Below are 72,089 nucleotides of genomic sequence, written 5' to 3'. Positions count from 1 at the left end.
ACCAGGCCTACCCTGCCCATCCTCCGTAGCATGGCAGTCCGGCTCAGGAGAGAAGTGAAAGGGAAGGTCGCCGAGGAATGCCCTGCCTGGTGGGGCCCTGAAGTAAGCGAGTGAGAGGTGTGTGGTTCAGCTCCACCCCCTCCCCAGCTGCCTCACCTTATTGTGGTGGCAGCGGCACAATGTACCATGCAGCCTCCTGCTGCAAGCAGCCGCAGAAGTGGGCTGGCCACTATGTGGGCGCCTGCTGGATAGGGCTGTTGGTGCTGCCACCATAAGGTGAGGAAGGTGTCACAAAAAATATAAGACATCCCCCCCAAAATAAGACCAGGCCTTACTTTTGAGGAAACACGATAGTTGGAGAACTATTTAAATTCTTTTATTTAATTAAAATAATTAAATAAAAAGAGCCTGGTACAGATGCATTTTTCTTCAAACAATCATACAGTTTGTAGTGTACACAGATTTGCAAAACAATGGGATAAAAGAATATTCCTTAACTTTGTTTTATGATTTATCTCATTGTTACTCTGAAATTGTGTAAATGCATTAATGCAGTGCATGTTATCTCAGCTTGCAAAGTTTGGATTCATTGAATGAGTTTACCAAAAATGTAAATATGCCTCATGCTACATAATTAAGCTCCATTTCATGCTGAATAAACTAAATTATTAATGTATCTTAATTAGAAAACTATATTTAGATAGATTTTTATTCCAAAAGCATTTTATTAAAATAAATTTGATAAAAATAAAAAAAATCCGATTTAAATTTTAAAAAATCCATTTTTTTAAAAAAGAATAATCAATTATTATCCACCCTGCATGACAAACACAATGACATCCTTTCACATTTAATAGATATTTGGAAGTAACAGATACCCCTCTCTTCAACAGGCCTATTAAAATATGGTCTCATTGTACTTCTTAGCAATTTTTTAATATGTATAGTACTCTGTAGCATACTTCATTTAAACACTCAAAACCAATTCATAAATTAAGTTCAAGATAAGTCAACCAAATATGCTCCGCCTCATGATCCTGAACTCAAATATGTAATATCCAAGTGCACAGAACAAGTCTGTTGATGTTTTAATTTTTTTACTTTAATTGCTAATATATTTTAAACAATTATTTTCAAATCTAACCATTTAATTAAAAAATATTAATTACCTTTTTCATCATTGCAACTTTTGCCTAAGAAAGGTGGTATTTCGGCTTGGTATTGTGAACCAATCATTATTTCCTGAAAAAAATTAGAACATGTAGCATTATAACCATACATTTCTCAACATCCAAATCCACAAATATTTTCAGGCTCATACTGGGATCACAACAAAATTCACTTTAGAAACAATACACTAAAGACAGATCTTCTATCTTTTAGGTTACAGTTGAAATGGGGAACTAAAATACTTTCAAAAGCAAATACAAGTTTGGAGATTTGAGGCCAGCGATAAATGTAATTCTAAGACATTTTATACATCTTGATTTCAGTCTTTACATATGTTAAGTATATAGAACACATTAAAAAACTGTATATTACTACATAGTATTTTAAGAATTACCTTTCGCAAATCTTCAGATGAATTACCAGTATCTACTTCCACATCTTCACCATCAGATTCTTTATCACCATCACAGGTAGTGTTTGCTTTTTACAATAGAAAAGGAATGTTAACAGGCAATTATTTAATAATTTTAATGTAATACTGAAATATAACAAAGTCTCCCTCGAATCACATCCAACTTCTGAACATGTTCCCATGTTCAATGTCCATGTCCACAGCTAAGAGCTATATTTAGTAACTACATATTTGTATCACTCCAATCAGATGACTGTGGATGGTGGAAGCATAGAAGAGGCCCTGTTTGAGCTCAAAACATCTGTTTATATCTTTACACACTTCCAAAATAGCTTGAAAAGCATCAAAACACTTTTAAGGCAGTGAGAAGCCTTTTGGAAATGGAAACATTTTGAAATTGCAAACCCTGCCGTCCCTAACCTTATATTGTATATGTTTTATCTTTAGCATATCATTACCTAAAAATAACTAATCACAAACATTCATTCCGCTTACATATCTATCAATCAAGTTATATAGTCACCCAATTTGCAAAATGTGACTCCAGGCAGTAAAAACAAAATCACAGCATTCCAATCACAAATTATTTGGGGCATACCAACATGCACTCCATCTATCAGAATGAATTCATGTAATATCCTGGCCCTGACGTTCTGGCTAAATAATAGCTTTTATGGCAATCTTACATTTCAAAATTACATTTACTTAAAGAGTTCATCACATTTCTAAGATTTGTTTCTTTGCAGGTACAATTGCTTATTTTTGCCCAAATCTCGATGGGCAGAACCACATGAGATGAATGGGGTTACATGAGACAATGTGATCTGGGATTGTAGAACCCAAGGAAATGGATAGGCTGTACCATCTGCAGACTGCACCCATGTTGTTTTTAATTCCTCTCTGTGACTAAGCAAGATAAGTATGGCTGGACTGGAAAGTGATCAATGTATCCAGAGAGAAGCCGTGATGCTGCCTGCTCTTAAGGAATATGTTGGCCATATTAGACAAATTGTGTCTAACTGCGTCCAATCTTTCTTAAGGATGTTAAGAACATGATATGGACTCAGTTAGAAAAGATCCTAAAGAAAGCTAATTATCTAGTTCTTTTAAACAGGATTCAACTCAGTCAGAGGATGGAAATAGCACTGATTGCTTTGTTAGTTGGATTTCATTGAGATTAGTGAGGGAAATGCAGACCTACTGGCTGCATTCAATATTGCCAACCATGGTATCTGAGATTTGAAGGCACAATTCTACAGTAATTCCATTTCTGATTGGGCAATTCTAGTCAATAGTTATGAGACAATGCAACTGAGCCTGTAGTTACTGAGGGTAGAATATCAGAGCTCAATTCTCACCCCCTATGTTTTTTTAATATCCATATGAAATGACTCTTTTTGCTTTAGGGTGAGATATCATTAATACATTAATACTCAAATTATACACTGTTAATCCAGACCATGCAAAAGATGCTCTGGGTGTCTTGAACCAGAATATTGAGATTGTAAGGGGCTGAATTTGGAGGAAAAAGTTCAGATGAAACTAAAGAAAAGTTCAGTTGATATTCATTTATAAACAGCACTGTTTTCTTGTCACAAAACTATTGGTTGCCATAAATAGGATCATAATTCTCTGAAGGAGAAGTTCTCTCCTTTTGCATAGATTTACTCTGGCACCATGTTAGAATCCTATCAATGACATTCTTAACTTTATTTTTACAACCACTTAGTACAACAAAATGGAATAATATAAAATTTTGGAAATGTACCAAGTCCAGCAGAATTTGTTCTTCAAACCAAGATAGATGACTAACAGTTTCACAATTTTAATATAGCTAATTTGGGATACTGATTATATTTCCTTACATCTTAAAGGTCGAGGAAAAAAATCTGTTGTTTCATGTGAAGTAACCGATGGTGTCAAATCATCAGCAGAAGACTGTGTTTCTTCATCATCTCCTGACAAAAGGTCTTTGGCTATTTCCTCCTACAATCAAAAGAATCAATCACTAGTATCATTTATGTCTTGAAGAATTAACTAATAAAGCCGAATTCTGATTCAACAAGAATCCAGAGCCGGGAGGGGAGGGAGCAATTCAGTGTGATTTTTCACTTCAAGGTGTCATGTTGAAATTAACCAAGGCAGGGCAGAAGAGCCTAATATGCCTTATCCTTCATTCAAAATCCTCAAATAAACTGTCTCTGCATGAAAAAGAGTGAAAAAATATTTGTAATGCTGTTTGATTACAGTAGTGCGCTAATGTACATTAATGCACTAAATGGACAGGGAGAGATGGACTGGATTCAGTGACTAATATATCTGTTCTCTGATCACGGAATCACTACAATCAGATTACATTGGTTTTCTCAATCTGTGAAGAAAAAACTTGAAAGAATTTTAGTTCAACTATTTGCTTATTTTTTTCTGTCTCTTTTGTAGAAACTGCAAGAATTTTTATGGTTGTTCTTATCTAACTGGCTGGTTTAAGAACTATACTTTTTATGTAAAATAAAAATATCAGTGAATTAATCTTTTTTTTTTACATCTTACATAACAATCAGCTCTGAGCCAACCATTTTGTCATCACTCTTTTCCTTTGAGCAAAATCTAGTTTTGAGTAAAATATCATATAACTACCTCACTTAGAATCCTTTTCACTGCAAATGTTATTACCGTCTGCTTCAAAACAAAATAAATATGGGTATTTTTATAAAGTTAGAAAGTAAAGCTTAGTTTGAAATCCTTTACTCTAATGCATAATAAATTTGTTATTCTTTATCTCTTTATAGCTATCTAACTTTCTTGTGAATTTCATCCTGTTCTAGTGATATTTTTAAAAAGATATTTTTAAGAAATCATTCAAAACCTTCCACATTAATTTCTATGAAATACCTGCTTCCAACATATAGAATACTTTAATTTCCCTGCAAATTTTACTCCTCTTTCTCTCTCTCTGAATATGTATATGTCCAGGTAGATGGTAAGTAAGTAGGGTAGGTAGGTGGATAGATGGATAGACAAAAGACAGAGTTCGAATGCATTTATATACATATGCACATTTTTGTTAGCTAATGGACAATTGGAACACCAGTTTCCCAAACAATATTTAAAAACCTGCTTTTTAAAAAAATTGCTTTACAAAAGAAAAAAAACCTTATACAAAATAGCACTTGATGTAGTAGTCACATTGTATCCTAGTGTAAATTTATATTAAAGCTGTAATATCTTGCTGTGCACTGATAATCTATTTTTTAAAACTCTACAATACTACGGATATGTCCACTCTTCATTCTGAATTCTGCTATTCTACTTAAAGCTAGGGTTGCTCACATATCCATCCCATGCTTTCACAGAAATGGCTTCCAAATTAAATATGCCTAGAACTACAACCTGCTGAAATTTAAAGAATAATTAATTTCAGGTTCATAGTCAGGTAATAAAAGAATGTAATCTCTCAATGGAATGAAGTCATGATAATAATAGAACCTAGGAATCGCCTGCATTTTAGGACAACAGCTAAAAGTACTTACTTTATCCAAAGTCATATCTGGAAGTTCATCTGCAAGTTCGCTTGGGGAACTATCTGCGCTGGAACTTGCTAGAACAGGAATTGTAGGTTCATAACCATAGAATGCTAGTAAATCTTCTAATGGCATGCTTCCTTCCTGAGTTGTTGTTTTTTTTAATAAAGAGAAAATAAATTGACATTTGTAGAAGATTATATGGTTTTGCACATATGTTGAGAATAAAGTAATTTAAATAATTAAATAGAAATTATGCTATTGGTAAAAATATTTATTAATACCTCATTGTTTATTGAAACAGATAATCCCCTTAACAATTTGAACTATTAGTTTACAATCTAGCATGCATAATTAACATTGAAATAGAAATAAAGTATTTTCTTAACAAACAAGAGACCCCAACACAGTGCCACAAAGCAACCTATGTTTCATTACATGCAAATTATATAATAATTACATTTATCTTTGGAGCTAATACTTCATTCCAAAAAGAAGTTGCACTAACATTGAGTTCCCTCATTTATATTGATAATGTAAATAGGTTTTCCAGTTATTTTTTAATAGCTGTTCCCAGAAATTATTTATTGGCCTGTAGTGTGTAAATAGTAGTGGTAATGTAATGGTGTAAATAGTTGCCTCAAAAGTTGTAGAATGCAGCATTCTCAAATGATGTTTAAGAACAAACCTCTAGATGCGTTCTTTCTAGGAAAAGAAGTCTTACCTTTTCTAAGTCTTCAATCTCAGAACTGAAATTTTTTCCTTCATCCATCATTTCTTCCTCTTCCAGAGTTCTTTCATCATCATAATCATGTACCAACATTTCAGCTGTAGGGTCAAAGTCATGATCCTCAGAAGACAGAGAGCCAACTAAAAAAAAGACAATGTGAATTTCTTTAGCAAATGGTACTAATATCTTAAATGTTATATTACCAAAATTCAAGAATTAAATGCCCCAAACATGCATGTATCAACCATGGCATGGATTTTAAGTACAGCTGTACATTCTGCAGAGTAAATCAAAGCAAATATTAGACTGATGCTTATTTTAAAACAATTCTATATTAGTAGTGAAGGGACTTCCCTGGAGCAAACACATTCAATTGACACAATAGAATAATTTTATTATAGCTTTTGTCAAAAGCACTAAAATTGAAATAATCATATTTCCACTTATACTGCACTAGTATTAGCTACACCAGTCCTAACTCCACTGTAGCTATGCAATGCAGCTATAATTTTCCTAGCTACTTGATTTTGATTTCATGAATTACTGAATATGCTGAAACTGAAATAAGCACAATAGTTTGTATGTGGAAGCTTATAGAATCTGTATCAGGAAAATAGCGCTATTTCAGAATGTTAAAAAATAGCCAACTTATCTGAATTTTTGGAGGAAGTACTAAAATTATCTAAAAACGTTAGAACTGATTTCCACTGTGTTTACAGAACCAGTTCAGTGCAAAACACTATTCTTTAGATCTTGAAGTGCTAGGAATTCTGGAAGATATTGCCCCAATGGCTTCAGGATATCCCTTTGGGAAGGTGGTTATACAGTGCTGTTTTGCAGACTTAGGAAAAGATATTTGATAATGAATGGCCATTTTTAAATCATAAATATGGGCAGGTGGAAACACCTAGCTGATTATGACAATAATAAGCCTGGTTTATACTTGGATGGGAGACCACCAAGAAAGCTCAAGGCTGTAAGCTAGATAGGAAGGTTGAAAATTGAAAATTATCAGGTAAGAAGCCAATAGCAACCAAATTCTATCCTGTTGCCAAGAGTGTAGCATGGATGTCAAACTCAACTCAGGTGAATATGATTTTTCTTTTTAATAATTGTAAATTAACCAAATGCCTTCAAATTGTACATTTCCTATTAAAGAAAAGTATTTGCACTTGTACATAAAAGATGTATGACATAAATTCAATTTCCTGAAACTGTCAAAAGTAACCATGTCTAAACAAGCTGTAATTTTCAGTAATGTACATAAAATATAAAACAGCTTATTTTAAAATTGATGCAATCAATAATGCTTAACTTCAGCTGATTTTGCTCATTTTTTTAATTAAATGATTCTTAGAATAAATATTGATCTTAAATAAATTTTATACTGTACTAATGTAAGATGAAAAATCTTAAGTAACAATACATTTGGATCATGATTATGAAGTTAATACAAACCTGTGTCCACCTTTATCAGAGTAAGCCATAATGATTTAATGGAACTTACTCCTAAAAATGTGCATAAAGTATTACAGCTGTACAGATAAATTTCAAAGGGATGGGAGTAAACTGGGGTATCATGTGCCACTTCCTCAGTCTGCTAGATGGATGATAACAAGGCAACCCTCAGGCATATGTAGCTGATGGGCCTGATCTACGGAGCTATTTTGGGAAATAAAAAAGCTTTGGATTCAGAGAATCCAAGACTGATTTTAGACAAATGGCCAACATTTGGAACACAGCAACAGATCTATCACATTGTTTTTGTAGGCATACCAAGGGCTGTGCTTACTGTCGTGAGCCATCATGGGGACCTTATCAGTCCAATCAGGTGGATTTACTTCTGAAAAACATGGTGATCAAGTTAAAAAAACTGGATATTTTCAACTCATTTCCCATAAAGTCCTACTGAATTGTGGTGAACTTATTTCCAAGTAAACACACATAGTATGCTAAGCAAGTGGAGGGAATGCTACCCATCCAAACTTGCGCCAGACATCAGATTTCTAGTGTACCACTGCACTGTAATTTCATTAGAGAGAAGTTTTAACAATTCTTCTAAAAAATGTATTTGAAGTGCCTTTGAAATTGTTTTATATTTACATATACATGTATTATTAAATGTGTATATTTAATGAAGAATACCTTGATAGCATAGTCCTACTCTTGTCTACTCAGAATTTATCCTGAATTCAAAGGGGCTAATTCCAAAATTATACCCAGAAAGATTAAGTCAAATTAGTTAATATTTTAAAATATAATGTACTGTCTAACAAGTTGATCAAAGACATGTTATAAGACTGTTCATACATTTATTGTATATGTAAAATATCTGATATATTTTTAATTTTGATTTTATTATAAGACAAATAAATTACACTTTAATTTCACTGACAAAAGTAACTTTGCTTCTATTTCCATTCTATTTAATTTATTAACATCCTATAAAGAAAGAAATTAACATTATTTTTTAAAACTAAAGAAGCATTTAGATCAATGCTTCACAATGCAACTCTCCTGAATATGTATAGGTACACCACACAGCTTATTCTACCCAGGGATTTTGGGTCCCATTATTGTCGATGAAAGTTACTTTCAAATACGTTTACATTTGCTTTTTTTTTTTTCCTTTGAAGGAACAACATCTATTAGCTAAGCATCAACCCTGCAACTTTACTCCAAAGAGTTGACAGAACTCTTTGGAAGAGGATTGGGGAGGTATATAAAGTTGAAGGACACACACAAAAAATTGGCAAATTTCCACTAAGTGAACCAAAAGCATCTAGTCTAATCTCATTCCCTACTTTTATTATATTATTTTTCTTTGTACAAATAAAATAGTGCATTGTTACAAGATCTAAAGCCCACATTAACAACTTTATAGTAAATCCAATTTACTTCTGCAAATATGGTAATAAGACTGTGATTTTTAACTCATGTTGCAAAATCAAAGTAATGAAAATGGTTTACTTCCAAGTAAGTATGCTTCATATCATGCTTAATAAAGGAGCAGGAGGTCTGCAGATCGCTGAAGCAACAGACAATTTTATCCAACAATATTTTAAATTGAAGCTTCTTGCATATTCAAACATTCCAATAAATGTTTGGAAAATCAAACAGAACAATTTGAAACTGATCACAAGAATTTCTATAGGGCAAAATGCCTCTGCAAAGAGCTTCATACTTTCAATAAGAACCAAACAGTGGTTTTAGGATAAAACAACTGAGCATCACCTACAGACAATGAAGGCGGAAGTAATCATTTTAACATAATCAAGAAAACACACAAAACATCTTTGATAGATGTGCCTGTACCCTGGCCCTCAGCCGTACCCAAAAGCTTCCCACTGCCGGAATCACAGAAGAAGGAACTGAACAGGACAAACCTGGGCTTGAACTCCCAAAGGAAGCCTGGAACAAGCAATGGGAGAGGGAGGAAAAAACAGGTTACAAATAAGCTGGCCAGAGAGACTTGGAAAAAGTGGTCTTATAAAAGGAAAATGTTAAGGCAACCCCTAATTACTCAATCTGTCTCTCACACACACACTTCCCCATCTTTTTTTCCCTTTCTCCCTCCAACTTCTTTCTTTTCCCTTCTTCGGCTATTAGCATCCCTTCATTGCTTTCCCCCACCACCAACCCCCCAGCCCCACCGGTCCTCTCCTCTGGTCCCTCTTCTAGGCTCCCCTTTCCTCCGCCCGAGTTGCCTCTCTTTCTCCAACCTTCCTCTTTTTCAACTCCTCCGCCTCGTCCCCAACGCGAGACCCGGGCCTTGACAACAGTTCCATCCCGGCCGGGCCCGCCCGAGAGGTGACAGGGGCAGCTTAAAAAGGAGCGACCAAAAGATGCGGGCTGCCCGTCGGAGAATCTCACCGCTCCGTCGCCTCTTTCGTCTCCCTCCTCATCTCACCCCAGCCAACCCATCTCCATCCCGGATTCCGACCACCGCGGAACCCGAGAAAGGAGACCTCTCCGCTCCCGGGACTGTGGGTGGAGACCGGCAGAGCGCTCAGCAGACAGCTACAGGCAGACGGACCGACGGACGGACTGAGGCAGCCGCGGCCTAGTCGCGCAGGCTGTGCTTCTCCGCTGCAAGTAGCTTGCGCAGCCCCCAGCCGCCCCCCGAGGCCTCCTTGCTGGGGCTCCGACCATCGGGAGGGAGTTATGGGGGTGTCGGAGCGGCCTGAAGGGGCCGCCCCACCGCGGAATTCGCCCAGGAACCGGCCGGACCCCAGCGCCCCTACCCACTTTCCCCGCTCACCTCCGCCATATTGGGAGCGCTCCGGCTGAGCAGCAGCGATGCGCCAAATGCCCGGATGGGGCCGCTAAGCCAATGGCAGCCAGGCCGGGACTGGGGCTACCGCCGGGGTGGGGAAGGAGCGGGGAAGAAAGTGGCCTCCCTGCCTCGCCGGGCGGCGGGCTGAGGCGGAGAAAGGGACGCCGCTCCTCCGTCCATCCTCTCGGAGACTTTGCCTACGCTGCAGCCTCGAAGGAACGCCGGCAAGAAGAGAAGGGAAGGGGCAGGTAAACAGGCACTCCCTACTCGCAGCCTGGCCACGGGGACGAACCCCTCGCCTCATTCGCGAAGTTTGATGGGACTTCTCCTACGCCCCGGGATAAAAGAACCACGGCAGCCGGGAAGACAGCGGAACATGGGGGGGGGGGAATCCCCAAGGGACTAGTCCACCTGGTCGGGCCGGTACGGTAGTTCGTGCACCGCGCTGAAACGCCTAACCGTGATTTGCTAAATAATAGCACTCAGTAGCTGCAGTAATAGAGTTGGAAGGAGCCATTTAGGCCGTCGCCTCTAGCCTCCTGGCCACTATGGGGCTCCCCATTACAGGTCCCCGACAGATGCCTGTCTCTAGTTGAGGCGAAGATCCCCGGGAAACTGTTCTTCTACTCCAGTATTTTCCAAGCATCTCCCGAGCCTACCAGCAGCGTTCATCCATCCAAGCGTGCTACTAAACAAATCACACCGTGGCCGAGGATGATGCAAGATGCTCAGCCATTAATTCCTGGCTACAGACTTAAAAAAAGAGAGGGTTTGGCCACAGGTATCTCTGGCCTCATCAGTTTACAAGTTTTTAAAAGTTAATTTCCAGCTATATTGTACAATTGCTTCACTGATGGGTGTTTACCAGAAAAGTAAACACTTAGAACTCATTTTGTATTTTTCCCCTCCATATTTTCTTCCCACAAAAAATAATTAAGAATAGAATGAATGCATACAATATATTCTGATAGATTGGGTTACTTGGCAGGCACCAATGGAAGTAGTGAGAAATATTACAAATAAATTGTTCTGTATGTACAGTATATGCTTCCAAACAACTTTGAGCAAATAAGAATTGAGATAGGGATTGCTGGTAAAAAACTGTTTAAATACATAATAAAAGTGTTATCCAGAAATATCTGAAATTCTGCTGCGTTAAGCAATACTTGCTGCCAAATAATGTAGTTATGTTATAGCAAGATGTATAAATTATTTTCAAATAAATATGCAAAAGACAGCGGGCTTATTTTCATATTCAACATACTTCATTTTCTCATATGAAATATATGCATACATACATACCCATCACACTACTTCATTTCAGGGTAAGCAACATATATACAGTGTAGGAAGAGTATGAAAAGGAACGAAAATGTAGCTAATACTCCTTTACACAAACACCATTCATTGTATTTCTCCATACTTTTCAATACTTGCAAGTTATCATTGCTTTAACCTCATTCGTATATTGTTTCATACATTGCTTTTTGTTTTTTACACTTCAAATCTCCTGAGTTTTTTTGTACCTTTGAGTCAGTATTGACTCCTGGTATAAATCCTGAGACTACTCCTTTCAGTTTTCTTGGCAAGAAGTGATTTGCCATTGCCTCCTTCTAGGCTAGGGCTAAGAGAGAGTGCCTGGCTCAAGAAGATTTGTGGCCTTAATTTCCACATCATACTCTCTCAAAGCTCTTTCTCTTTTAAGGATTTCATCAAATCCATCAAAGGATCACTTTCTCACTATTCTTAACTCATTTACTGTTCCTCCATGTATTTGTTCTACACTTCAGTCCTCATTCATTCTCTCTGTAGTACCATACCACTTCAGTGTACTTCTTTCATACTGGTCATTCACATCCTTCTGTACTAATCCACATTCAACTCAGAGCACTTAGTCCAGTGATGGCGTACCTTTTAGAGACCGAGTGCCCAAATTGCAACCCAAAACCCACTTATGCATCGTCAGGTGCCGGGTGGGTGTGGCCCATTGGCTGGGCATGGCTGTGGTGGTAATGGCAGACTGGGTGGGACTAAAAAGTTTAATCAATCAATTCCAACTATGCAAGATTTTTTTTTCCCACGAGAAGTTGAAACTGATTGATTGAACTTTTTTTTTTTTTTTGCACACAGCGTTGGAAGCCTAAAGCAAAAAGGTTTTATAAAACCCAGCTGAAGGCCTAGGACTGGGGCGACGGCGCGCGTGCCCACAGAGAGGGCTCTGAGTGTCACCTCTGGCACCCGTGCCATAGGTTCGCCACCACTGAATTAGTCATTTTTGACCCTTCCCTTTTTGTTTGCCTACTTAGATTTAAGTATCCTATTTCCACTGAAATCAATGGATTATTATGATTCTCTTAACATAGCTATCTCATTTCCATTTAACAATTGATTGAAGCCTACTCTTATATGAAGGTATTTTTGCTTCTTTCAACAAATATTCCTTCCAACAGGCCACATATTAACTACTATCATTCTTCCAGAATTTACACATTCAATGCTTCTTCTTCCATTTTCTATTTTTTGTCAATATTTTCCCAAGATACATGAATTCATCTACTTGTTCTAGTTGTTTCACCATTTATATATAACTTGTAATAATGCTATTTTCCCTGTCACACACATTTTGACAGTCACTTTCAGATCCTATTCCTTGTTGTATCATACATTTCCTCTAATATTTACTGCAAGTCTTTCAAGTTCTCAGTCAACAATTCAGCATTATCTGTTCACAAAAGCATATGTGTATACCTGTTCTCAACCAATACACTAACAAATATTCCTTATACATTTATCCATTACTGTGTTAAGCAACCAAAGGGACATCACATATCCTTGTAGTCCTGCTCACTGAGTATTCTATTTATTCCCCTACTTTTTTATTTCCACCATAGAGTATGTTAAGTATTTTTATTCTTACCACAAAAATTGAGGAAGAAAAGACAGAATAGCTGCATAATGTATTTTCACAGGTACTCCTAAAACCCCCAGTCTAGAAGTGCCAATGGAAGAATGGTGGGAAATTATAGATTTTGGATCTCTAAAATAAACCTATTTAACTTATGAAACAGAATACAATGCAATTGTGTATGTAAACAATTTTGAACAATTTATTTTGTTATTTTATTAAATTTTTATGTTGCCCATCTCCCCTGTAAGGTGACAATTAAAGCACTAGCTAATTAGAAGGCAAGTTAGTATTGCTCCCAGACAAATGACTTTCCCTATGCAGTATTCGAAATCATCAGATAATTTGGAAGCCTCTTTAAAATCTTTATTCAATCTTGAGTACTTCACTGAGATCCTACTTTGGTTAGAGTACAGAATGATACAATATAGCCATTCAGCTCAGAATTCACCTGAATCCAATGCACTCTTCAAATTCCAAAACTAACTTTATGAAGCATGAAAATCTTGACTTCATAGTTTATCCAGTAATGTCACTGGAGCAAAATAATGCAGATCGTAGGTATATAGATAGTTGCGTACAAAATTTTAGGCACCGTTTCAAATTTATATGTTTTAATGAATCTGTAAGTAAATGGAAGCAGACACATCTACATAGTGTAAAGCTATTTATACTTAGCATATTTCTATAAATGTGAATACTTGTTTACTCTTTATGAAGCAGTTGTTCACAGATTCAAAATTAGAAAACTGAATATGGCAGGTACATATCTTTCACTTTTTTAACTCTTCCCTTGACAGAAATAACATCTTCCAAGTGTTTCCTGCTCCTGGTGATCAAGTCTTTCTATTCCTATATTTAGATTTTCTTCCTCTCTTCTGGCTCAAATATATTAAGCCTTTTCCCTTACTACATTTTTATTTATTAATTAATCACATAGATTGCCTATCTCACGAGAGGACTTTTGAGATCTCTCCATAGATTTTTTTCTAATATTCTAGTCTGGAAACTGCAAAGGCTATAATGTACCAAAACCCATTGTTTTTCTTTCCTGTAATTCATGGTTGATTTGTAGAGATTTCAAGTGTTGTTGAAATGTCTGCATTTTTTCAGCTCCAGTTTATTCACCGAATATAGAAATTAGCTTTTAGGATATGCTGATGTTTAATTGAATCCATTCTTCCTACCACTTGTATAATATTCCCTGTGCTGCCATACAACCCCAAAGAATAACAGAGCCACTCTGGTGCTTGGTGGTTGGCAAGATTTTCTTTTCTTCAAATGCTTCACTTCCCCCCCCCCCCAATGTTTCACCTTTTTTCTCCAAATGTATGTGATTGTGCCTATCTCTATTAACTTATCAGTCACAATCAAGCACTTTGTTCCAAACATTTCAGTTTTCTATTGCATACTCAGTGAATTATGTGATAAAATGGAAAGAAAGGTTTCCTTCTGAGAACCATTCAGTGCAAATCATTGTAGAAACATTGCTGTGCTGTAGATTTGCAGAAAACTACTCCAGTATCAGTTAAGTTTAGCAGTGATTTGTGAGTTGTTTTGCCAAACTGACCAGTTTTAGGCAGTTGTACCAGAGATTTTTTTTCCCTTAGTCTTTCAGATTTTGTCTTATTTTGACAATTCCATTTACCTTCCATTTTTTACTATGTTTTTCACAATAGAAATTGCTAGTTGAAATTGTTTATGCATTTTAAAGAGTTTCCTTGCTAAAAGGCTAAAAAGATTATTTAGCCAATAAACCTGCAAATAACAGAAATGAATATCATTTCATACTCAATGAGTAGCCAAGAGAGGAGACAGCCAGATTTGGCCTCTTTGCCAAGGAGATACTTGGATGCTTTCCAGGGAAGGTGTAGCTACTTAAGAATAATAAAATCATAATGGAATAATTACTTTCAATCAAGAAAAGGGAAAGAAGGAGGAGTTGGTAAATTGCTATTGCCCATCAGGTTAATAGATGGATGGCAGACCAAGCCTGCTAACAGGCCACCTCAAAACATTTTCATCCATCTTGGTAAGATATACTTTGCTTCTGAGTAAATAATAGTCATTATCTTTAAATGTGTATATACATATATATTAGCATAAACAAATTCAGTATATGGAGTCCATTTGTTTATATATACATCTATTTCAATCATAAATGTATTTAAATCTGAGAAAGATTATAATTCATTTTCTCCATAGGGACGGAAGCAGATATTATCAGCCTGGGATCCATAAGGTACAGCTGTAAGGAAAAACTTCTGATCCTTCCAAGTTTGTTCTCTGTCCATTACACATTCTAAGTTTCAAACCTTAGAATACAGCAGTTATCTAATTCCTTTGCATTCCACTTTAATGGACCCTAAACAATTTCATTTTATGTAGGTGGCAATTATTTTGAGATTTAAGAAGGGAGTTAACTTCCTATTTCTTGAGCAATGAGCTCCTGGTTCATGTAATAAACATTTGTAGAAAAGCCAATTATTCAGAATACTGACCAATATAAAAAAACGAAAGACAGAGAAATATTGAGTTTGTGTGTTCCAACTCAATCCTTTCCATTAAAGATTATCTCTCTCTTTCCTACCCAATAAGGGAGCAACAGTTAGCTGCCTTGATTGAGCTGAATTATTTAGGCAAATTGGGGTTTATTAGTACTTGGATCAGAATTCCCACTTCTACCCTAGACTAAAAAGTGAAAAGAAATCCCAGACTAATACACTGTTTCCATATTTTCAGAAAACAACATAAATACATTAATCAGGTTACTAGTATTAGCATTAACTCAAAGGAGACTGTACTGTTTAAACCAGGCATGTCAAACTCACGACGTCGCACAATGTATCGGGCCGGTTTTGCCATTGCCGGCAATGGGGTGGGCGCAGCTTCAACGTGACACGTCCGGCCCATGGGCTGGCAGTTTGACACACCTGGTTTAAACCCTCTTCTGAATTCAGGAATTAATGCAATTTAACATAGCTAAAAAAATATTTTTCTTTTTACTTCTAAGAGCTCTCATTAGTAACAGATCTCCATTTCCAAACATCTGTGGCTTCTATGATGGATACTATAAATATTATTTCAAACTGTCCAGTAGAACCAGTAACCTCACAAACAGTCATTATTAACCTCTCTATCCATATTGGGTTTAATTTTTGATTACCATGGGATTGATAGAATTAAAAGGCCCTTTTAAAACATGACAATAACACTTTTTAAAATTAGAATACATACAAGTATGCATGTGAGTTAAGAAGGAGGAGGGTGGAGGAGGAAAGTAGCTGAGCCCCTGCTGATTGGACCTCCATTGCATTTAAACTGCCCAGAGGTTGTTGGGAAGAGCTACAATCTGTGAGTTAAGAAGGAGGAGAGTAGAGGAGGAAAGTAGAAGCCCACACGCCTAACGGCGTGCGAATCATATAATTAAAAATAAAAACCAGCAGCGGTACATTCAGGGCAAGTGCATCTGAGATTCCTTTCATCTCAGAATGTCTGGCTTAGTTCAGTGCAACTCTTGTTTTGCAGCTGTCTTTCGCAATATTCTCTTCAAACTTGGAAATTGTTCTATCTGTAAACAAATCACTATCTACAAGGACAGATTATTTATCTAGGGTCTGTAATCTGTGCTCTTCAGGCAGAACCTAGGTGCCCAGTTCAGCCCTTCTACTCTTGAGCCTCCACACTATCAGCCCCCTCTACTACAAAGATCCTGCAGGAGAAGGGCAGCGTGGACAACTGTGGGATCTGGCAGAGTGAGAGCTGTGAACCATAAACAAAGCTTTTGCTTTGTCCCTACATAACAGATACAGTGCCCTTGCTGACCTTAATAGGGACATTAAGGAGACAGGTCAAGATAGTTGTGATGATAACTCAAATAAGCAGGGGATCATGGTCCGAGATGAAGAATTTTTTTTTGACAGGGAGAAGTGCGAATTAGGTATTGCATATCAGTCATGCAAGAAGAGAAAGGCATCCAAAAAGAAAAGCCACCTTCTGGTTGGTGATTCAATTATAAGGAATGTAAATTTAGGAAAGGACACAGAGGTTTCGAAAGAGGTCAGATGTCTTCCAGGTGCTACTGCCAGTAGGGACAAGAAGCGTATTTTTAAAATAGTTAAGAATGCCAGCAAGGACTGTGATATGGATGCTAGTGCACATCTTGGCATTAACAATCTATCCCAAAAAGATGCACTCTCTCTGCAGAATGATTTCCAGAGCTTGGGGCAGGAACTTAACAGGATAGGCTGTAGGTTTACATTTTCAGAGGTTTTACCAGTGTATAAGGAGCAAAATGGAAAAGGCCAGCATATAGCAGAATTCAATATATGGCTAAAGGAGTGGTGTAAAGGGGAAGGCTTTGGTTATATAAGTGACAATGTCTGTAGCTGGTCCAATGAAAAAAAGTACAAAAGAGATGATCTGCATCCATCCAAGAAAGGGACTGAGTTACTTGGCAATAAATTCACAGATTTTCTGGAGGAATATTTAAATTAAACAATGGAGACAGTGATTTAATTGATATAGAACATCCCTGTCCCCAGCAATCTAAAAATTATAGGGTTATCAGTGCATGTAACGTATCAACCTTGCTGTGAAGCAAAATCAAGTTTTTAATAGCGAGTGCCACACAAAGTGCACTAACCAAACAGGTGGTAAGAAAATACGGGAAATCAGGCACCACACAGGTTATGTAGAAAGTAAACACAGGGTATGAACAGTAAATAGGGTGAACTAGAAATTCAGGTAAATGAGGGCAGATATGATATTGTTGCCATCAGAAACATGGTGAGATGAAACCCACAAATGGAACACACAGCTAGAGGGATTTAAATTATTTAAAAGAAACAGACCAAACAAAAGAGGAGGTGGAGTTGCTCTCTATATAAGAAATAACTACATCTCTACAGAAATAGAGCACAACAATGATGAAAACTGTCTTGAATGCAAAGGGAGAAAAATGACATTGCCATAGGTGTATACTATAGACCACCCAACAAACAGAAGAAATAGATGAACCTTTTGCTAGTCAGGTAACTAAGGTATGTAGGAAGCACATCACAATAGTAATGGGGGGCTTTAATTACCCTGATATCAACTGGGAGACAAACTCTGCACCAAGTGGAAGATAAAACAGATTCCTGACAAACCTAGCAGACAAAAAGTCTCCCAAAAACTAGAGAAGGGAACTAGGGGATTAGCCATATTGGATCTAATTCTCACTAACAGACATGAAATGATAGAAGGTGTTGAAGCCACAGGAACTTTGGGTAGAAGTGATCATGCAATATTGGAATTCAACATTATAGAAGCACAAGCAATGGAACGTAGTCAAACTAGAGTCTTGAACTTCAAGAGAGCTAATTTCAATAAACTTAGAGGACTTGGGAAGGATTCCATGGATGAGAATCCTCAAGGGGAAAACAACTCACGAAGCTTGGGAAATTTTGAAAAGTGAGATAATAAAAGCCCAGTCTAACATGATACCAACAAAGAAAAACAATAACAGCTCTCAAAAGAAACCAGCATGGCTGCATAAAGAACTCTCTGATAAATTGAAAGATAAAAAGGAAAAGTATAAAAAGAGGAGCACATAACTAAGGCAGAATATCAGCAAATAGCCCAAGCCTGCAAAGATGAAGTGAGGAAAGCTAAGGCTCAAAATGAATTAAGACTTGCGACCAAAGTCAAAAATAACAAAAAAAGCTTCTTTCAACATGTAAAAAACAAGAAAAAAGTTAAGGAAATGATTGGTCCACTAGTGGGGGAAAGTGGCAAGAAGGTGACAAGCAACAGAAAAAGCAGAAATATTTAACTCATTTTTTATATCTGTCTTTACACAAAGGTAAAAAACAGTCCAACCTATCAAAAACAGTACCATAAAAAATAGATTAGAAACACAAGTTAAGATAGGCAAGAAAATGGTAAGTGAGCACCTGTCCAGCCTAGACGAGTTCAAATCACCAGAACCAGATGGATTACATCCCAAGGTTCTCAAGGAACTGGCAGATGTGATCTCAGAACTACTGAACTATATTTTTCAAAGATACTTGGGAACTACCAGAGGACTGGAAAAGAGCTGATATAGTTCTCATCTTCAAAAATGGGGAAAAAATAGATCCAGGAAAATACAGACCTATCAGCCTGACCTCAATACTTGGGATGATTCTGGAAAAGATAATCAAATAACGAATCAACAAACACCTAGAGGCAAACACAGTCATTACTAAAAGCCAACATGGGTTTGTCAAAAACAGATCATGCCAGACAAATCTTATTGCATTCTTTGACCAAGTGACAAAATTAGTGGACCAGAGGAATGCTATGGATATAATTTACTTGGACTTCAGTAAGGCATTTGATAAAGTAGATCACAACCTACTACTTGATAAAATAGAAAAATGTGGGTTACACAGCATCACCACCAGATGGATCCATAGCTGGTTGACCGGCTGTACTCAGCGTGTAGTCCTCAATGTAACTGCATCTACATGGAGGGAAGTGTGTAGTGGGATGCCCCAGAGCTCTGTTCTAGGCCCAGTGCTCTTCAACATCTTCATCAACAATTTGGATGAAGGGATACTGTAGATGGGGAACTCGTCAAATTTGCAGGCAACACCAAGCTGGCAGGAATAGCCAAGACTCCAGAAGACAGGCTTAGGATACAGGAGGATCTGGATAGACTTGAACACTGGGCGCTATCTAACAAAATGAAATTCAATGGTGAAAAAAGTAAGGTTCTATATTTAGGCAAGAAAAACCAAATGTACAGGTATAGTATAGGGGGGGACCTTGCTCAATAGTAGTAATTGTGAGAGGGATCTTGGAGTCCTAGTGGACAATCACTTAAATATGAGCCAGCTGTGTGCTGCAGCTGCCAAAAAAGCCAACACAGTGCTAGGCTGCATTAACAGAGGGAATTAATTAATTAATACCACTTTACAATGCCTTGGTAAGGCCACACTTGGAATACTGCATCCAGTTTTCATCACCACGATGTAAAAAAGATGTTGAGACTCTAGAAAGAGTACAGAGAAGAGCAACAAAGATGATTAGGGGACTGGAGGCTAAAACATATAAGAATTGGGTATCTCTTTAATGAAGAAAAGGATGAGGGGGGGACATGAATAGCAGTGTTCCAATATCTCCAGGTTTCCCACAAAGAGGGAGTCAAGCTATTCTCCAAAGCACCTGAAGGTAGGACAAGAAGCAACGGATGGAAACTAACCAAGCAGAGAAGCAACCTAGAACTAAGGAGAAACTTCCTGACAGTTAAAACAATTAACCAGTGGAACAACCTGTCTCCAGATGCGGTGAATGCTCCAATACTGGAAGTTTTTAAGAAGAGACTGGACCGCCATTTGTCTGAAATGGTATAGGGCAGTGGTTCTCAACTTTCCTAATGCCGCAACCCTTTAATACAGTTCCTCATGTTGTGGTGACCCCCAACCCCCCATCCAGCTGGCCGGGGGTTATCAAAAACTTGACCAAAAAAAGAGAGGAAAAAATGGGAAAGTATAGGTAATCCTTGACTTACAACAATTCGCTTAGTGACTGTTTGAAGTTACAACAGCACTGAAAAAGCGAATTATGATCATTTTTCACACTTATGATTGTTGCAGCATCCTCTGGGTCATGTAATTTACATTAAGATACTTGACAACTGATTCATACTTATGACGTTCAGTGTCCCAGGGTCACGTGATCAATGGCCAGGGGGCGTGGCCAGCTGATCACTCAGGTTGCAGAGTGCCTGTGGGGGGGAATCTGTGGGTCTCTGGGATGGGACTGGGGTGGGTGCCTGCCTTCCTTCCCTCTCTTCTCTCCTCTTGTCCCTTCCTTCCTTCTTTTCTTCCTTTCCTTCACCTCCTTCTTAGTCTCTTCCTCTTTCCCTCCCTCTCTCCCATTGTCCCTTCCTTCCTTCTTTCCTTTCTTTCACCTCCCTTAGTCTCTTCCTCCTTCCCTCCCTTTCCCACTGTCCCTTCCTTCTTTCCTTCCTTTCCTTCACCTCCTTCTTAGTCTCTTCCTCCTTCCCTCCCTCTCTCCCCTTGTCCCTTCCTTCCTTCCTTCCTTCCTTTCCTCTTTGTCCCTTCCTTTCTTCCCTCCCTCCCTTCCATTGTTCCTTTCTTCCTTCCCTCTCTCATTGTCCCTTACTTTCCTCCCTCTTCGTCCCTTCCTTCCTCTCCCCCTCCGTGCCCAGGAAGGGACAAGGGAAGGGGGACAGGCTGCCATTGTGGCTGGTGGCTTTGCTGCCGGTGGCCATGATGACATGCCAAACCTGCCTGTGCACAGGCAGAGGCAGAGGAAAGCTCTGCCCAGCTCACTTGCTCAGCTTCGCCGGGCTACAGCTGATTCGCGTTTCTGCTAAATTAGCAAGGGGCATATTTTCCAGCAAAGCTCGAACAAGTTTGCTGGGCAGGAGCGCAGGAGAGCAGCTACAGCTGATCTGCTTCTGGGCTGCTCAGCGGAAGCATGGATCAGCTGTAGAGGCTCGCCCCAATCCTGGACAAGAGGGAAGGAAGGAAGGACGGAAGGGCCAAGGGGAAAGAGGGAGGGAAGGAGGGACAAAGAGAGAGGCAAAGGAAAGGAAGGAAGGGAGGGAGGAAGGGACAATGGGAGAGGGAAGGAAGGAGGAAGAGACCAAGAGGAAGGGAAGGAAAGGAAGTTCCAGCCAGCAGAGGCTTGGCAGCCCGGCTGCCAAGGAACAGAAGAGCGCAAAACCAAGAAGAAGAAGGTGGCGGTTTCCTCCCAAAGGGGGCTCCTTTTCTCCACCCCTTCCCTGGGTTTGTGGGGAATTTCTCATCACCAACGTTGACAGGTGCTCCTTCAAGCCCGCCGCAAGCTTTCTCGCTCCCTTTGCTTCTCCCCCCCCCCCCGCTTTCATGAGGATTGTGGTGCCCTTGATAAGCCGACCATGCTTTGAAGCTTAGGAGAGGAGGAGGAGTCCCTTCCTCCTTCCCTCCCTCTCTCCCTGTCAAGCCCTGGCGGGCTCGACGTGAACGGGCAGGGGAGGACTGACGGGGTGGCAAAGGAGACCGGCAGCCGTCGCCAGACCTCTCGGCTGACAAACACAAGTTCAGGGGTCGCCAGCTGATGGGCGCCGGAGTTGGGTGCTGCAGCGGCCTCGCCTTCGCTGACCTGTGTGCAAGAGAAGAAGTCATTCCGGTTGCTACACAATGAGTCCCTGGGGAGGGCAGGGCCTTGCTCTGCGCCTGCGCTCTTCATGTGCCCCCTGCAGGGCACATTTTGTAGAGTTCGTGCAGACTGCCGCCAAGCAGCATATTTTCCACAAACAAGTGAGGTAGAGCGGAGGGGGGGGGAGGGAGCGCCACTGCGGGGCGGTAGAGAAGGCGGTTGACAAGCCTTGCCTAAGACCATCGGAAATATGTGTTTTCCGATGCTCTTAGGTGACCCCTGTGAAAGGCTCGTGCAACCCCAAAAGGGTCGTGACCCACAGGTTGAGAACCACTGGTATAGGGTTTCCTGCCTGAGCAGGGGGTTGGACTAGATGACCTCCAAGGTCCCTTCCAACTTTATTATTATTATTATTAAGTCAGGGCATAAGCATAACAAAACAGGTACTTGTTCATAGTAAAATTACTAAACTGTTGACATGGGATAGAGAATAGCAACAAGGATTGGGAGCTTGCGATTACTTATTTGACCTAGGTTAAACATTTCAAAATGATTTGAGTGACATGATTTTTGAGTTTTCTACATCTTGGCACATTAAGTTATTTGTCAGCTAACTGAAGTACTATATTACAACATAAGTGTAGGCTGATGTATAAAACTAGTTCGACATTCCAATGCATAATATATGTTTGGATTAGAAAGACTCAGAAACCAGTAGAAAGTAGTGCTTTAAATAAAACAGAAAAGCAGAGGATATATTCCAGATTATGGGAAATAAAGATGCAACATCCAGGAACAGTGAGTCTTAAACTTTCACTTAAAGTGCTGAATGTTTTAATTCCTGGTATTTCTACTCTCACAAGAATGATCAACTATACCAGTGTTTCTCATCTCAGCAATTTTACGCTGCATGGATTTCATCTCCCATAATTTCATTGCATACTGCTTGGAGGATTCTGTGAGTTAAAGTCCACACATCTTAGGAGTTGCAGAAGAAACATGCTGTTGAGAAACATCGGACTATAGTACTAAGTGCTGGATGTTAAATCCCATGTTCCTTTCCACAGGATGACTCTCTTTAGATCAGCAAGGACACCAGAAAAGTGGGCTGTAATGAAAGGCTTCGCACATTGGATTGCAATCCTCTTTACAGGCACCATTTACCAGCCCAGTTTTACTCTCCTTCGTCGCCAATATGGAAGTGAGTGGAAACGTTTCATTCTGTGCAAGATCCTCGAGTCCAAATAGATACAATGAAGGCGCCCCTCCCTTTAAAACACCCCCCAATACACTTTTAAAAGCTGCTGAGTGGAACCTTAGGTTACTACTCTCGCTTTCTAAACTCTTGCTAATTGCTCATCCTCCTTTCCCGGTCCGTGCCCACGACTGACTCCGTCGGGCCCGAACCGAGGGGGAGGCTCGAGACCTGCTTCCGGGGACGGGGGAGAGAAATGAGCGGGGCCCTGGACCTGGCCATTCCGAACCGTAAAGTTTAGAACAGGCCTCTCTCGCCTTCGTTCATCATATATCTTTATGCAGCGCAGCGCATAAAGGGTAATGGGATGCACCCGTTAACAATGGCTTCAAACACTTCTGAGTGGTTGAAGTTTAGGACGGGGCTTCTTTGTTTCCCTTGCACCTTCTGATCCATCAAAAATGGGCGCGCCCTTTCCTGCGTCAGTGATGTTTCCATCAGGCACAGTGTCTCCCTCCGCCCATCTCTAAAGACCCCTTTTCTTCCCCGGCGCCCTAGCCGTTCCGAAACAAGGGGGAGGGGAGCGATCGGTCGGCTCTAAACCCACCCTTGAGTCTCCTTCTACACAGCATTTAATCCTCCTCCCAGGTTTTGCTTGCACTTTCATACTTGGAGAAACTTACGGTCTTTTCCTCGCTTTCTCTTCTGCTTCTCTGCAGCGCCACGGGTTTGCATCCTGGGAAATGAAAGTGAAAGTGCCCTGGCAGCTGGTTGCAAGGAGGAATGTAGGACGCCTGGCAGAACCGAGTAACTTCTGTGGAGGGAGAGAGGGGGTCTTTTAACAGGAAGTTGCGCGCGTTTCTACAAAGAATGTGGTCGACAGTGGGTAGAAAGGTTTTTCTTGGAAAAATGCTTACAAATAAGCGGTTTGCTTTCTGAGTAGAGGTTTTGTTTCCCAGTCGAAAGTTCCCAGTTCCCAAGCGTCAACCAGCTCCGGCCCTGTTTAGTTTTTCACGAGAAGCCGACGTTTGCTTATAACATTCTCCTTTAAAAGACTGGAGGAAATAAACCCCAACAGTAATAAATCTGTGGGCTAATCTGTTCAAAAACCCCACCTCTTTTTTTTTTTTTTTTCGTTTGTGTGAATTTATCTGCTATCGGGCAAAAACTTTTTGAACATCAGATTTTATCACTACTTGTTAACTAAATACATTTCAGTGCGCACATACGGAAAATATCAAGTTGCTGCTTTTTTCTGAACTACTGATAAAACATTTTTCTATTGTATGCGGATGCTCTTCTGGATTGGATAGCAGGTGTACAAAATCCAGCCAACTTCCTTGAGTGTAATGTATGAAACCCCAAGAACCAGAAATTATTTTTCTTACAATCACATGAAAAGCAAACCCAGCTGTGTGAAGAATCATGATGGGAAAATGCAAACCTACATTAATGTTTTTGGTTAACTGAAGATTCACAAAATAATTGGAAGTGATGAAGTTTTCAAGAATACATCATCAGACAAGACAGTGAACAGGTTATAGGAAAATAGGAGCAGTCTAGGGAATAATAATAATAATAGTAGTAGTAAAGTTGGAAGGGACCTTGGAGGTCATCTAGTCCAACCCCCTGCTCGGGCAGGAAACCCTACACCATTTCGGACAAATGGCTGTCCAGTCTCTTCTTAAAAAATTCCAGTGTTGGAGCATTTACTGCTTCTGGAGGCAAGCTGTTCCACTGATTAATTGTTCTCACTGTCAGGAAGTTTCTCCTTAGTTCTAGGTTGCTTCTCTCCTTGATTAGTTTCCACCCGTTGCTTCTTGTCCTGCCTTCAGGCACTTTGGAAAATAGCTTGATTCCCTCTTCTTTGTGGCAGCCCCTGAGATATTGGAATACTGCTATCATGTCCCCCCTGTCCTTCTCTTCGTTAAACTAGACATACCCAATTCCAGCAACCGTTCCTTATATGTTTTAGCCTCCAGTCCCCTAATCATCTTTGTTGCTCTTCTCTGTACTCTTTCTAGAGTCTCAACATCTTTTTGACATCGTGGTGACCAAAACTGGATGCAGTATTCCAAGTGTGGCCTTACCAAGGCATTGAAGAGTGGTATTAATACGTCACGTGATCTTGATTCTATCCCTCTGTTAATGCAGCCTAGCACTGTGTTGGCCTTTTTGGCAGCTGCAGCACACTGCTGGCTCATATTTAAGTGATTGTCTACTAGGACTCCGAGGTCCCTCTCACAGTTACTACTATTGAGCATGGTGCCACCTATGCTGTACTTGTGCATTTGGTTTTTCTTGCCTAAATGTAGAACCTTGCTTTTTTAACCATTGAATTTCATTTTGTTAGTTAGTGCCCAGTGTTCAAGTCTGTCCAGATCCTTCTGTATCTTAAGCCTGTCTTCTGGAGTGTTGGCTATTCCTGCCAGCTTGGTGTCGTCTGCAAATTTGATGAGCTCCCCATCTATCCCTTCATCCAAATCGTTGATGAAGATGTTGAAGAGTACTGGGCCCAGAACAGAGCCCTGGGGCACCCCACTACACACTTCCCTCCATATAGATGCAGTTCCATTGAGGACCACTCGCTGAGTACGGCCGGTCAGCCAGCTACGGATCCATCTGGTGGTGGTTCTGTCTACCCCACATTTTTCTAGAAGAAGACTATTTAATCATCACCAGTTACCTCCCTACTTTTCCATAGATATTTAAAGTTCTTCCTTGATGAGATTAGAACTATGAGTAAATAGGATGGTCTCCTTTGATGATTAGGGTTCATAGTTCATGTGACTTTGTACTCAACCTCTAGGTCTAGGACCTTGATTCTAGGTCAAAGTATTCTGCTCCTGGTAATCCCCCTCCCCACTCTTGATGTGGCAGAGACTTTTGGAATCTCCATCAGGAAGGTCCAGACATGGTGCCTTTATAACATTAAAGACAAGATGATTATTTTGCTACAATATATATTACAACTGAAAAATCCCAACATCTTTCACACCATTTTTGCAAAAGGAACAGAACAAAAGTCCTACTGGATTAGACCAAACAACAAACTTATTTAGTCCAGTATTGTGAATTAGGCTGTAGTTTTGCATATATACATATACATACATATATATATATATATATACATATATATGTAGGTCTTTGGTTATTCGGGTTTTCTCCCACGTAAAATTGGAAGTGTCTTGGAGACATTTTGACGAAGTCCCATTCGTCATCTTCAGGCTGGTGTTTTCGGCTTCATGCTTCTAGGAGCAATGTGTGATCATAGCTGTTTCTTCCTTTTAACTGCCAGTGGGGGTATGAACTGATTGGGTGGGAGCTTGGCTGTGTTCTGATTGGATGGAGGTGTGTTCTGATTGGTTATGGGCTTGGCTGTGCTCTGATTGGATGGGGGGTTGGCTGTGCTCTGATTGGATGGGGGAGTGTTCTGTTTGGGTGGGGGCTTTGTTGTGCTCAGGTTAGTCTGAGTTGCAGGGGGTTTTGAGATGGTGAGCTGCAAAATGTCTCCAAGACACTTCCAATTTTACGCGGGAGAAAACCCGAACAACCAAAGACCTATATATATATGTGTGTGTGTGTGTGTGTGTGTGTGTGTGTGTATATAGATAGATATAGATATATAGATATATATATATATAGATTTTCATGGGTATAGGTATGCAGGTCTTGCCGAATTTGGGTCTTTTCCCATGTAAGATTGAGAGTATCTTGGCGATGTTTCCACGAGGTCCCACTCGTCAATATATATATATATATATATATATATATATATATATATATATATATATATATATATATATATATATATATATATATATATATATATATTCAGATTTCTTTTTGCTGACAATATATCTGGTTTCCATAATAATAACTAAATATCTCTGGGAGGCTGACAGTCAAGACAAAAGAACAATTACCTCTCTATCAGTTTTCTTTCAAAACCAAGCTACTTCTGATCCTGGACACCCAAAATTATCATAACTAGGAAAATGCAATTCATTTGACTAGTGGCTCAAAAAAATGTTTTACAGTCTTTCAGCTATTACTGAGAATTATGCGCTTATCTTGAGATATTCTTTCTTATCAATTATTTGACTGGCAGCCTAGTATTCAAAATGCATGGTGGTGTGAAGTTGTATCATGTTCATGTTTATTTGAAGACCAATAGATTGAGTACAAATAACATTTTATGTAATAATAATATTGTGTAGACAGACAACACTGTATAGGATAGAAATTGTTTTAGGGGTCCATCAACATAAGTCCTTCTTAATATTTAATTACAGAATGTTTATTATCAGGTTACCAAAGATTCTCTTATTATTTCTGCATATACTTTCTCTCAGCTTTTATCCCAGTGGTTCTCAACCTGTGGGTCAGGACCCCATTTGGGGTCGAACGACCATTTCACGGGGGTCGCCAAACAACGCAGTCCGCCATTTTTTCTCCCTTTTCCTTAGCTGTGCTTCTCCCTTTTATTCTATTGGCTTTTGAAAGCCAATAGAATAGACTCTCTTGAATAGAGTCTAATTCTATTGGCTTTCAAAAGCCAATAGGAATTGTCCAGGCTGTTTCTGTCCTGCTGAGCCTGCCAAAAGTCCCATTCTGCAAACGGTGCTGCACCAGTTGAGTAGTCCTCGACTTACAACCGGTTGAGTAGTCCTCGACTTACGACCGTTTGGAGGTCACGGCATTAAAAAGGTTGAGAACCACTGTTTTATCCTATCTGGTTATCAACTACTCTCTTCTCTATCTTTATCTTTTGTTCACTTCTCTTAGTTGTCTGCTTATATTCTAAGAAAGTACTCATATAACCTTTGGATTCCTTGAGGAGGAGAATAAAGTGCTGTACTAAATTTAAGGCTTAATAAACTCCAACCAGACCCATCACACTAAGGCAGATCCACTGCTGTGGACAGGGATCAAGTATTAGCAGGGAGCTTGCATGGAGCTAACAGTGGGTGATGTAATGATTTGTAATCTATATTTACCTCTCTCAGTAATATTTTTCAGTCTGTACAAGCAAATCCTTTCTGGGAATTAAAATCTGTAGCATTATCTGGGGTCTGCTCTATGCACTGCTAGAGCATTCTTTGGCTCTTCCTGTGCTTATGCCACTCTTCTATCTCCCCTCGCAACCAGAGATCCAATTTTTTGGTAGGAATAAATAAATATAGGGTATTTGGACAGACAGCATTAACTAATACTGTTTTTCTTTTTCCCCACCTCCTCAATCTAGCTTATCTTCGCTTAGAAAATGTTAAAAGGATTCTGCTGCAATCTAATTTTTTTAAAATCTCAAGAGAGATGATTGAGACTGCAACAAAGTATCCAGGTTCATTTCCCCTTGGCAATGTTTAGTCTTCCTACGGCTTTTTAAAAGTATTCTTCAAACTCCATTTCTATCAGTTTGAATTTACATACTATGTTTATACATCATGCTATGTTTTATTGAATGAATCACAACTGGTTAGGTTCTCATATAGCATCATATTTAGTGTTAGTATTGTATTAAATATTTTTAGATATCATTTCTTACACTGAAATGTTATTTATATACATAAGGCTTATTTGGGAAAGCAGTAAAATGCATGATAAGCAATATATTGAAAATATATAAAACAATACAGGTAATCCTTGAGCTGCAACCATTTGCTTACAAGTGTTTGAAGTTACAACAGGATTAAAAAAAAATGACTTACATCTGGTCCTCATATTTATAACCATTGCAGCCTTCCCTCTCCCCACACCTGTCATGTAATTAAAATTCAGGTACTTGGCAACTGGCGTGTATTTATGATAATTACAGCATCCTGTGATCACCATTTGTGGCCTCTCAGACAGTCACCAACAAGCAAAGTCAATCAGGGGAAATGGATTCACTTAACAGCTGTGATGAGTCAAATTAACAATTGTGGAGAAAGCGATCATAAGGCACAACTCAGTTAATTGCCTTGCTTGCTGGTCCCAATTGTGGTCATAAGTAAATGACTACCTGTATTCAATAAAACATTTATTAAAATGGGATGGAGAAAACATTTGACCAATATTCATATCAGGAAAGCCTGGTGTATAGGTGAGTTTTCAGTTGGTGTCTACACCAAATGATAATCGATGCTTCTAGAATTTAGGGGTGTGGTTAAAAGGATTCCAGAGTTCCAATATCACTACAAAGAGGGCTGATGTGCAGGTGTTAGAGGGCATTCAATGAATTGATTTTTGGGGGGGGGGGCAAAGGGATAGACATAGTGGAACTTCCTGCTTGTATTGTTACAACTGGATCAGGTGTATAATGGCAAAAGTAAGTGCATAACTATGACCTATAATGTTAAAACACAACTGCATTTTCACAGCTCCTGCATTTACAAGCATGCAAAGCTGAAACTAAATACCCCACCTTTTGTGTTCACAGACTTTGTTTAAGAAAGTGCTTTTGTTTTTGTTTTTGAAAATGCCATGTTTAACAGGTAGTCCTTGCTTATCAACTGCCTTTTCAGCAACAGTTCAAAGTTACACCCATGCAGAAAAAGGTGATTTATGATAGGTCATAGTTAACATTTTCTAGTCCCAACTGTGGTTGATAAATAAGAACCACCTGTAGTGGTTAAGGTTAAGGCTAAGATGAAGATAATACAGGATTAAGTCCATCTTAACTATGGAAAGTAACTCTGGGCAGCTTATACATTTAAAGTTGCTATTTTGAACTGGAAATAGGGATGCAAATCTAGCCAATAGTTACCAATATCAAGGACATCTACTACAGAATGAAGGATTCTACCAACAATTTTAATGGCTGCTGAAACACCTAGCCTAAGTTTTGGAGTTTCTTGCTTTTTTGGTCTCTGTCATGTACACCACTTACAATTACATAAAATGCAAATTCATGACTTACGAGAATAAGCCTGTTGCTTGAATTATTAATTAATTTATTTGTTAAATTTATTTGCTGCCTATCTTGCCATGGGGCTACTGTAGATGGCTTACAATAATAAAAAGAAATAAAAAAGAGTAAACAAAACAAGTAAAATAACAGAACAATAAACAATGAAAAATAAAACAAGAATACATTAATATGATAATAAAGATGGAGGGCTAGAGAGCAGAGAGCAAGGAAGAGATGTGGAGTTTGCCATCAATCCAGAACTGATGGCAGACAATTAATGAATTAAAATGAATAAATACAAATAAATTGGCATAGCTCACTGAGAAACAAACAAACTAGCCAATCACATTTAAGCTCAGTGTATTATTTGAACCCCACAAAGAATGCTTATGCTCAACTAATCCATCTCAATTGCACAGGGTACTGGGACTAGGAGCACCCATCCAGGAATTTAACAGTACAGTATTTGCCCTCTGCATTGATGTGCTAAGCTGTGTCAAGGAGCTGCAGGTAGATATCATCCAAGAGAGGATGGGTCCATCTTGGAGATCACACTATCCTCGAGACATTGGCTGATAACTAGTTTCTTTTTGCTCCTGCTTTCAATCACACCTGATTGCTGGTTCTCTGGAGAATGAACAGAACAACAGAAACTTTGTCATTTTAAATGTACACTAATCAGCATACATTAAAATGAAATTTTGTTGCATTCAGCTCTCAAAAACATACCATTATTTATATACCCCCCACACATATATAACACAATATCATAGTCTAATTTGAATATGGCAAAAAAAAAGAATCCTGCAAATTTACAAGATGGATGGCATAAGGAACAAAGCTGTTACAGAATCTATAAATACTTCAAAACCTCCTCCCAGAGGGGAGCAACCAAAACAGGCCATGAAGTGGGTGTGTGGGGTCTCTAACAATGCGTCAAACTCTAAGCACATAGAGCTTATAGGCAGTATCCTGAATAACAGGAAGTGAGCTTCCTAAAAAAAATTTCAGCTGTCCTTACTACCTGTATGGACCTTCTATCTGAGGCACTGTTACCACCAAACCAAAGAGTGATGCGGTTTGTTAAAACACTATCAATTGTGCCTCTGTAAAAAGTGGCCAGGATGAAAGGAGAAAGATGTGCTCTCCTCATTTGATGCAGGAAATGCAAACACTGGTTTGCACCCTTCACTAAATATAATGTATGAAGAGACAGATGTTGGTTATCTCCCCTCCCAGGTACTTAATACTATTGACTATCTCCACAGCTGCAAAGTGGAGTATGATACAAAGTGGATTATGACCATGCTGACTAGGTTATTTTTATTGCACCAATCCACTAAAACCTCCCTATAAGAATCTTCGTTATTATCCTGGATAAGACCCACCACTGCTGTTCATCCACATATTTCACAATAGGATTTGTAGCAGACTTAGCACAGCAGTCATGAGTCATCAAGACAAACAGTAATGGACTCAAAACACAGCCCTGTGGAAAACCTGTACTCAAAAAGATGGAATTGGAAACTTTTCTTCCAATTTGCACAAACTGGGACCTATCAATAAGGAAGTCAAGTATCCAGTTACTTAAGGAAGTATTAAAACCTAATAGGCCCAATTTGTTCACCAAATGCTGAGGAATGATTGTGTTGAAGGGAGAACTAAAATCAACAAATAGCATTCACATGTGAGCATTCTTCTCCTCTAGGTGTGCCAAACTAAGATGAAGCACATAAGAAAGTGCATCTTCTACAGAGCGGTTCTTCTGATAAGCAGACTGTAATGAGCCAAATGTAGGGGGAAGGCATGAAACAATATAGTCCTTTACCATTCTTTCAAAACACTTCATCATAATGGAAGTGAGTGCAACTGCACAGTAATCATTAAGGCATGTAATTATAGATTTTTTGGGGGGACTGGTAGTCTTAAAACATGATGGAACTATAGCCTGATGCAACAAAAGATTGAAGATGTCTGATCAGCACACCCCTTAAGTACTTGCCTAAGGATATTATCAGGACCCTTTGACGTGTTGACTTCCTTAAGATCTTCCAAACTTATATCAAACTTAAGCACTGTTCATCAGGAAGGGGAACAGTCTTTCTTGTAGGAACGTTATTTGAAGCCTCAAATCATCCAAAAAAACCACGTTGAGCTTATTTAGAAAATCAGCGTTACTCTTATGTGTCAGGGAAGCTGCCTTATAATGAGTGATAACCCGGATACCTTGCCACATGCGTCTAACAATTACAATTACAGGATTTAATATTAGGCAGTGCTATTACGAGAAGCAGTCCAGGACAAACATAGCCCGCGAAGACAGAAGATGAGCTCATGGTTAATGTTGGCTTCGTTGGTGGCATGGACTGGGGGGGAGGGGAAGGAGAAGGCGGGGATTCCCTTTTCCAGCTGGAGTAGGCAGAAAAGGGGATTCCCCCTTCCAGAATGCTCGGAAGTTCGGGATTGTTCCGAGTGACGTCACAGGAGGTTGCTCGCTGGTTGGAGAAAGAGGTGTTAGAAGAGCAGGGAGGGTCCACGAAATTACGTTCTGGGCCTCTTGAAGGCAGCGGGCATCCCTGCTTAGCCCTCTTCGGGGTGATACCCCCCCCAGCCTCTCTCTAGACCGCTCTCGGACAGGAACCCTCCTCCTCCCTTCCAGTCGCCTCTCCAGCTCCTGGTGGTGGCGGCTGTTTACTGAACTCTCGCGAGGTTTCAGCGCAGGACATCGCTGCTGCGGCTCGAAGCGGCGCCATTTTGGGATGGACTGACTGGTGCGAGGAGCTGTGAGCGCGGCGGGCGAGAAGAGGCGGCGGCAAAAGGACCTTTCAAATTCGGGGGTCCCACTTTGTCTGGGAACTTTGCCGGTAAGTGGGACCCACCCGTCAACCTCTTCTGCTCGGCGGGCCGAGGGAAAAAGTAGCATTGAAATGATGTTTGCGTGTACTGGGGGGGGGGCCGCTGGAAAGCTGTGAGGGGGAAGGCACGTCCCCAGGGAAGGCGGAGAGCTGGGTCAAAGTCCGCGGGGATGGCGACAGCCTTTCTCCTGGGAGCTGTTGCCGTCCCGAAGGCTCCTCTCTGCCCGCCCAAAACCGAAGCGTGTGGCCTTTTCGCCCCCTTCCTCTTCCTTCCGGGGCCCTCTGACCCGATGGCGCGGTTCTCTTTGGCCTTAGCCTCGTTCAGACAAAGGTCCGAAAAGCGTTTGCGAAGAAAGGGACTAGCAATGCCTCTTCTGCATAAATTTTAGGGAGCCAGGTGAGGAAACAAGGACTTGTGCTCTACTTTACCGGAATCCAGATTGGCGGTCGGAAGGGGGGGAAGCGCGCTCTCCTGGGTTCAGCAGGCGAAAGCGGCGGGCTCGGTTTTTCCCGACGTTCTTCCTCCTCTCGGGGATTTTACTTTCTTTTGCTTCGTGGAGTTGCAACCCGAGCCCTTTTGGATTTTCTCACGAAAGTAAGCTCGTGGAGGAAGGGTCTCGGGTAACCGTGTATCCCCTCTCCTCCCCCCTCCCGATCTTCCTATTGTTTGGTCTGGTTCTGCACTTTATTGGATAAAAGAACTCGATCCAAAGCCTCGTCCTTATCGGTTTTCCCGTGGCCTTTTCCCCCATGGGAGATTCTCCCCAACCTCCTTTGCTGCTGAATTCAGCACGCATGATCCGTCTTCGAGTGCCTAAACCTATCTTTTTAACGGGGAGGGAAATTTTGGATATATTTAATAGTTCATCACTTCTCGATGTTATTTAGAGAGGAAAATTGACTTACAGCGTGTTTTGTCTCTTGTGCCTCTTCTAGGTAATTCTCTAGTTTTGAACGTCGGGGTTATTTTTCATTGCCTCCGATTAAATGAGGAAAAGCTTTTTCAATTGAAAGGACAATATTTACTACCATGGAGTCGATATGTTCAGTCACTTTCCACTTCGTGTTTTTCTGAAATCTTCAGAACCTACTGTAATCCAGAAAACTTAAGAACTTTTGAAAATTTTCCCCTTTTCATTGAAGACGCCTTGGACTAATTTTTGTCCCTATGGAATGGATAATATAAACTTCTTAGGCTCTGCATATTTCTTTCAAAACTTTATTTTTCAGTTCACAGAATTCAGGAAAAATTGAGATTGACTTATTTTGCCAATTATATTTAGAAATTAGCTGTAGCTTCTAATTCTTCTCTTTTTGGTTATAGTTGATGGCAACTCTTATTTAAATTTTTAGGAGGGTTAATATTGCTGCTTGCAGTGAACCCTATTTCCTATATGAAGGCAATGGACTTTATTTTTCATTTGCATTTGTTTTTTATATAAAGAAGCATTATGGAAATATTGAGATAGCTGCTGTGTGCACATGCCTGAATTAACTCTTAGCAATGCTCCTCATTTCAGATGTGGAATTTGTTCTGTTCTTTATGTCATAAAAGGAGTATTTATTTTTTTATAGAGCTGATGCTCATTATCGTGCAAAATACATGGAATAGAAAAGTGAAGAAACTTCAGAAAACAAGCTACTAAAATCAGACTTGTTTGCTTCAAGAAATAAATTGGCCAGAGTCCTTATATATGAACAATGGGTAGCTGATTTTGGAGAGTCAGCTGTTTGCTATAGATGTAGTACCATTAAGAAGCTCAGGATATTTCAAGGGAAGAAAACCTGGAAAACAAATTGTGAGAAGTCGATGCCAATCTCTGCAGTACTCTTGGATTTTGTAAGTATTGATCCAAATACTCATTTTTGTAGACTTTAAGACCATTCATGTTGCTTGCTTGTCCTACTACAGCAACTTTTCTTTCTCAGAGGAATAGCAGTACATAATATTAAATTGAATATTTAAATATGCAGCTTGATTAATGCATGGATGTTTGAAAACAATGAATTCAAGTTGAATTTCTTATATTTTACATTTAATGTTGGTGTTCAGAAATAAGGTGTTCATATTCACATGTTCTGTTCAACTTTTTTCAAATAGGAAAAAATTTATTTCTGTTCCCTGTTTCCAACTTTTCCTTACACATGCATTTATATTGTGGCATATTAAAGTGTCTTATAATATCTAACCTGAGAAACAGGTTTAATAAAGCAAGTTATTGACATTGAAACCGGATGTTTGAAAAAGTGCAACCTTTTAAAAACTCAAGTGTGGCTGTTAAATTATATTTGTAAGTTATATTTGTAAGTTTTGTGTGTGCTAAGACCATCACTGGGATGTAATAGTAATATTAGCATAGAAACAATTTTTACTAATGTGAAAAATTGAAGCAACTGTTAGGAAGTTTTCTGCTGCTATAACAAACTTTTGCCATTGCACTCGATCCACTAGCCTTTTCTATATCAATCTAAATGTATGTCTGAACTGTAGAAAAGCTTATAGAGATCTGGAATCTTAGAACCATCTTGTTTATAGATTAGTTAATACTTGTGTTGCAGTACAGTATTTCCTATATGTGTGAGTTGTAAGACTTTACTCAACAAAGATTTGCTATTAAAACCTTTTTGCTACCTTTTTTAGATAACATTGCTGAGCCAAATGTGGAAACTTGGTTGCCTCCATAGTATTTCATTGTCTCTTCCCTATCTAGATTATATTAGTGATGGTTTCCAGAGTCTTGTAGTAAGGTTAATAATTGGTGTTGCAAAGGACCAAAGGCAAGGTGTAGAATCTTGTTGTACAAAATAGAATTAGAATTGGTTCTAATTAGAAATAGAATTAGTTCTTAGATTTTAACTGGGCTTTCAGAACATCTGTAGGCTAATTTGATATCACTGAGAACTGATAAATAGTGATTTTTAAATTTGTATTTGGTTTGTATTTCTGTTTAACAAAGCTGCACATTTAATTAGGACAGAGCACACTTGATTGTTTAATGCTTCAATGTTTTAAATCTTGCAGGTTTATTTTCAACAGAATCCAGTGCTACCTCATATAAGATGGACAAAGCAATCTAATTCAGAAGTAAGTATCATTTATTGCAGTTTGTATGGATTTCCTGTTTCTCAGTATAAATTACATATACTTAATAAAACATAGTTTGAAATATTTAAACAGTAGTTTTAAATAATTTCCTATAGTTACCAATTTAATGACTTTAAAGCCTTAAATCAGATATTAAATGTATCTTGCAAATAACTTTCTTTAGTGAGTACATAGCATTTTTTACATTCAAAGATAAATAGAATTTAAGTTGGAATTTCCTTTTTACAACTTTATACTTTCATGTTTCTGTATTGTTTAAAGCATATCTTTCCCTATATTTCTACTTCCTGACAAGTATACAATATAATTTGTGGATCTTTGGTTTTGGTTGGTATTTAGACTTTATCGAAAGGTTAGAATGGAGGACATGTATTCATATTATTTAAAATGACTATGCAGTGCTTTGGATTTGATTCCAAGGAAGCATTTCAGAGTAGTCATGTAATGCTCTGAAATGTTTAAAGCAGTTGTGTCTTTTCCCAGAGTCATGAAATAGCTTTGATGGGTAGCTGTGCAGTCTAGAAAAAAGAATAGCTGCTGGGGTATTGCAGAAAAGTATATTCATGCTTCTGAAACCTGTTTTTCAGTTTGAAGTTAAAGGGCCATGTGACCTTAATTTATTATGTGCAACTTAATAAATTAACCAAATGTATTTGGGGACTTGATCCCAAGAGATATGTATATCATTTTGCTCTCGATGTGCATTTGAAAACGCATCTCAAAATTTGAAGCTGCTTGTTATATTTTTAAATTAAAGAAATTAAATTCTTAATGGGGCATTAGTTTCAAACATTCACAGGAAAAATATAGCATTTTGACAAATTGTGGTATTTCTAATTTCCATTTTTCATGGTTCTAGAATGAAACATTTGTATGTAAAATTTGTGGCATGCTATCTTATTAGTTGCAGACAGTCCTTGCTTAACAATGTTAATTGTGACCAGAAACTGGCATTAAGAAATGCAGTCACAAATTGAAAAATCATGTGATTGTGACTTGCAACTTCCTGCTAGCTTCCCCATTGACTTTGCTTGTGGGAAGCCAGCAGGGAAGGTTGCAAATTGTACTCACATGACTACATGCAATTACAAAACAAGAAATGGTTATAACTATCACTAGTTCAGCGCCATCATGGGTTTGAATAGTTAGTGAATGTTTGATAAACAAGGACTGCCTGTATCTGTCTCAGAATTTCAGCGAATGTAAAGAAGCATGTATACAAATGTATACAAAATCTTAGGGTCTTTTTAGTTTAGTTCTGTTAGGATTCATATTTATAAATTTTTGTAGCTGAAGCAAGAAGTTAAGGATAAGACAGAACAGCAGAACATGTGGGAACACTTTTTTCAGATATATATGCTGTTGCAATTAAGAGTAGATAAGGAAACAGTGGTGAAATGAGTTGCAGTTCTTGTCAGTTGCAAACACAGTAACTTTTAATTCCATTAAAAAGACTATGAATACATTTTCCAGACCAAATCCTTTCTTGTTCATGAATTCATTGTATAGCCTTAGGCGACTATCAGCTGCCATCCCATCTGCAGTACTAGAGATAAGTCTCATTTTTCTAAAATGGCTGTGAGGATTATTAAGATAAATACTTTAAAAAGGCATAAAAACTTCAAAAAAAACCCCAGTGTTTAATATTTTATGACATTTGTATTCTATATTTTCTCCAGAATTCTCCAGAGAATCATGTCTCTATTAACAGAGTAGGAAACATGTTTTATCTGAAGTTTTATATACTAAATTTAATTGTTTGGTAAGTCTTTCAATTTGAGCTGCTCATCTCAAAGTGGATTGTTACTACTGTGTTGTTGGGTGTTTAGGTGAATGATGTCCCTATTGAAGTTTGACTGTAGGCAATATATCGACTTTTAAAGGAGGCTTTCTATATTTAGGAGTGGGGGTTGGATTGAGAAAGATTAATTAGACACAAAGAAAAAATATTCTTTAATTTTTTAAACAGCAGTAAGATTTCAAACAGATCGAGCTTTTTGAAGTGGAAAACATGAAAATGAAGTCACTAGATAGTCTTCATGTAGTTCCTCTAACCCAGGAAAAGGGTGGGGGGAATCTGCATTCAACCCTTTATTTTTTTCAAGTACTGTTAAGGGCAAGTCTTGGCTACCACAAGATAATGTATGATTTTGCTTGAGTGATAAACACGTTTTTTTTGGGGGGGTGTATATGTTTGTTTATTTATTTAGTTGTAATTGTGGAAAAAACAAAATAAATTGACAGGTTGCTCTGGTGAACATCTGGGCAGTAATTGCAGGATCCAATCTGGGTCGATCATGGTGACCAGAGGTTTTGCCTTCCGAGCTTTCAGACTTGTGCTGGAGACCATTGTCAGGGAATTTGTCTACCAGAATATGTGCTTTGAATTATTCTATGCATGGTATTTATGTGGTGCTATCCTATTGGTTGATTGGTGTGTTGATATCCAGCGATTGGCTGTTTTTTTTTTTTTTTTTGTGCTTCCAAGTCATCAGACTCCTAAATACCTGATAAGCTGGTGATAAATCACTCCTGTTGACTGGCCAGGGGCCCGTTTCTCAGGTTTCAATCATTTCCCTGGCTATGTTTGTATCTGCATGGCCAACAATCTTAGCAGCTGTGAAATTGAATGCATGTCCTTGTTTATTGCAATGAGAGGCTACCAATGAGTTTGGTTCTTGCTCTCTGACTGCTTGCTTGTATTCTTGCAATCTGGTGGTTAGCTTCCTCCCTGTCCTACATAGTCACAGGGGTTAGATTACATTAGAAATACCTTTCACCTCCAAGAGATCTTTGCAGTGCATGATTTGCCTTGTATGATAGCCTCTGTGTGATGTGCAGTGCCCACTTGCAGATGTCGGAAACTGCATTCCACTGCTTCTGAAATATTTTTGATGTGTGGCAGGATGTGCCATATAGTTGGTGTTATACCTTCTTCATTTCTGTTCCTTGTGTGTTGTTAGGCAACTTGTAATAAATGCTTATGGCTACCCATTTTGCCTGAATTATCCATGTAAGTATCTTCTCTTCAGTTGGGTAGTACAGTGGGTTCTCACTCTGCCATATAATGTTCTGATGCACCTTTTTTGGGTGACAGTGGATGATTACTGTTGAAACTAAGAATGTGTTTCAGTAATTTTGTAATTGGGGTTTGTTTCATTAATTTCTTATTAAAAAGAAAGTATTTATAAAAAAAGGTCATTTTAGGTTACATGTAAAGAACCTGGTAGATTTGAATAGAATGCCAGATCTTCAGCTTCATAGAGTCTTTCATTAAAATATTAAAATAGACACACAAAAATAGTCTAGTCTAGTGGGGTAAACTGTGATATACGTGAGGTTTTATAAGTAATTTAGAGGTCATCATTGAATTATTGGCATTCCTCACTGCCCTTTTCTCTTTGTTCTGCCCAATCCATTGCATTTAGGTCGTGAATGGTACCACACTATGTTGTCCATTCCCTGAGTTAGCAACCTATGATGTTTGAGATACACGTGTATGTATTGTTTAAATATACTCCTAATATTCAACTTAGTTTTTGCAGAATGTTTGTTAAATAATACTTAGTAATACATTATTTAACCGAGATGATTTAGTGCAGTGTTTCTCAACCTTGACAATTTTAAGGCATGTGGACTTCAACTCCCAGAATTCCACAGCCAGCAGTGCTGGCTGTGGAATTCTGGGAGTTGAAGTCTACATGCCTTAAAATTGTCAAGGTTGAGAAACACTGGTTTAGTGGTTAAAGAAGCTGAGCTTGTCAGCTGCTGACAGCCTGGATTCGAGACCCAAGCTCTGTGCAATTGGATGAGCTCCCTTTACTTGCCCCAGCTCCTGCCCACCAAGCAGTTCGAAAACATGCAAATGCAAGTAGATTAATAGGTACAACTTTGGTGGGAAGGTAACAGTAACAAAAGAGATAAAAGAAAAGGAAGACACAGAGTACTGTCTAATATGGAATAAGTGGTATGACTGGTTAGAAACTAAAAATAATAAAGGAGAATAAATGTGGAAAGTCAAAAGTGGAAAATGTGTGTATAATAATATATAGCAATAATAATATGTATTATTTTTAGTATGAGGTATAGTATGAAAGAAGAAAAATGTAAACAAACAACGGACAACAAGGACAAATATTTCTAAAGAGGAATAAGGGGGGAAAATGTAAATAATAGATTACTGTTACAAAATTGCTGTTAAAAAAGTATACGCTGTGTGTGCATGTGTGTTATGCTTTGTTTAAATTTTTTTTTTTTAAAAAAACTGTTCTGTACATTTTTGGCATAAAGCCATGCTAGCCACATGACCATGAAAATTGTCTTTGGACAATGCTGGCTCCCTCAGCCAAGAAATGGAGATGAGCACCATGCCCTGGAGTCGGTCATGACTGACAGGGAAACCTTTACCTTAGTGATGTGCACTTGATGTTGTTGGAAGCCCCAAAATGTTTGGATTATTTTTCTGGAGTGTGCTGATTTGGTTATCTTTTGGGAGGGTTTTTCCAATAATTAAATAATAAATATTCTTGGGCGAAGCAATGTACAGATAGTTCTTGGTTAACAATTCATTCAGTGACCATTTAAAGTTACAGTGGTGCCAAACAAATGGTAGTTATGCCCTGGTCTATGAAGTTATGGCTGTTGTAACACTCCCACAATCACACAATCAACATTTGGGTGCTGTGCACTTATGATAACTTGCACTTATGATTGCAATGATTGCAGGGGCACTTCCACTCCCCTCTCTTCACCCACCTATCTCTTGCCCATATCTGACCTTTTGGCCTCCCTGTGCTCCAGTTGCCCTCCTGCACAGCTGGCCTTTTTGCTCCCAGCTGACCTTTGCGACTTTCTTCCTCCCGTGTCCAACCTGGTCCTTCATGAGGCAAACTATTACGATATAATGGTTGCAAGAATCTACTTACTGCAAGCTTTATGAAAATAATGTGTTGACTGTTCAGATTCAGCATAGGTTATCAAATATAATTTATCTAGATATATTTTTAGATTGTACAAGGCATTATACCTTTCTTCAATTTTATATCCACAAGAATACTGTGATGTACAGTGGATAAAACATAATACCTTTCTTAAAGTGGTACAGAATGGATTTTTGTGCTGAATTTGAACTTGAATGGGTCTTATTGGTCTTCTTTGGAGAGGTAGTTTGGTCTAGTGGTTAAGGCAGCAGGATAGAAAGTAGGAGACTGAATTCTAGTCCTGCCTTAGCCATGAAAGCCAGCTGGTTGACTTTGGCCCAGTCACTCACTCTCAGCCCAATCCACCTCACAGGTTTGTGACGGGGGGGGGGAGAAATAGAAAGGTGTCTTGATATCGATATATTTGCTCCCTTGAGTCATTTGTGAAAATAATAAGGCAGGATGCAAATAAATAATCATCATAATTACTGCATTAAACAGTGATGGTTTTTTAATCCCATAGGCTGGCAAGCTGTATGAGAGGAGCAGCTATTCCTGCTGAGTACTTTGCAGGAATGGCTGTGAAACTAGTCTATACAACTATTATGCAAATATGCCATCTGTATCTGAGGGAGGGATGCCTTGGCTAGGAAGATGCTGGCTTACTTGGAGAGGAAAGTGTGGATAGTAACATCCTAGTGATGAATCCGAGAGGAAGATACATTGGGAGATGGATGGATAGTAGGCCACTTTCGGGGAAGACAGTCTTGGTGTCTTAAATTGATTTGTGTTCCAGTTTCTTAGATTTCCCCAATATCTGGTCATCAGACCCCCTGTCTTGCTGTTTAGTGCCTGGTTGGTTTGTATTAAAATTCACCTCATGTAGGAGTTAATAATGAAATAGAAAGCTGGCCTGGTGCATATAACTGTAGCATGGCTGGGTATGGAAAAGAGGTTTCCCTTTTGGGCATAGTCCAGCCAGGTGTGGCAGTATATTGGTGTGGTGACCACATGATGTGGATAAGTCATATTATCCTTCCCTTATGATCTGGTAATTCTGTGAACATTTGAAAATTTTAAGTGACTGCTACTTACTACAGGAAAAATGGATTTGATTTGTCTATCTCAGGCATGTTATTGATCATACTGGATTTCAGAGGGAACACTGGGAACTTCTGGGGGCTTTGATAAACAATTTATCAGAGGCTTTAGTTGCTGTTTGGTATGCAAGGACAACATGTGAGGACATCTCTGCAACCCCTTCCTGTATACACATAGTCCTTGACATATGATCAAATTGAGCCCAAATTTTTTGTTGGTAAAAAAGGCAGTTGTTAATTGAATTTTGCCCTTTTTATGTCATTTTTTATCACAGTTGTTAAATGAATCACTGCAGTTGTTAAGTGAATCACACAGTTAAATGAATCAATTCCTCCCCCCCCCCGACTTTGCTTATGGGAAGCCAGTTGGGAAGGTTAGAAATGGTGATCACACGACCAAGGGATGGCGCAACTGTCATAAATACATGCTGGTTGCCAAGTGCCTGAATTTTGATCATGTGACCATGGGCTTGCTGCAACTGGTCATAAATTACTTTCTTCAGTGCTGTTGTAATTTTGAACAGACACTAAACGAATGGTTGTAAGTTGAGAACTACAAACACTAGCCTTGGAGCACCTTCTGATTTTTAAGAAGAGTCTGGACACAGAGTGAGAGAATAGGTGCCTAGATTGCACCTGGAGGAAAACAAAGTACAAATCTGACTGAGTACAGGTAAAAATGTTTATTAAGATTACCTTGTGGTGTTAATAGTAGCAAAATGTTGTTGTTTTTCTAGTCATTGCATCAGCATATAGCCAGCCAATGCATGCTTAGGTTGACATAGATCCTTTTGGGCATGGGTCTCCAACCTTGGGTCTGTGGTCTAGTGCCAGGCCACAGCCCATTTGGAACCAGGCCGTGAAAGTAGTCATCCAGCATGCGTGTGAAGCTGCATTTCTAAAAGCGCGATGTGTGCATGAAATCATCCCTTCTCCCCCCTCCCTCTGCTGCTCCTGCCATTGCCTCCGTCGGGCGGAAAGGTTGCGGAGCTGTACTGTGGGGAGATTTTGAGTCTGTTGTTACATCCATGTCCCTCCTAATTCATCAAGGCCATAATGGAAAGTGGAAGTGAGTGTAGTTGGACTGAGACAATGGTTAATTAATCCTTATATGAAGAGGCAATCTTCTCAAAAGAACATTGCTCGACTTGGCAGTACTAGACAATTTTCATCCAGTTTCCGTCCTTTTCTTTTTAGGAGGGGCTATAAAGAAGTGATCAGGTTGCAACTTCGGAGGGTTCTGAATAATACAGATTGCATGGACCCTTTTCATTCAGGATTCAGGCATGGTCATAGTATGGAGACAGCATTGATTTCCTTTGTAGATAACTTCTAGAGCAGGGGTCCCCATTCCAGGGTCCGTGGACCGGCACCGGGCTGTGGCATACCAGCAACCGGGCCACGTAAACAAGTGAAGCCCTATCCGCTGGATGCAGGCAGCACACAAAACCACACTCCCTCTGGTCTGCAGAAAAATCTTTCTCCACAGAACCGGTCGCTGGTGCTCAAAAGTTTGGGGGCCTCTGTTCTAGAGGGCTTGGGATGGTTGTATAGCTCAGTATTGGCTTTCTTGGTTTCTAGGTGGATTTTAAATATAATTGATGGTGGTATTTGGCTCATTTTCTTTTCATATTTTTGGCAATGTAAAACTCACCAACTCCGTATTATAATGAAACAAAATTTTAATTGTCAATTCAATCTCCAATATTTTTATTACATTGTAAAATTAAATTTTACTAAACTATATAATCTTCAGAGTATAGAGAGTTAACTTTAAACTGTAAATGTTAACTTCTGTAAGAATATACTTCCTTTCTTGGAAACCAGTTTACCAAATTGTGGGAATATGTTTTGATATCCAGAAGAACTGTACCTTAAAAGTAAATCTAATGTGTAATTCAGTTCTGATTAGATCAGTTCTGGACTTTATATGCTTTCACTTTTTCTATATATGAGATCTGTATTTTAACTACATGGGATATTCTAATGTGAATAGATTCTTAGTATTGAATCAATTTATTATAGCCTATGATTTTGGTCAATCCTTTTAACGCATTTACTATGGTTCCTAATATATATTCTTTGCTTAAAGCTTAATAGTTCTAGTTTTTTTAAAGTGATTTTTATAATTAATAAATAATTGGAGATATATTGGAAAACTGTAATCACCATGAAAATCTAGATCTTTTGTTCAATTATTTGTACTTCACTATTTATAATTCTGGGATCCAGATCAAAATGGATTTTTACCAGGACGACAAATAAAAAATAACATGAGGATAATACTGAATACTTATGAAGTTCATCCTGAAAGACAAGCTACACTGGTTTTTCTTGATGCTCAGAAGGCATTTGATAATTTGAATTGGAATTTTATTATAACACAATTGTACTATATGGATTTTGGGACAAAATTTGGAAAGATGGTTGAGAAAATATATACTAAACAAACAGCTAGCGTAATTATAAATGAGGAAATGACACAAAAAATTGATATAACCAAAGGAGTAAGACAAGGATGCCCACTTTCCCCTCTTCTATTTATTTTATTATTAGAAATACTTCTTACAAAAATCAGAGAGGACCAAGAAATAAAGGGTTTAAAAATTAAAAAGGAAGAATATAAAGTCCAGGCCTTTGCTGATGATTTGGTATTTATTTTGGAAGATCCATTAGAAACCGGCTTTAAATTGATTCAAAAAATAGAAGAATTTGGTGAGGTAGCTGGACTTAAGATTAATAAGAATAAATTCAAATTAATAACAAAAATTTTTACAAAGGCACAAGAAAGGGAATTGGAAGATAAAACAAAGATAAGTATAACCAAGAAAATAAAATATTTAGGGATCTGGCTTACAGTGAAATGTTCCTCTATTAAGGAAGACAATTATGATAAAATACTACACCAGATAAAGATTTAGAAAATTGGGAAAATTTTGCAAATTTCATTTTTAGGGAGGACCGCTACGGTCAAAATGAATGTATTGCCAAAAATATTTCTGTTCCAGGTTATTCCAATAAAATTAGGGAAAACATTCTTTGAAGAATTAAATAAATTGATCACTAAATTTATATGGCAAAGGAAAAAACCCAGGATTAAATTAAAACTCTTGCAAGATACGAAAGATAAAGGGGGATTGGCGTTACCAGAGTGGGAAATATACTACCAAGCATCGACCTTAACTTGGCTAAAAGATTGGATGGATTTGAAAAATACTAGAGTTTTAACAATAGAAGGACATAACTTGCAAGCAGGGTGGAAATGCATTCCTGTGGGACGAAAAACATAAAATACACAGATACTTTCAAAGACACATAATTAGAAATGCATTGCTACAGACTTGGGAAAAAATAAAACAAAAACATTATATATGAATTCCAATGTGGTTATCCCCAACAGAAGCTTTGAAATACCCAAACCTATTGGATATAAATAAGATAATTAGATACAAGGAATTAGTAAATGAAAAGGGAAATTTGAAAACAAAACAAGAATTGGAACAAGACATTGGCAGAGAGATTGATTGGTGGACATTTACACAAATTCAATCTAAATATACAGAGGACAAAAAATTATATGAAATCCAAAAAGAGCCGCAAGAATTGGATAAAATTATACATGGAACAAAAATAAAATTAATTAGCAATTTATACAAATACCTATTGAGATATAAAATGGAAGACGAGGTTGTCAAAGACACAATGATTAAATGGGCAAAAAATTTCGGATATAATATAGAATTGGAGAAATGGGAAAAAATATGGCAAATAAATATAAAATTGACTATGTCGGTGGCATTCAAGGAAAACCAGTTGAAGATGTTTTACAGATGGCATCTTCCACCAGCAAAGCTTGGCAAGATGTTCCAGAACAATTCGCCAACATGCTGGAAATGTAAAAGAGTACATGGAACATATTATCATTTATGGTGGACATGCCCAGTTGCAAAAAAATACTGGTCTACAATAAGAAAATGGATCCAAGAAATAATAGACTAACCCGTAGACTGGAAACCAGAGATCTTTTTGTTGGGTATTTTAAATAGAAAATTTAGTAAAGAAATATGGTACTTAGTTTTACATATAATAACGGCGGCAAGAATTTTCCAGCACAGTGCTGGAAAAATGAGAATATACCATCAGAGGAAGAAGTGATAAGAAAAATCCTGGACTGTGCTGAGATGGACAAATTAACAAAAGAGATAAAAGAAAAGGAAGACACAGAATATTATATAATATGGAACAAGTTCTATGTCTGGTTGGAGACTAGAAATAATAGAGGAGAATAAATATGGAAAGGTCAAAAGTGAAAATATGTGTATAATGTATAATAATAATATGAATTATTCTTAGTAAGAAGTAGAACATGAAGGAAGAAAAATGTAAATAAGAAATAACGGGGCTGTAAGGACAAATATTCTAAAGAAGAATAAGGGGGAAATGTAAATAATAGATTACCGTTACGCAATTGCTGTAAAAAAAAGGAGTATAGTGTGTGTATGTATGTTATGTTTTGGTTTGTTTTGTTTTGTCTTGTTGGTTAAAAATAAAATTAAAAAATTAAAAAAAAATAATTCTGGGATCCTCGGTGTTCTCTGCAGGCATCTGTGTTGTGGCACTTTTCCTTGTAGAAGAGCCCCTCCCTGAGTCATTGGTGGAAAGAAACACAGTAATATAGTGGTTAACTGTTTACAATTTGCTATTATGCTTTGCTTAGTTTTAATTTTATTCATACTGAAATTAGTTTCTTTTATTAGATTTGGCCTGCATGCTAATCTTTTTCAGTTAGCATCAAGGTAGGTCAAAAGCCGAACATGAATTTGCAGTTTTAACACAATTAGAACAGAGTCCAGATCATAGAATATAGTATGGTATTTATATTCCAGTGGTAGTAAGAATATATCCACATTCAATTCTACCTGCTATATTTTTAGAAAAATAATTGTTTATTTTGCTCTTCATAACCATGTAGATCAATCTTTTATAATCAGAGGGCCAGGATTGGCCTTTGATTAATGCACTGATAACTATGTTGCAATAAGTTAATAGGGTCATTGCAAAAATAAAGTTTGATTCAATTAAATTTTAAATTAAATGCTGTTAATAGTCACTTATATGTAATTAAGTGCTTTTACCTCTGGCTCATAAAAAACATCTTGGTAGCATCTTTTGAAGGAACTCAAAAGTGTGTGAGAATTTTTGTACCAATATGTATGCTAACAAGATTGTTAAAGATGGGGAGAAACTAGAGTTGGCTTTATGGGGCATGGTTGAAAGAGCTCTCTGTCTTTAATCTGGTTAAGAGAAGTTTAATGAAATGTATAAGGTAATGCTTTTAAAAAGTCTTGTGCATAGGATGGACAATAACGAAAGAGCAAAAGCAAAATAATCAGTTATACAGGTAACTTCAGAAACTTTTTGCTAGTCACAGGAAACAATATCAGAAAATATTGGAAGAAACTTTGTTATCTAAGAAAAGGGAAAATAATAAAAACAATGTATGGTTTGCCAAACACACAGTATTGTAAAAATTAAATGATTAATTATTTGGCTCTAATTTAGCACTGAGGTTACCTGTTCAAGAAATATAAAGCTAATGTTTGTGATGGATTTGATCAGTGGTTCTCAACCTTTTTAATGCCGTGACCCCCAACCGGTCATAAGTCAAGGACTACTCAACCGATCATAAGTTGAGGAATACTCAACTGGTGCAGCACCATTTGCAGAATGGGACTTTTGGTGGGCTCAGCAGGGCAGAGACAGCCTGGACAATTCCTATTAGCTTTTGAAAGCCAATAGAATTAGACTCTATTCAAGAGAGTCTATTCTATTGGCTTTCAAAAGCCAATAGAATAAAAGGGAGTAGCACAGCTAAGGAAAAGAGGGGAAAAAATGGTGGACTGCGTTGTTTGGCGACCCCCGTGAAATGGTCGTTCGACCCCAAATGGGGTCCCGACCCACAGGTTGAGAACCACTGGACTTGATAATACTATCTTTCTCCACTACCTGAGAATTTCTGGCAACATTGGAAAAAAATTTTTTTTTTACAACTTTCTCTGAGTCTTTTTAAAAGTGTCTTCTAAATATCCCACCAGCTAACAGAATAATAGCAAGAAGGGGATCTCTTTTGTAAAATATTTCCATAGCACCAACATTGCTATTTTTAAATTTCCAAGTCTTATTTTTTTTTTAAAAAAATCTTAATTTATCTGCTGAGATATAGTTCGTAAAAAAGGTAAAATAAAAATGGACATCCATGTACAGATAAAAATGTGGTTTACAGAACAGAGTTCCATGAATAACTGCCCCTAATCCTAATGTATAAATATATAGAACTTGTATGTGTTAATGTCTTTAGTGCAATAGTTCTTCAAAATTACAATACCTGATAATAGGAATCATAATCTAATAGCAGCATTAATTCAGAGTATGGAAACATTCTTAATCGTGTGATGGTATGTTACTAATCTTAGAGACATTCTAGTCTCAAAATGAGATAAATTTTTCTGTAAAGGTAATTTTCTGCAGATGGATGTAGTATATTTTCTGTTTAGTTAAATTATCTTTGTAGCATATACTTCTGAGTTGTTCAGGATATATGGCATTTGCAGAAAACTCCCTTCAGAATTCAGAGATGAAATCTGCTTAGCTTGACTGACAAAACTCCACCATGTGAATTTAGATAATTCTTAGCATTATCTAATGCAGGGATTCCCAGCCCATGCTCCGCAGCCCAGAACCGGGCCATGGGCTCTTGGCTAGCGGGCCGTGGAAACGACTGGTCGGTGCGCGCACGCATTCTGCACATTCCCCCCCACTCACGCTAGCACCCACGGCTTTGCGTATGCGTGCAGACATGAACGGGAATCCTAGCGTGGGGCGGGTATGTGCGGCCCTTTTACGTATGTGCAAGTGGGCTGCTAGCTGCCATGGGGGTGCATGGCTGTTCACGCATGTGCATGGTACCAGCGCATGCCACATGCATGAACAGGGCTGCTAGTGCCATGCCATTGTGTGTGACCCTGTGCACTGCATGCACACCAATTTTGAAGCTGCTCTCCTTTCCTCTGGACCTCGAGTCCGGAGAGGTTGGAGACCTCCGATCTAATGCAAACATTTTTTATTAGTTTATAATATAAAATTCAAACATACAAAAACAAATAATAGGAGAAAAAGGAAAGGAAAAGTATAGAAAAGAAGAGAAAAAGAAAGAAAAGGTATTGACTTCTGATGGCTAATTGACTTGCTTTGATAAAAGAAAAAAACACAATTACTTTTGTTTCTACTTAGAAACCGCTTCTGAACTTTGTGCTTGAGGTGGAAAAAAAATGAAAATTTGATTTTAGGTTTTACTGATTAGATCAGTGGTTCTCAACCTTCCTAATGCCGCGACCCTTTAATACAGTTCCTCATGTTGTGGTGACCCCCAACCCCCCATCCAACTGGCTGGGGAGGGGGGCAGGAAGGCCGCTCCGCCGGCTCCGCTCAGCCTGGTTGGAGAAGCGTCATTCCTCTCCCTCTTTCTTTCTCTCTCTTTCCTCTCTCTTTCTTTTTCCTCTATCTTTCCTCTTTCTTCGCTTTCTCTTTCTTCTCTCTCTTTCCTCCCTTTCTCTTTCTCTCTTTTCTTTCTTTTCCTGTTTCTTTTTCCTCTCTTTTTCCTTCCTCTTTCTCTCTTTCCACTCTCTCTCTTTCCACTCTCTCTCTTTCCTCTCTTTCTTTCTCTTCTTTCTCTTTCCTCTCTTCTCTTTCTCTTTCCTCTCTCCCTCTTTCCTCTCTTTTTCTCTTTCCTCTCCCCCTCTTTCTCTCTTTCCTCTCTTTTTCCTTTCTCTTTCTCTGTTTCCTCCCTCTTTCTCTCTCTTTCCTCTGTTTCTCTTTTTCCTGTCTCTCTTTCTCTCATGGCAGCATCGTTGGGGGTCCCTGCCGCCTCCAGCCCGGCTTCCGCTGTGTCCTCAGCCGAATGGGCGGGGAGAGGGAGCAGGACAGGAAGCAGCGGCTCTGGCGGCGGCACGGCACCATTGTCGGGGGTCCCCGCCGCCCCCGGCCAGGCCGCCGCCCCCGCCAGGACTCCACGCTGCCCAAACTCATCCTCTGTCCATTGATGGAGCTGCGGTGGGGGCTGGTGCCAGCTCTCTGCCAGCCTGGCTGCTCCCCCGCAGGTACCCCTCTTGCTCCGGCACTCGCCCGAGCCCCCCAGGGGCACCAGGAGGAAGAAAGAGAGGAGGTGGATGAGGAAACCATCGCCCCAGCCGGAACTCTGTGCTGCCCGGCCTCGCCCTCTGCCCATCCGATAGAGCCGTGGTGGGGGCTGGTGCTGCGCGGCCCCTGTCAGCCCTGCTACTCCCCCCCAGGCACCCCTCTTGCCCCGGCGCCTACCCGAGCTGCCTTGGGGGCAGCAGGAGAAAGAGGAGGGCAAGGAAGCCACCAGTGCCGGGCCCCAGGAGGCGGCTCTCCTCTCCTACCTTTGCTGCATCTCCTTCTTTCTTCCCGGCAGCCTGGACTCCGGTGTGCCTTCCCGGCCAGTGGGTCCAATGGTTGGGCTGGCTGGGGATCGCAGGGGCTGGTCTCCCTTGGGCTGCGGCTTGCGGGAGGGCTGGCCCGCTCAGTGGAGCCTCTAGTGGGCTGTTCCCAGCAGAGATCCTGGGGCTTCCCCGGGCGGCTCCAAGGCCGCGAGGTCCTGGCCACGTTTCTCCCAGGGGGTGGGGCACCTGGGTGCAGGGCCAATCAGGAGCCCTGCAGGAGGTAAGTCTGCCTGAGAGAGAGAGAAGGGAAGCGAAAGTCTCTCTCTCTCTCTCTCTCTCTGGAGGAGGCCATGTGGAGATGGATGCAGAGCGGTGTCTCGGTTCCTAAGACCATCGGAAATATGTGTTTTCTGATGGTCCTAGGTGACCCCTGTGAAAGGGTCATTCAACCCCCAAAGGGGTCGCGACCCACAGGTTGAGAACCGCTGGATTAGATAGCTTTGTTGTTATAGAAATGGCTAGTTTATACTATTATGTAAAAGTTAAAAGTTGAGGTTTTTTTTTTAATTAAAGAGTTTTATAAATTTTACAAAAAATAAGAAACAATACAAAAACAAAAAACAACATATACAAATAAAAAACAAACATTACCCAACAAAACCCCCCTTCCCCCACCCCTACCCAAACCCCCCCTTCCCCCCCCCAGGACCTCCCAGAGCAGAATATAGGCTTAATTAAAGAAAAAGTTAAAAAAATTTATAAAAAAAGAATATAAAATAGAAAATATATATATATATATATAAAGTTAAAAATTATGAAAAAACTATATAATATTTTTTATATCAAATTTAAATTGTATGAATTTTATCCATTTATCCCAAACAGCAAGAAATTTCTCTTGCGTTTGTCCCTTTAAGAAAGCCGAAATCTTTGCCATTTCCGCCAAATGAGACACTTTAAGAAACCATTCCTGCAATGTAGGCAAAGATTCCTTCTTCCAATATTGTCCTACTAACAGCCTCGCAGCTGTTATCAAGTTTAACATCAATATAACCTCCTTTGTGTCACAATCAGTAACTATACCTAACAAAAATAATTGTGGAGTAAATTTTACCCTCCTTTTAAAAATTCTCTGGATATTCCACCATATCTTAATCCAGAATGCTTTTATCTCTCTGCACGACCACCAAATATGATAATAAGTAGCATCCATACAACCACATCTCCAACATTTAGGTTGTAAGTCAGGGTACATAAAAGACATTTTTTGTGGATCAAGGTGCCATCTATAAAACATTTTATAAAAATTCTCCCTTAAGTTCTGTGCTTGTGTAAATTTGACATTTCTCACCCAAATAATTTCCCAGGTGTCCAATGGAACTGGCTCACCAAAATTCTGCGCCCATCTAATCATACAATCTTTAATTAGTTCCGTTTCTGAATCCAATTCAACTAAAACCCCATAGATCCTCTTAATGTGGGTTTGTCTTTGATCCTTCACTTGCTTAATAAGATTTTCATCTTCTCTGTAAAAACCCACCTTACAGTCCATCTTCCATCTATCTAATAATTGTCTATATTGGAACCAAGAATAAATAATATTTTCTTGTGCTAACTCTTCCCGTAATTTTAACTGCCAGTTTTGTCCATCCCATTTAAGTAACTGTCTATAGGACACCATATCCATTTTAACCCCTCTTTTTATTCCTTCTATTGCATGCCAAGGTACGGCCCATAATGGTACTTTAAAATCACTTTTGTAATATTTTCTCCAAACCCTAAGTAAAGAAATTCTTAAGATATGAGATTTAAAAGCCCAATCCATTTTTTTATTAAATATTAAATAGGCATGCCACCCAAAAAGTAAATTCCATCCCTCTAAGTGAAGTATATCAGAATTTGTCAAATTTACCCAGTCACTAACTAATGTTAAAACCACCGCATCATAATATAATTTCAAATTCGGCACCTTGAGTCCTCCCCTCTCACGGAAATCTTGCATAATTTTAAATTTAACCCTTGGCTTTTCCCCTGCCCAAATAAATTTATTAAGGCCTTTCTGCCACTCAGTTAAATTGATCTCATTCTTCAAAATCGGTATCATTTGGAACAAAAAGAGAAACTTGGGTAGAATATTCATTTTTATCACTGCAATTCTTCCCATGAGGGATAATTGCAACTTTTCCCAATTCTTCAAGTCTCTCTGTACCCTAACCCACAACCTTTCATAATTATTTTTAAATAATTTTGCATTAGAAACAGATAGCATCACCCCCAAATATTTTACCTTATTAACAATTTCAAAACCCGTCAAGTTAACCAAAGTCTGCTTCTCCCGACTAGTCATATTTTTAGGTAAAATTTTTGTCTTATTAACATTAATCTTAAAACCCGAAACCAAACCATAATTATGAATCAGCTGTAATAATTTTACTACAGAATAAGTAGGTTGCGACAAAGTGATGACCAAGTCATCCGCAAAAGCTCTTAACTTATACTCTTTTTTATTAACTTCTATTCCTTTAATTTCCTGCGACTCTCGAATTTTGATCAACAGTATTTCCAGTGTTAAGACAAACAGCAACGGTGATAATGGGCAACCCTGTCTAGTACCTTTCTCTATTGTAAAAACCTCTGACAAACCTCCATTAACGATAAGTTGTGCCGTTTGTTTTTGATATATTACCATAAGAGCTTGCAATATCTTTTCACCAAAATTCATCTCTTCCATTACTCTTAACATAAAATGCCAATTCAATTGATCAAAGGCTTTTTCAGCATCTAAAAATATCAGCCCTGCAGGAACTTGGTTGTTTTTATCTAAATATTCTAATAAATTAATAATTTGTCTGACATTATTTTTCATGTACCTTCCAGTTATGAACCCAGATTGATCTTTATGCACAAGGTGGTGCACAACCCTCATAAGCCTATTTACTAAGATTTTTACAAATATCTTGTAATCCACATTTAAAAGAGATATAGGCCTATAATTCTTAGGTAAAGTAAGATCTTGATCTTCCTTTGGAATCAATGATATAAAAGCAGTACGCCATGAGGGAGGAATCTCTTGACCCTGTAAAATGCCATTAAAAAGATCACCTAATGGTTGAGTCATCTCCTCCAGTAAAAAGTTGAGGTTTGATGTTACTGTCTTATTCTACTGCACGAAAGGGAGTTCGAAGTCAACATATTAATTTATATAAAAACCCTGGTTTACAGTAATAGTTTATAGGGAGCCATTTTAAAAAAAAATATAAATGGATATAAAACTTTTTGCCATATATGATTTGTTTAATAAATTTGATTGTGTTGCTTCTACGATGGGGATGGGGGGTTTATGGTTTTTATATTGTGGGGTTTTGATGTAAGCCACCCAGAGTTATTTGTGTGTGAGTTGGGCAGTCATATAAATTTGTTTAATAAATAAAAATAAATGTAGCACTATTTGTAGAAAAAACGCTCCTTGGCTTTTTCAACATGTGGAATCCAAATCAACCTGATGTATAAAATCTCCGTCAGCTACTGATTATGAACATTGAGCATATTCCTGCATTTTCTGTTAATTGTTCTTGGTAAACAGTTGCTTTATTTTTTTTTCTTTTTTTCAGAGCTTTTTAAAGGGCTTTGTGGGAAATCTCTTTTCTGGTAAGACTTGCCCCTTCATGGATGGAGTCATGCCCCTTGGGGCTAACCAAACCATTCTGTGCATGGAGAAAAGAACATTTTCTTTTGTTCACAGATAGAAAAGCAGAAGTGATCTGCCATTAAAGAGAATTCCTCTCTTTCACCATGCTCAGGTCACTGAATCGGAAAGGGAGTTTGCTGGACAGAATCCCTCTCCTCCCTGCAAGAAAAGAAAAATCACTTAATTCCAAATCATTGCACCTTTAGATATTACAAAGGTTGCGAGAAAAAATGAAAACCAATTTGGTATTGACCACACATTTTTATTTATTTCATGAATACTGCTAAAATATTAACAAAGCTGATTGTCAAAATATTGGCTCTTATGTTTTTGTGTGGAATTATGAATAGGGTTGATGTATTTAGACAGCTTTGGAGATCATTCCATTAGTTTCCCAAACATATTAGAAATTCAGCACATTGTTGAAAAAAAGCTATTCTGTGTTCTCTAACTTGGGAGCAACATATACTTAGTTGGGGAGTTGGCATGTCAACCAATTAGGAAGTGCTAAGAAATTCACTGGTCCCTATTAGAAAGGGAAAGAAGGAACAGGGCAGGCACAAAGAAAAATATGCCTCCAACTTTCTTCTTAAATTCAGAAGTTATCATTTGTTTTGCCTTTCTGCTTATGTTCAGCAAGCCTAGAGCTGAAAGAAATAACATGCTTTTGCCAATTGTTAGGGCAAGGAGAAAACATGTTCTCATTTTGCAGCTTCAGTATTAATTGCCAGAGCTTGTAAAGAAAACTGTCAAGCTAGGGTTATGAAACAAGTTATATACATTATCTTTAGTAGAATTTTATCTATCCGATATCCTGCTTTGCAATTTCTCTATTCATTCTTTTAAAATTACTTAACAATGTTTTATAATAGCCTGCTATCTTCAGCTTTGTTGGGAAATATTCTTGAGGAGGGGAAATCTCTTTCATGGTTGCCATAGATGTGTGTCAAATGAAGAACCAGTGCTTGAAACAATAAAAACTGCTTGATGTTTCACGTCAGTCTTTTATGTCTGCATTATTCTTGTCTATATTTCAATAAGTAGAAGAGGGCGTTGTAATATAAATAGAACTGGCATTTTCTATAGCAGAAAGAAGGGAAGGAAGGAAGGAAGGAAGGGGAAAAAAGAAAGCAGTTTGCTAGAAAGTGTTGCAGAATAAATATTGTGAATATGATTGGATCTATTGTGCATTTGGTGTGTATGCCTATGAAACTATTCTTACAGAAAACCTGGATGAAAATCTGGGCAAAATAAGAGATAAATGTTTTTTAGAAAATCATTTGACTGCAGTCTTTTTTCCTCGACAAATATTTTTTTTTCTCTTCTTAAGTTTGCTAGGCTAGTTTTCTTAAATTAGACATGAAAAATTAGGGTTTATTGATTTAAGAAAAAGTTATAATATTTACTTCACTTTAATGTTATAATTAAATAACATTAATATTAATAAGTCTACTTGTGCTTTGAAATCCAGATGTACTTAATATACATTGCACAATAACTGATGAGATAATTTTAGTGTATTTTTATGAATCCTTCAACAATATTTTATTGCTTGTTTTGGGATTTTTAAAGTAGTAACATTTACATATAATCAGAACCAATTATTTAAAGTGCTCAAAACTTTCAGACTTGAGTGGGTAAGGATAAATCAGTGATGCATTTACTGTATGACATTTTTAATTTCTGTGATCAGAACCCTCAAGTTATGCCCCAGTTAAGGTAAAGTCTCTGTTGATTTCAGCTCTTAGTATCTGTGGGCATAAATTTTTCTTGTCAAAAATATGGAGATGGTTTGATTATTATATTTAGTTAAATTTATATCTTTCGTTTCCTGCAGGAATTCAAGATGGATATTTTTGTGTTTTCCTCACCCAATTTATAGGGCCAGGATTATCTTCTATTTATTATATTAATTGTGAATGGCCTTTATTTATTTATTAAATTATTTGCTGCCTATCTCACCACAGGCTATGCAATTAATACTGTGGTCTCTACATGTTGATTCAAAATAAGTCTCATTAGTAAAGTGCAAATAATTGTATTGAGAACTTGTTTCCAGTTTTTAAAATCCTTCAGAATTGAAGATGTAAGCTTCTTTTCTCTTCCACTTGCATAGTGGGAGGTTCTGATTAAAGCATTTGTGCAGGAAACATTTTCACTTTCAAACACCATCTTAGGACGCTAATATAAATCTTTTTTAATTAGATAAAATGTGAACTTTCATAATGTCACTTAAAATTGTTGACATTTAAAAGTTCTTTGTTCAAAATATGAGATCTCTTTGTGCTGTTCATTAAATATTCTTTCCAGGTGTGCAATGCAAAACATATTATGCATTTGTGTTCTTTAGCTGTATTTCTAGTTTTTTTAAAAAAAAATCTGTTAAATTATTTGTCCCAGGATTAAAAGATGTCATATTTAAAAACTTACGACCTTTTTTTTTTTTTAACAGGTATTGTCATGAGGTGTTGAAGCCTTGTTTCATTGATTGGGAGACTGGATCTAAATGGCGCAGCATGACTTCGCTCCAGCCTGGCTTAATTTTCCTACTCCACCACCAACAAAGGTTATTTGTGCTATTTATTAAATTACTAATGAAGGAAAATTTCCCTTTCCTTTTTTTTTTTCAATGGTAAGCGCTACAGCATCCAGAACAGGTTTTGAAAGAAGTACTGAGGGACTGAGTAAAGAAAGAATTTTAACCCAGATGTTTTGTATAATGTGGGAATTCTGCCCATCCTTTTTTTTTAAAAAAAAATCCCTAAGCTAAAAAGCAGAAAAACTGCAATTAAAATGTTTTAGTGTTTTTTCAAATACTTATCCTTACAAATGTATTTGATACACATTTTGAAATGGGATTCTAGACTTCAATTCTTATTTTTTAATAACATCCACTTTAACCACTATTTTGAATTTGGGTTCTTAGCATCAATTTAGTGGTGAACTGTTATTATTATAACTGAAATGTTTTATATTCAGTGTTAATATTTCTTATAACTGGCAAATAAAAATGTTATTTTTGGTGCAAAATTTCACTGGGTATGGAGGAATACAAGAAACAAGAGGGAAATAAGTTGAAAGACAATTTACATTGTACTTTTTTAATTTTATGAATGCCATTTCTTTTTTGAGGTAAAATGTTATCTTGATTTTATTAACAAGATAGAATACATGTGTACTTTAATTCCTGGTATCAAGGTTTTCCCACCTCACAATAGTCCAGAGATCTACAGCTTGAAACAGCTTAATAAATTGATAAAACTAGCAGCAACTTTCTTTGATTGCAGTATCAAGATTAATAGAACACTAGCTCCACCATGTGCTGAAACGATAGACTGTATGTAGTACCAACAGTTTTAGAAAATTTGAATAATATCATATCCTTGACTGACTAAATGTTCTACAAAGGATTTAACCAGAAAAATCTAGAAAGAATGTTGAGTGGCTTAGTTTTCTGTATAGGTTTCAGTGTGCATGCTCATAACTCTAGAAGACCTTCAAGGTCCCTTCCAACTCTGTTATTCTGAATATTAGAATGAATGTAGTATATATAGTACAGCTTATCTTTCTTCTTTAATGTGAGAGTGTTTATACGATAAGGATGAGATTGCATTAGAGTACAGTATTTAGCTATTGAAACAAGATTATAGTCTTCATCAAATTTATATAATAGTGTGTTGATTAATTTGTACTGCTGATACAAACAGTGTATAATTTTTGTTTTCATCTTTAGTCATCATTGAATTTTGAGAAACATTCCAGCACCTTTTCATGGACAGAAAATCGTTATGAAGTTAATCGTAGACGGCATAACTCTTCTGATGGATTGGATCCTAGTTGTAGCCATTCAAATGGAGGTCTGTAATTTTTTGTCTTTGAATAAGGCATCAACATATGTTATTATTTACATAGAATCAAGATTTAAGTAGATTTATTTTGTAAATCATGTATTTTCAATTACAGTGGGTTTATACAGGTACTAAAAATTAGCTATATAAGATTTAATTTATATGAATAAAGAAATATTGTTAGCATAGTTTTGAATCCTCTGCCTTAAAACCAGTAGATACATTATGCATATTATATTAGGGTTGTACAAATGTCTTTATTGTTTCTTGATCCTTTCTGGAAACTTATATGTTGTCATTGGGATGATATATATTGTCCAAAGGCTTAATTCATACAAATAAAATAGAATCAGTTATTAACATGAACTAGTTTAAAATGTTCAGTTACTATGTTGCACTTACATTTTCCTGTAATAAATTCTGTACAACATGGCATGTAATTTTGATTTTAATCTTTTAAATCTCACTCAAGGGCATTCAGGAAGAAAAGAAAGAAATGGTTGGCGTTCACAAGGCAGAAATGGAACAGAAAATTTAAACTATAGAGCAGGATACCATAATGGAAGTTCACGTGCTCGCACCAGGAGCTTTCAGTCTGGTAAAAGCCAAGGGTCACAGGAAAACAAAGCATCTGAATGTGAGACTCTGAAAAAGGCAGGCAAGGAAGAACCCAAACAATTTGAAGCTGAAGATTTTGTAAGTTTATCATAGTGCATTCAGGTACTTGCAGAAGGAAACTATTCAAAACATTTCATGAAATTACTGTTGGTTTTTGATATTGGGAAGATATTACAGGTAGTCCTTGACTTATGATAGGTCGCGTAGTGACTATTCGAATTTATGATAGACTGCCCCAAAGCTGTTTACAATCTGGTTTCAAACTTAAAATGCTGTAGCACCCCCGCAGTCATTCACTCTTATGACCGACTGCAGGGATACTGCAGTGCTCACCCCCACTCTCCTGCCATCCCACCCTGCTGGGTTCCTATAGCTACTCATCTACCTAAGAGAAACCAGTTGGCTGTTGCTGGGATAAATCAACTGGGGCTTGCAAGCCTCTTTCTTCCTTCCCATCCAGCAAGCAAGGAGTTTGCAACCCTCCAGCTTTCTTCCTACCCAAGGACTTTCAGGACTCAGCCTGCTCCAGAGCCCAGAAACACTCAACTTACCTTCTTGGTTTTGTTTGAAGAAAGCTGTTCTTGCTGTAACTGCCTTTCTTTAAACACAAGGTGCCTTCATTCTAAGAGAATTTCAAAAAAATAATCTCCTTGGAAGTTGTGTCTTGTCATCCAACCTCATGCTCAAGGAAATACTCTCCAAACGTAGCCATGTTACCATTAGACTTAAGTGTTATTAAGTTACTAAGTTCAGTGTTATAGTCCCATCCTGTTCTCATATTTGATGTTTACCTTGCAGCCCAATATAAAATCAATTAGATTATAGCTTCGCTGTGGTTATACTTTCTACCTGACTAGTATGATTAGTTTACTGACTTCACTACCTCCTCTTACTGATTCAGAGTTCTTTGATAATGCTTCTTGCAATCTGGAAAATGAGATTTCTATGAGACATTTTCTAATGGAACTTAAAACTAATCAAGCTGTGGATTTGTTGTTTTAGCCATCCCTGAATCCTGAACATGAGAGAGAACCAAACCAGAGTAAATCGTTAGCTGAAGGTGTTTGGGGTAAGAGCATTAAGATATTATTTTATATTATACAAACCATATTAACTAATTTTTTAGCATGTGCCTCTGAAGTAATATTTGTAACTTAGGATTTTGGATTGCAGTACTGCCTTGTGTTTAAAGTAAACATTTCATTGTACTGGAGTAGGTATGCATGTATATGTGTATGCACGAGTATGTGAGTATGCATATGTACATTTTAGGATTTACAGACTTTTCTTAGTACTTGGGGGCCTTTGAGAATGTTCTTAGGGGTCTTTAAAAATTAAGTCTATTCGAGGCTTTTACTTTTTTGTCTCAATAACTGGTAATTTATATTGCTGACTTTCCACAGTAATGTCTTTGAAGGCTTCATTTTTCTCAAAACAAAGCTAGTATTTATATGTGTGTATCACAAGTTGCCCCTACCCAAATTTTTGGTATATCTTGCTTTTTCTAATAGTTCTTAATGTTGCTATATATCAGTTAGTACATAAGTGCTATTCATACAGAATTAGGCTTGGGTGTGTTTGTCCCCCTTTGGCTATTCATGTATTTGCATGCTAAGAGACAAGTTTGATACTGAAAATAAATACGAGATTTGCAACAAAATGCAGCATTATATAATCACAACATCCTATTCTTCATTTTATTTTGAATTGCTTACAGTTTGAGTTGCAGGGCTGCTTTCCATGCTAATTCTCATTAATGGTTTGGATTTTTAATTTTTTTTCTTTTGAATATTTCTGCACACATTGGTTTTCAAGAGTGTTCAGATATTCCTCTTGTTTCTGAGTAATCATTTTGATTCCTAATTTGTTGGGACTTATTAATTGGAGGAAAATTATTAAGTTCTGTGTTTTTAGATATAGCCGTTGCTGTGTCTAGGTCTAATCAAAGTATATCAGTGAATGCAAATACTTTATGTAAAGTATTTCAACAACTCTATACAAGTAGTCCTCTATTTACAACCATTCATTTAGTAACTGTTCGAAGTTACAACAGCACTCAAAAAAGTGACTTATGACCATTTTTCACATTTAAAACTGTTCCAGTATCCCCATGGTCACATAATCAAAATTCAGGTGCTTGGCAGGTGGCCGTGTCCTGGGCTCATGTGATCACCATTTGCGACCCTCTGACAAGCAAAGTCAATGGGGAAGCCAGATTCATTTAACAACCATGTTACTAACTTAACAATTGCAGTGATTCACCTAAGAGCCGTGGCAGGAAAGGTTGTAAAATGAAGCAAGACTTAACTGTCTTACTTAACAATGGAATTTTTTTTCTCAGTTGTGATTGTATGTTGGGGACTATATGACCCTGAACTACCGTATTTCTTGATTTAAATGTAGCCATGATCTAGAATGACATATATTTTTTGTGTCTTTGTAGAATACCCTCTAAATCCTAAATCTAGATCCCCGCGAATGCTGATTATTAAAAAAGGCAATACAAAAGATTTGCAGATATCTGGATTTCCTGTGGGAGGAAATATTCATTCATCACAATTGGTTGGGAATGGAACTGGCCTGAATGTCTACAAAGGTTTAGTTCCTAAACCTATTATTCCACCAGCAAAGGTAAGATTTGAAAATACTGTACTTACTAAAAATAAAAAGCAGATAAAAATCCAACTTCTCCACCTTTTAAAAACAGAGCTGCCAATTCTATCACAGAGAAGAAGAGGAGGGTCATTCTCATACATGTGGAAATCATTCTCACTTGCATGAACGGCAAAGAAGGGGAGGGGGCAGAGTGGTGATGGAATGGAGAAACAGTGGCTATGCTAGAAAGGAAAAGTGGAGAACAAATCTGGATGGAAAAATAACAGATGGATGAGAAAGGGAGCAAAGCCCTGCTTAGACATTACAAAATGCATTTAGTTCACCAGGCAAATGTCCCCTGTGCTCCTATGTGATGGCTAATTGTGATGCTAGGCTTCAAAGGAATCTGTGCTTTTCCATCTCTGTTACTGTATGGTTGGTTAGCCCTTGATGTATGACCATAATTGAGGCCACAATTTCAGTTATACGTCTTGATGGTTGTAAAGCAGGTCATGATGTGACCAGACCCGATTTTATGACCAGTTTTGAGGCAGCTGTTAAGCAAATGTGACAGTTGTTAAATAAATACACTGTTCACTATGCGTCAGTTTTTGCCAGAAAATGGAAATAAATGCCGATTTCCAGCAAAAACATGAATCACAGTCCCATGATTATAGCTGTAAATGCGGGTCAATAGCTGAGTGCTCAGAATGCAGTCAAGTGACCATGGGGGAAAAGTGAAGGTTGGAATTTCAAATTTGGATTGTAAATCCCTTTTTCAGGGGTCTGCTGTGATTTGAAACAGTTGCTAGGCAGCTGGACATAAGTTTAGGACCACCTCTAGCCATTTCTACCTTTGCCAATCCACTGCTTTTTCAACATGCCTTCTTGTTTTCCCAGTGAATGTAAGAAGACACCTAAGTACATGCTTCACAAGCTCTGGGGGTGGGTCTGGGGGATATCTTCCTATTGGAAAGTACAGCAAGGCCTGAAAAGTGGATGCCTTAGGGACTTTCTTTGCAATGTTGATCTTACTTTGTAACAGTACTGTAATATGAAATTGCATATATTTATCAACTTAGTTTTACTCAAATGTGGACATTACAGGGATGTCTACCATTCATTTCTGGCTCTTCCTTTTATTTAATAATAATAATAATAATAATAGTAAAGTTGGAAGGGACCTTGGAAGTCATCTGGTCCAACTCCCTGCTCAGGCAGGAAACCCTATACCATTTCGGACAAATGGCTGTCTGGTCTTCCCCAGTATAGGGACTTTCTCTTATCTTTGTTGTTTTAAAATACCAGTATATTATGTTGTTAAGGAAAATAAAAGTAAAGAACAGTTAAGTTATTGTTGGATACTAAGTTGTTTCTCAACTTGAGTTTAAAAATCTACTATTTTGATACATTTAGATCACACAGTGGAAAAGCCAAACAAAAGAGAACAAAACTGGGCCTTCTTCATTTCCTCATGACTCTGCATATGGTAGTGGAAATTTTAGTGCTTTAAAACCTACTGCCAAGCCTATTGGATCACACAAGTCAGTGAAAGAGGTACTTTTTTTTTTTTGTCAAAGTATGTCTCTATCACAATTTTGAAAAATTAAATGGAAGATCTAAAACATCTATGCTACCTAAAAGGAACAGAATTTTTTGCTACTCATTATATTTCTTTTTCTCTTTAGTGTAATCGGTCAAATTCCTTATCTCCAGTTGATAAACTTGGCCAGCCTCGTTTAACCAAATTAACACGCACACGCACTGATAAGAAGAGTGAATTTTTGAAGATGTTAAAACGGGATCCAGTGGAAGAACATGATGAAAATTGTGTTGAGCAAGAGAAGGTACAACAAGTTGTGTGGGGAATATGTTTGTTTTTTCCATTACTTATTTTTCTATCATCGCTAAGGAACGTAAGTTCCTAGTAGTGTTTGTTTATTGCTTCTTCACATCATAAAATGTTAAACCAGAATGCAAACCAAAAAGAATAGCATAAATTATAAAAAAAACCCTAGTTAAATGTTAGGGAATAAAAAGGCAATGTATGCATAATATCAGTAATTAGTTATAATACTTTATAGTTATAGTCCTTTGCACAACTTTGTGGTAGTGATCCCAGTTGAACTTGGTGAGACTTCTGAATAAATATGTGTAGCATGTTTAGGATTTACATAATAATGGGTATGCATTAGCAGCATATATGTGATTTTATTAAGTCACAATCTAGCCTTTAACTCAAGGACCCTTGGTTTTTAAAGGTAGAATTGTGACAGCACGATGTGAGTATTCATAAGGATTGGGAAAACAAGCAGCAGTACTGCTTAATTTTGTCCTTTTTCTGTGCTGATAAGCATACTTCTAAGAAAGCTTATGTGTTTAGAGCAGGCATGTCAAACTCGCGTCGTCCTGTGATGTGCAACGTATTGTGACTTTCCCCCCATTGCCGGCAATGGGTGTGTGCAGTTTCGTTGTGACGCATCCGTCCCATGGACCGGCAGTTTGACATGCCTGGTTTAGAGTTATTTTGTACATAGGAACAATGAAAAATGTAAAGTAGTAAAGAGAAACAAATGGTAAAATAAAAGCAAATAGGTTACTTGTGTGCTTGCTATGTTGCTGATCCTACATATTTTTGCGATACTGTAGAGTTTTTTTTTAAAGAAGGCTCCATTTTTTTAAAAAAGAAGGTTCCATTTGGTTATGCGGTTTATGGAGCCTCCTTAAAAAAAAAAAATACTCTGAAGTATCACCAGAATTGAACCTATTGCAAAATAAGAGGAATTTCCCAGGAAACTGACTGTGTAAGAAACTGAACCTTTCAGGGCCTAGTGCTTCTCTTAGCAGCTGAAAAAACAGCTGTGCCCTGAAGCAGGCTTGAGTCCTGCAAGTCCTTGGGTGGGGTGTCCTCTTCCTTGCCAGAGTTTGCAAACTCCCAGTGTGCTTTGCTTTTTCCTTCTTTGCCAGAGTTTCCAAACTCTGTTTGCCCTGATCTCCCTTTGCCTGCTGCATGGGAAAGGAAGTTGAAGGACTGTAGGAACCCCAGTGAGAAACAGAACACAGGATGCCTTGGGGTGGGGATAGCATTGTGAGGTTTGAGATAGGCAACCATTGCCCTGTGCAGGCTTCTCAGGGCCTCCCCCACACCGAGGCACCCTGTACTTCATTTAATGACACTCTGCATCAGGAAGAGCATGGAATGGGGTCGTTATGTGCAGCTATTTCACTTAACAACTGTTGCGACATGCAGCCGTAATGGGGCAGGCTCCGTTACGTTTGATTCTAAAGGACTACCTGTAACTTAGTTTTTGCTTATATTTGTAAGAACAGATAAAGCAATTATTAATTGCTTTGCTGTACATTCAGGATTTTTACCAGAGAGCTCTTATATTCACCTGTAAAGTGGGGAAGGTGCTTTTGACCTGGTACGGGTCTGATTCATTAATGTTTATTGAACGCATATTTTCCTGGGACTGCAATTGTGCAAGACCAAGAAAAGGCAAAGTTCCTTTAAAATGTTGCTGTTAGGTACAGCAACAGCAACAGTTAGGTATGTAGGCTCTAAAGCACTTTCCCAAGTCCAATTCAAATATCTGCATATTCTTAGGGACAAAGTTTAGCCTTTCCTAATTTTGACATTTTCCAAACTTGTCTACAACTTACTATTTGTAAATTTTTTTTCTTTTTGGAATTTACTCAGATATGTGACTTCTTTAACAGGATGATGATGATGATGAATTTAATTTACATAACAGCAACAGTGGCCACCAAGGGAGGGACGTAAACCGGAATTTTGAAAATGAGAATCCTCAGCAGATGGTCCAGTCTTCAGCATTTCCGCAGACTGATGTCCTTTCGAGTTCACTTGAGGCTGAACATCGGTAAGTGTTTTGGTTTTATTAAAATAATTTTATTCATTGGTAAGAGACAGAAAATTTTTAATGTTTATTATACAGGATTGAGTTGTTTTAATAAGAGTTGAATAATTTGGGTACAGAATTTCTTATCTAACACATAACTTAAGAAGAAATGAGAAATAATAACAGATAGCATAGTATAAAATATACTTACCGTATATGCCGGTGTACAAGGCGACCCGGCGTATAAGACGACCCCCGTCTTTATCGCCGAGCCGCATTCCTAGAACGTTGTCTTATACGCCGTAAACTACCAGTATTTCCGGCATATAAGACGACTCGGCGTATAAGACAACCCCCGTCTTTGGCGCCGATTTCAGCGCTCGTGGAAGTCGCCTTATACGCCGGCATTTACGGTAAATGAAATAACAATTAGCAACTATAAGGGGAAAAAGTGTGTACTAGAATGGTTTTTTCTATAATGTCTTTTCCCCCCTTTTAGGTGGGTGTTTGTTTTACTTTTCTAAATTCGTTTTATAGTAATCACATTTTTTACTTCAACTTTAATGTAAAGTTTATTTTATATATGAATATATATATCCTTTCCATTTGTTTTTTTTTTTGTTCTTTAGAAGACTACAGAAGCCATGCATTTTTAATTTTTTTATTAATTAGATAAACCAGCCCTTTCTTCCTTTCTACATTAAACTACATTTGGCCATAATTTAAAAAACAAAAAGCTATCTGTGGACCATTTATTAGAATAATTTATCTTTAAATTATTATTTTAGTTATTTCATTTTTTAAAGAAAAGTCAAGATAAACAAAATATATAATCAAAATAGGAGCAGGAATCTGCATTTTTCTTAATTCTGAGCATAATGTAATGCTTCACAAAATAATTTATGAGAATATTTTAAAGACCTAAATCCCTGATGTGCAATTCAATTTACAGATGGGCTCTGTAGAAATAGAGCAGGAATAGGGGAGGTTTCCTAACTTCTGTAATTTGACTTTGAAAAAATTATGATGAAATGTTTTTCTGAATCTTGTATTTAACATAAGGGGAAAATATCAAGCTGGACAGGTAGATGCATTTTTTCTACAGGTTCATGAATTTTTGAGATTTTTTCTAAGTAGAAAAGTCTTGCAAATAAATGTTGTAAATGTCCCTCTTTCGGGTAACTAAATTGAGTCTGAGGCTCATTATGGAGTTTTTAATTGGCTTTACATGCCTACATGTATGCCACCTTAAGCTTTTACTAAAAGGCAGGATATAAATCTAATAAAAAATATTGACCCTTCTCCCTTTTTTAAAAGGTTGTTAAAGGAAATGGGTTGGCAGGAAGACAGTGAAAATGATGACACTTGTGCTCCACTAACTGAGGATGAAATGAGAGAATTTCAGATCATTAGTGAACAGGTAAGATAAATTAGCCCAAAATGTGTGTTCAGAGTAAAACATTTTCTATAGCAAAGTATAGATCAGTATATCTGCTTAATATTTCCTAAAGTTAATTTCTGTACCCTGTTGTTGGTATAACATTTGAAGATTTCAAAGCCAGTGAAGCCTGATCTATTTAATTTTCTATGCTTTATTGTGAAATTCTAGAAGGGTTTACACACGTGCTGAATTATATTTTGGCAGCACATGAAAAAAACCTGAGAAAGCAGTTGACTTGCCCTTTCTTTGAAATAAACCAGGATTCTAACTCTCAATCTGGTTATGTCTTGATACGTGGATTAGGATAATTAATTTTAAATAAAATTCTAATTAGCTAAATAAACCAATTTCAGACCATGAAGAGGAGAGAGGAACAAAGTTTCTGCTTACATGTTACAGTAAATCAATAATGGACAATTTTTAAGTAGCCTGAGGATTGTACCTAAAATGCATAGAAGTCTCAGTAGGAAAAGAGTGTAATGGCTCTTCAAGAAGCAAAGCATTATTTTATAATATTTTAAGTGTGCACAATTCTTTTAGAAGGAAATAGTCATTGGTTTGAAATGCAAAATAGTAACTGACCCTCTCAACTATTCAGTAGAGTGGTTAATATTCCATTTTTCTTGCTTCACAATTCTTCCTTCTCTTTCGACCGTTGTAGCAGTTAACTGACCTATCTTCTATTAGGCTTTCTCTAGTGCCTATCACATTTTAATAATATCAGTGGACATTATTATGTTTGTGATGATAAACATAGAAATGAAAATGAAAACCAGATATCCACCTAAGTTTTATTGCCACCTTGCAGATTCAAAACAAGCATGGATAGCTGCCTGTCCTCCCCTATATCTAAGTTCTTGTTTACCTATAAGTCCTTTATTTAATGATGGTTCAAAGTTATACAGGTGTCAGAAAAATTGATTTACAACCTATTCTTGTAGTTATGATCATACCAGCCTCATAATCATGTGATCATAATTTGTTTGTCAACCAGCTTACATTTATCACCAGTTGTAGTATTCTGCAGTCACATGATTGCAATTTGTGACCTTCCCAGCCCTTTTCCCCACCAACAATGTCAATTGGAGGAGCTGGATTCACTTAATGACTACATGATTTGCTTAATGACTATATGATTCACTTAACAACCACAGTAAAAATACTCATTAAATTGGGTCTGGTTCCATATCTCGCTTTATGACCTTACTAACTTACAACAGAAAACCCAGTCACAATTATAGTCTTAAGTCAAGGACTACTTGTACTCAAATACTTCAATTATAGTCTACTCCCATTATTTCTCCCTTCTGGTCTGATTGGGGCTCAGTCAGAACTTAATCTACTCTTGTGAGATTTCCTTTTGGTTCATTAAACTTGAGTTTGTTCTTACTTATTTCAACTCTTGCCCTTCCTACAAGACTGGAAGATAAGAGTAGTGATTATCATTCCTTACTTGAAGGAGTTTCAATTTTGTACACTAGAAGGATATTTTAATTACTATTTTCCGCTCTAAGTGAAAAAATTATACCTAAATCCTGGCTTACTGCACAATAATCAACCAAAAGATTCACAGATCCTCAAAATTAAAACAAAGCTGTATATTATTAAAATATATAAAGCTATATTTTGTTGACAAGTATAAAACCCCAAAAGTGAAGATCCTTTGTCATTTTGAGAGTGCTAATTCTGTTTGTTTTCTATTTCAGTTGCAAAAAAATGGCCTCAGAAAAAATTGTATTCTAAAAAATGGTCTCATCTGTGACTTCAAGTTCAACCCCTGGAAAAACAGCACTTTCAAAGCAATGCTTGAGAATGAAGATACAGAGACAAGCAGCAGTGACACGTCAGATGATGATGATGTGTGAAGAGTTGACGATTTGTACTGCATCTCATGCAATTTCAGAAATGTTGAAAAAAGGAGAACTATACTCTTATGTAGTGATATGCACCAGTAGAAGGAGGATCTTTGGGACTCCTCACGAAGGAACCTAAGATTGTTATGCTAATGAGCTGTGTTGAACCTGATTTTTAATTTCTTTGTAAATGGATGTTGTAGAAATGAGAACTTTTTTCCACATTGCCTTTCTTCATCACTGCAGCATTTCTCTGACTAGCAATGTGATAATGTAAGAAAATGAGATTTTCTCATTTAATAATAATAAAAAAGATTATGTAATATTTGGCAAAAGTTTTGTCTTAAAACTGTGCAGGTGTAAGGGATAAAATGGCAGCTTGACTCAGTATGTTGCTCACTGAGGCAGATTTATTTTACAATGGAAATTTTGAGTGTTCACTTTGTGCACAGACAATATACAGGGAAGCATGTCTGTTAACAAAAGTGCACTAAAACATCTATTTCCTGAACTGTTACAGTTCTACTTCTTGAAACAAAGCAGTAATTCTCTAGCAGTTTATTCTACAGTAATTATGAAAAGACTTGCTTCAGTTCCAAATTTTATGGAAGTGGTGTAAATCAAAAGCTTTATTTGGATGCTGCAAGACCCAGGAATCTGGATCCTACAAAATTGGTTCTGATCCTTGTGGGGAAAATAAATATTATTTTGATAAATTATTCCGATGCAGAAAGTTTATTTCTTGGGCTGGATCTATCCAACGTGTACAAAATAAAAATTCTTAGAATTTTGAAACATTCCACTGAATATACTCATCTAAATTATCTGTTATTCAAGATAATTTTCTTTTCAGAATGAATTGTGGCTATTTTGTGTCATGCACAACAAATAGGTTTGTTCTGCCTCTAAAATAGAACATTAGCTTCCTGATTAGTTATTTAGAATTCAGGAGTAAGGGTGGATGCAGTATCTTCTATAAATTTTATATAATATCTAGTTTATGGTTTCCTATTCGGTCTCTGCTTTAAAATGGAAAACAGTCACTTTGTAGAAACTATAAAATTTAACAACTTGCCTATACTTGCAATATTTAGATTTTTGATAAACAAATTCTTTGATTCTGCTATGCAAACGAATATTTTCACAGAAATCAGCATTTTTTTCTTTAAGGGAAACTTGGTGGAATGATGAAGAGGCTCTGGACGAGAAGTGCAGAATATAGGTAGTCTTCGGCATACAACCACAATTGGGACCAGAATTTCCATTGCTAAGCAAGGCAGTTATTAAGTGAGCTTCCTACTATTTTATGACCTTTGTTGCCAGAGTTGTTAAGGGATTCACTGCAGTTGTTAGGTGACTTATGTAGTCATTAAGCCAGCTTGGCTTCCTTCATTGACCTGTTGATTGGAAGCCAGTTGGGAAGGTTGCAAATGGTGATCACATGACCCTGGGGCACTGCAGCAGTCATAAATACGTGCTGGTTACCCAGCACCTTAATTTTGATCACCTGACCATGAGTATCACTTGCAAGTCACTTTTCCAGTGCTGTCATGACTTTGAAGAATCACTAAATGAATGGTTGTAAGTCAAGGGCTACCTGTAATGGCTGCAAAATATATGGATGAGAGAATTATTGCACAATATGGCTACGAAGAAAAGGTTCAGAGAATCAGTCAAGAACAAGAAACAGTCAAGATTAAGAGAGAATCCTGAGCAATTTTGATGGAAATAAAAATGTCTGGAAGTGAATGAAGAGGAGCCTCTAATAAAATTAATAGAAACTAAGTTGGTGAAATGTTTTGCAACAAGCAAATGAAGGAATGTTGGAAGAAATATTTTTGGAAATTTGTATGGAACCCTGATGATGTAGTATCCAAGAAATGTTTTTTGAAAAGGAGCATACATGCTAGAACATTGAAAAATAAAATCTGCAGATGTAGATTGTGTAAGCAGAATAATATATCTGGTGTGCTTATGGAACAGCTGTACAAAATACAAAATACAAAAACTACAGGGTGTTAATTTGTCAATGGGACGCTGTTTGGCAAAATTCTCCAAGAAACATAATCGACGAGCAGAATTACAAAAGGGTAGTGCAGGCAAGGCAAGGATGTGTGAGGAATTCAACAGGCTATCAAATCTCTTCTTCCCACATTCCTGCAAATTCTTACAAATAACATTGTATATTTGTTAATATAGCGAAAATATATAAAAAGTCAATAGGCTTGAATTATGGAATACTTTGAGTAAGGAGGCCTCTTACTGAATGACTACAGTATAGAGTATATATAGAGTATAGAGTATACTCTATAATGTATAGAGCAGGGGTGTCAAACTGCCGGCCCGTGGAAGCCGCACCCACTCCATTGCCGGCAAAGACAAAACAGGCCTGATACGTTGTGCAACGTCATGTGATGTGAATTTGACATGCCTGGTATAGAATAATAGGTCTGGAAGAGACTGCCAGGTCTTCTAGTACAATCTTCTGCTCAAGGCAGGAGATCTTAGACCATCCAAGTCAAATGGTTGTCCAGTTTATTTCTGAAAGTCTCCACTGGGAGGTAAGCTATTATGACAGAAGTAAAACACATTTGATAATAAATGCTTATAGAATGTTTTGGTGATTTAATGTATTAACATCTGTGTATAAGGAATGTTTTTGATAATACAGTAGAGGTAACTTGGTTGGGGACATGAGCATACAGATGATGATTGGTTGGCTGAGAACCCAAATGATTTGCAGAAAATGTTAAATTGTATGATGTATTGTGGAATAGACATCAGAAATACGATAAGAAGCAGTACATTTTTGCATAGCTGTGTGCAAAGCTTTAATACAGGCCACTGAAGCAATCAATTTTGACATTTGGTGCAAAAAACATTCCATTGCTCTGAAGAAATGGTCCATTGACATCTGAAGTTGTAATGAAGGTTGCATTGTGCAAAGCCTGTACCTTCAGTGGATTCTGAAAATGAATTTATCAAATATCAAGGTAGTTATGGCTGGGCAAATGGATCAATTGCAAAGCATACAAAAATAGTGAAAAACTACAGCAAGTAAATCAATGCATGTACCTTAATAAGACATGTGTAATGTTGGACTGTAGCTACATATAGTCTTTACTTAATAATGGTAACCGGAGCCAGAATTTCTACTGTTAAACAATTCAGTCATAAAGTTTGATATCACATGATCACATTGCTTAGCAAAGAGCATTCCAGCACTTCCAGTTTGTCATTAAGCAAATCCCCCCAGGTTATTAATTGAAGACATCACATGGTCACCATTTGTGACCCCATGCCAGTTTTCTCATTGCCTGTAGGAATTCAGCAAAGAAGGTCGCAAATGGCAATCACTTAACCATGGGATGCCATGACATTGTAATTGCAAACTGGTTGCTGAATGCCCAGATTATGATTGCATAACCATGGAGATGTTACGACCATAGTAAGTATGAGAATGGGTCTTAAAAGTACCATTGATTCACCGCTGTTGTAAGTTTGAATGATC

General features: G+C 37.8%; 2 protein-coding genes across 16 annotated transcripts in view; one reads left to right on the top strand and one right to left on the bottom strand.

The window, feature by feature from the left end:
- The window catches only part of MIER3 (MIER family member 3), a 35,597-nt gene extending 11,509 nt beyond the window's left edge, over nucleotides 1-24,088 (bottom strand). For 2 of the 12 annotated variants that reach the window (XM_039355334.1, XM_039355341.1), the window contains exons 1-6: nucleotides 24,028-24,088; nucleotides 5,828-5,973; nucleotides 5,113-5,247; nucleotides 3,448-3,568; nucleotides 1,565-1,650; nucleotides 1,170-1,242 (exon numbers count right to left, since the gene is read on the bottom strand). In XM_039355334.1, the coding sequence (XP_039211268.1) occupies nucleotides 1,170-1,242; nucleotides 1,565-1,650; nucleotides 3,448-3,568; nucleotides 5,113-5,247; nucleotides 5,828-5,973; nucleotides 24,028-24,079 (613 nt within the window). In that variant the 5' untranslated portion in view covers nucleotides 24,080-24,088. The other 10 variants (XM_039355364.1, XM_039355394.1, XM_039355378.1 and 7 more) reach the window with 10 other exon arrangements.
- Nucleotides 24,089-32,820: 8,732 nt separating this feature from the next.
- Nucleotides 32,821-69,297, top strand: GPBP1 (GC-rich promoter binding protein 1). Of its 4 annotated transcripts, none has more exons than XM_039355306.1 (13): nucleotides 32,821-33,100; nucleotides 34,667-34,931; nucleotides 36,114-36,176; nucleotides 56,816-56,929; nucleotides 58,097-58,220; nucleotides 58,684-58,907; nucleotides 59,832-59,898; nucleotides 61,273-61,460; nucleotides 62,841-62,981; nucleotides 63,113-63,271; nucleotides 65,145-65,305; nucleotides 66,602-66,704; nucleotides 68,432-69,297. In XM_039355306.1, exons 4-13 carry the CDS (start codon nucleotides 56,870-56,872, stop codon nucleotides 68,588-68,590), a joined length of 1,386 nt encoding a protein of 461 aa, XP_039211240.1. In that variant the 5' UTR covers nucleotides 32,821-33,100; nucleotides 34,667-34,931; nucleotides 36,114-36,176; nucleotides 56,816-56,869; the 3' UTR covers nucleotides 68,591-69,297. The 4 variants fall into 4 exon arrangements, with proteins under 4 accessions (XP_039211240.1, XP_039211232.1, XP_039211248.1 ...); XM_039355298.1 differs by having other exon boundaries at nucleotides 34,028-34,931; XM_039355314.1 differs by lacking the exons at nucleotides 32,821-33,100; nucleotides 34,667-34,931; nucleotides 36,114-36,176 and adding an exon at nucleotides 54,953-54,964.
- Nucleotides 69,298-72,089: the final 2,792 nt, after the last annotated feature.

This window comes from Crotalus tigris, unplaced genomic scaffold (genome assembly GCF_016545835.1).
Source record: "Crotalus tigris isolate CLP2741 ecotype Arizona unplaced genomic scaffold, ASM1654583v1 scf7180000017571.3126492, whole genome shotgun sequence".
In the NCBI taxonomy this organism is placed as follows: domain Eukaryota; kingdom Metazoa; phylum Chordata; class Lepidosauria; order Squamata; family Viperidae; genus Crotalus; species Crotalus tigris.
This window is presented reverse-complemented; position numbering and strand designations above follow the sequence as displayed.

Coding starts and splice junctions, on each gene's coding strand:
- GPBP1 (XM_039355306.1), top strand. CDS start 56,870: ATGGCGCAGCATGACTTCGCTCCAGCCTGGCTTAATTTTCCTACTCCA. Junction 59,899..61,272: donor GTTAGCTGAAGGTGTTTGGG/GTAAGAGCATTA, acceptor GTGTCTTTGTAG/AATACCCTCTAAATCCTAAA. Junction 63,272..65,144: donor ATTGTGTTGAGCAAGAGAAG/GTACAACAAGTT, acceptor CTTCTTTAACAG/GATGATGATGATGATGAATT.